We start from the raw sequence: 72,089 nt of genomic DNA, 5'->3' as shown, positions 1-72,089 counted from the left end.
ACGTAAGGGAAAAAAATAATTATAGCACCTCCAAGCTTCTCTGCAGCACATTACACCTGATTCCCTAGCACTGAGCCAGAGAATGCCACCTTCCTACACCTTTCCTCTCCTACAGGGTCAGATAAGTGCATTCCAGCCATTCATTAGCATAGTTATAACACCTCCAAGCCTCTATGTAGCACATGACACCTTCTGATTTCCTAGCACAGAGCTTCAGAGTGCCACCTTCCGACACCTGCACCTTCCTTCAGGATCAGATTGGTGCAGTCCAGCCTTCACCAGCATAATTATAACACTCCCAAGCCCCTCTGCAGCACTTGACGCCTTCGGATGCCTGACCACTGAGATTGAAAGTGCCACCTTCCTACACTTTCACCTTCCTACAGGGTCAGATTAGTGCAGTCCAGCCTTTCAGTAGTATAGTTATAACACCTCTAAGCCTTTCTGCAGTACATGACACCTTTTGATTCACTAGCCCTGAGCCAGAGAGTGCAACCTTCCTACACAATCACCTTCGTACCTGGTCAGATTAGTGCAGTCCAGCTTACACTAGCATAGTTATAACACATCCAAGCCTATCTCCAGCAAATGACACCTTGTGACTCCCTAGCACTGAGGCAGAGAGTGCCAGCCTCCTACAGGATGAGATTAGTGAAGTCAAGCCTTTCACTAGCATAGTTATAAAACCTCCAAGCCTCTCTGCAGCTCATACGACCTTTTGATTCACTAGCACTGAGCCAAAGAGTGCCACCTTCCTACACTTTCACATTCCTACAGGGACAGATTAGTGATACCCAGTCGTTCACTATCATAATTATAACACCTCCAAGCCTCTCTGCAGCACATGACACTTTTTGATTAACTAGCACTGAGCCAGAGAGTGCCACTTTCCTACACTTTCACCTTTTTACAGGGTCAGAATACTGCAGTCTAGCCAATCACTAGCATAGTTATGACACCTCCAAGCCTCATTGCAGCACATGGCACCTTCTTTTTCATGAGCATTGAGTCAGAGAGTGGCACCTTCCTGCAGGTTTGATTAGTGCAGTCCAGCCTTTCACTAGCATAGTTATAACACCTCCAAGGCTCTCTTCAGCACATGGCACCTTCTGATTCACTAGCACTGAGCTTGATAGTGCCACCTTCCTACAGGGTCAGACTAGTGCAATCCAGCATTTCACTATCATTGTTATAACACCTCTGAGCCTCTCTGCAGCACAAGACAGCTTCTGACTCTCTAGCACTGAGCTAGAGAGTGCCACCTTCATACAATGTCAAATTAATGCTATCTAGCTTTCACCAGCATATTTATAACAACTCCAAGCCTCTTTGCAGCACCTGCCACCTGATTAACTAGCACTGAGCTTGAGAGTCTCACCTTCATACACCTTCTCCTTCCTACAGGGTCACATTAGTGCAATCCAGCATTTCTCTATCATCACTATAACACCTCAAAGCCTCTCTGCAGCACATGGCACCTTCTGATTCCCAAGCACTGAGCTTGAGAGTGCCACCTTCCTACACAATCACCTTCCTACAGGGTCAGTCCAGTGCAATCCAGCATTTCTCTATCATTGTTATAACACCTCCAAGCATCTCTGCAGCACATGACAAATTGTGATTCCCAAGCACTGAGCTTGAGAGTGCCAACTTTCTACACATTCACCTTCCAACAGGGTCAGATTTGTGCAGTCCAACCTTTCACTAGCATAGTTATAACACCTCCAAGCCTCTCTACAGCTCATGACACCTTCTGATTCCCTAGCACTGAGCCTTAGAGTGACACTTTCCTACAGGGTCAGACTAATGCAGTCCAGCCCTTCACTAACATAGTAATAACACCTCCAAGCCTCTCTGCAGCACATGACACTTTCTGATTCCTTAGTACTCAGCCAGTGAGTGTCACCTTCCTACATCTTCATCTTCCACAGGTCAGATTAGTGCAGTCTAGCCCTCCACTAGAATAGTTGTAAAACCACCAAACCTCTCTGCAGCAAGTGACACTTTCTGATTCCCTAGCACAGAGCCAGAGAGTGCCACCTTCCTACTGGATCAGAATAGTGCCGTCCAGCTTTTCTCTCGAATAGTTATAACACCTCCAAGCCTCTCTGCAGCACATGACACCTTCTGTTTCCCTAGCACTGAAAGAGTGAGTACCACCTACCTACAGGCTCTGAATAGTGCTGTCGAGCCATCACTAGCATAAATATAACACCTATAAGCCTCTCTGCAGCACATGACACCTTCAGTTTCCCTAGCACTGAGCCAAAGAGTGCCACCTCTGATTCCCTACCACAAAGCTTGATAGTGCCACATGCCTACACCTTTACTTTCCTACAGGGTCAGATTAGTGCAGTCCAGCCTTTCACTACATAGGTATAACACCTCCAAGCCTGTCTGCAACACATAACACCTTCTGACTCCCTAGCACTAAGGCAGAGAGTGCCACCTTCCTACAGTGTCAGATGAGTGCAGTCCAGCATTTCACTAGCGTAGTTATAACACCTCCAAGCCTTTCTACAGCACATGACACCAGATTCCCTAGCACTGAGCTTGAGAGTGCCACTTTCCTATAGGGTCAGATTAGTGCAGTCCAGCCTTTCACTAGCATAGTTATAACAACCCCAAACCTCTCTTCAGCACATGACACCTTCTGATTCCCTAGCACATAGTTTGATAGTGCCACCTTCCTACAGGGTCAGATTAGAGCAGGCCAGCCTTTCCCTAGCATGGTTTTAACTCCTCCAAGCCTATCTGCAGCACATGACACCTTTTGATTCCCTAGCACTGAGCATGAAAGTGCCATCTTCCTACACCTTCACCTTCCTACTGAGTCAGATTAGCTCAGTCCAGCCTTTCACTAGCATAGTTATAACACTTCCATGTCACTCTGCAGCACAAGACACCTTCTGATTCCCCTGCACTGAACCATAGAGTTCCACCTTCCTACACCTTCTCCGTTCTACATTGTCAGATTAGTGCAGTCCAGCATTTCACTACCATATTCCCGACCGCCTTGGAGACCGGCCAAACAGACTAGACCTCTTTCTAATATCTAACCCGTCTGCTCACTCTGTCAAACTGTTCTCTCCGTTGGGCCCACCGAAGAGGCGATGCTTCTGGCATTTTGCTTCAGCTCTGTGGGACGACCTGAGGATGTACTTTTCCGATTTCTCGTTGAATGATTAATGCTTCCAGGATAGAGACCCCTCTGTGTAGGCCCGGCGCATCACAGAGGTAATTGTCTCAGGAATGGAGTCATACATTCCACGTACTTTCTCTACTCCTCATGCTTGGTTTAATCACGTTTGTTCTCGTGCTGTCAAAGATAGAGAGGCAGCTATTCTTCGACTCACCAAAAACTCCTTTATCCATAGCAAATGTTAACACCTTGCTCCAATTTCAATTCCTCCTCTTTCCCGCCTCCTCTTAACCCAGACGGCAGCACTGCCGTCTCTTCTTTCACTAAGGCTGAACCCTTCGCTCAAACTTTCTGTAACAACTCCACTCCGGGTGATCTTGGACATATTCCTCTTCCTCATCCCCCCTCCTATTCCTTTATGCCTGTTATTAGGATTCTTAGGAATGATGTTTTCTATGCCCTCTCTGACCTCAACTCTCAGAAGGCTTATGGACCTGATAGAGTGCCTCCTATTGTCCTTAAAAACAGTACTCCCGTGCTGATGCCCTGCCTGGTCAAACTGTCTCGCCTCTGCCTATCAACATCTACCTTTCCTTCCTGCTGGAAGTACGCCTTCGCACAGCCTGTGCCTAGGAAGGGTGACCGTTCCAATCCCTCAAACTACCGCCCTATAGCTTTACTTTCCTGTCTATCTAAAGCTTTTGAATCAATCCTTAACCGGAAGATTCAAAAGCACCTTTCCACTTTTAACCTTCTATCTGACCGCCAGTATGGGTTCCACATGGGGCGTTCTACTGGCGATCTTAACTGATTCTTGGTCATCTTTTCTTAGCCGTCTCGGTGAAACTTTCTATGTTGCGCTAGACATATCGAAAGCATTCGATAGAGTCTTGCACAAGTCTTTGCTTTCTAAACTGACTTCTTTCGGATTCTATCCTTCTCTCTGTTCCTTTATCTCCAGTGTACTTTCCGGCCGTTCTATCTCTGCGGTGGTACACGGTCACTCTTCTTCTCAGGAACTTATTAACATTGGTGTTCCACAGGGCTCTGTCCTATCACCCACTCTCTTCCTGTTATTCTTCAATGATCTTCTTTCCATAACATGCTGTCCTATTCACTCATACGCTGATGACTCCACTCTGCATAATTCAACTTCTTTCAGTAGAAGACTCTCTTAACAGGAATTACATGACTCCAAGCTGGAGGCTGCAGAAAGCTTAACCTCAGACCTTACTAACATTTCTGAGTGGGGTAAAAGGAACCTTGTGCACTTTTTTTTTTTTTTACGTCGCGGCCTATTGCGCCGGTAGGCTTCTTCCTGCTGGATCCTGATGGTTGGTCCAAAACTTCTTCCCAGTGGGTCCTGATGGTCAGCCCAGCCCGTTCTGGCACAGGCGAGTGTTTATAGTGGCGCCATCTTGCATTGGCTCATACTGCCCTCCCGGAGCTCATCTTTAATCCTAGAATCTGGAGTCCGGGTTGATAGGTGGTCTTCTGGACAGCATGTGGATAGTTTTAAGCCACTCGGCGGCGGCTGAAAAATCCCAGCTTGGTGGCATCAGTCGGGGATTGAACTCGTGTCCTCCAAAACGTGGGACCGTCTCGCTATCCGTTCAGCCCACGCCTTTATAATGCATCAGAAACAATTTCTCCACCTATCAACTCGAGGCAATCTTCCAAACAACCTTACCCCCGATTATTCGACAACACTCAGCTGTCACCATCTTCAACACTAAACATCCTCGGTCTATCCTTAACTCAAAATCTTAACTGAAAACTTTACATCTCGTCTCTCACTAAATCAGCTTCCTCAAAGTTGGGCGTTCTGTATCGTCTCCGCCAGTTATTCTCCCCCGCACACTTGCTATCCATATACAGTGGCATTGTCCGACCTCGTATGTTGCAATGTTGTCTCTCTTTCTATTTTCTATCGATATTTTCAGGCTGACTGCTCTTCTGAACTTGCTAACTGCATTCCTCCCCCCATCCCGCGGCCCCGCAGCATCCGACTTTCTACTCATGGTCATCCCTATACTGTCCAAACCCCTTATGCAAGAGTTAACCAGCATAATCACTCTTTCATCTCTCACGCGGGTAAACTCTGGGACAATCCTACTTATTATGTATGTCCTCCTACTCACGACTTGAAAACTCTCCTCCCGAAGTTGACCTCTCTTTCGGCCACATCTTTGGATTATTTTTGTGAGCAGCGAGTAGCGGGCTTTTTTTTTATTATTGTTTACTTTTTATTGTGCCCTTGAGCTGTCTTATTTGTTGTAAAAATAATAGTTATAACACCTCCAAGCCGCTCTGCAGCACATGACACCTTCTGATTCCCTGCCACAGACCTTGAGAGTGCCACATTCCTACACCTTTTCCTTTTTGCAGGGTCAGATTAGTGCAGTCCAGCCTTTCACTAGCTTAGTTATAACACCTACAAGACTCTGCAGCACATATCTCCTTCTGACTCCCTAGCACTAAGGCAGAGAGTACCAACTTCCTACGCCTTCACCTTTCTACAGGGTCAGATTAGTGCAGTCCAGCCGTTCAGTAGCATAGTTATAACACCTCCACGCCACTCTGCAGCACATGACACCTAATTCCCTGGCACTGAGCTTGAGAGTGCCACCTTCCTACAGGGTCAGATTAGTGCAGTACAGCCTTTCACTAGCATAGTTATAACACCTCGAAGCCTCTATGCGGCACATGACAACTGATTCCCTAGCTCCAAGCCAGAGCCACCTTCCTACACCTTAACCCTCCTACAGTGTCAAATTAGTGCAGCCCAGCCTTTCACTAGCATAGTAATAACACCGCCAAGCCTCTCTGCAGCACATGCCACCTTCTGATTCCTTAGCACAGCGCTTGAGAGTGTCACCTTCCTATTGGGTCAGATTAGTGCTGTACAGCTTTTCACTAGCATAGTTATAACACATCCAAGCCTCTCTGCAGCACATGACACCTTCTGAGCTTGAGAGTGCCACCTTCCCACACTTTCACCTTCCCACACTGTCATATTAGTGCAGTTCAGCCTTTCACAAGCATAGTTATAACACCTCCAAGCCTCTCTAAAGCATATGACTCCTTCTGATTCCCTACCATAAAACTTGAGAGTGCCACCTTACTACACCTTCACCTTCTTACAGGGTCAGATCAGTGCAGTTCTGCCTTTCACTAGTTTAGTTATAACACCACCAAGCCTCTCTGCAGCAAATGGCATCTTTTGATTCCCAAGCACAGAGCTTGAAAGTGCCACCTTCCTACACCTTCACCTTTCCACATGGACAGATTAGTGCAATTCAGCCTTTTACTAGCATAGTTAAAACATCTCCACGCCTCTCTGCAGCACATGACACCTTCTGATTCCCTAGCACTGAGCTTGTGAGTGCCACCTTCCTACACCTTCACCTTCCTCCAGGGTCAGACTAGTGCAATCCAGCCTTTCACTAGCATGGATATAACACCTCCAAGCATCTCTGCAGCACAAGACACCTTCTAACTCCCTAAAACTGAGACAGAGGGTGCCACCTACCTAGAGAGCCAGATTAGTGTAGTCCAGCATAATTACAACAACTCTATGGCTCTCTGCAGCACATGACACCTCATGATTCCCAAGCACAAAGCTGAGAGTGCCACCATCCTACACCTCACCTTCTTACTGGGTTAGATTAGTCAGTCCAGCATTTCACTAGCATAGTTATAACACCTCGAAGCTTCTCTGCAGTACATGACACCTTCTGATTCCCTAGCACTGAGCCAGAGAGTGACACCTTCCTACAGGGTCAGAACAGTGCAGTCGAGACTTCACTAGCATATTTGTAACACCTCCAACCCTCTCTGCAGCACATGACACCTTCTGATTCCCTAGCACTGAGACAGAAAATGCCACCTTCCTACACCTTAACCTACCTACAGGGTCAGATTAGTGTAGTCCAGCCTTTCGCTGACATAGTTATAACACCACCAAGCCACTCTGCAGCACATGACACCTCCTGATTCCCTAGCACTGATCCTGAGAGTGCCACCTTCCTAAAGCTTCTCCTTCCTACAGGGTCAGATTAGTGCAGTCAAGTCTTTCAATAGTATAGTTATAACACTTCCAAGCCACTCTGCAGCACATGGCACCTTCTGATTTCCTAGCACTGAGCCTGAGAGTGAGTTTGAATCCAAACCTGGCAGTCAGCATGGAGCTCACCCAGCTGTTCATCTTCTCTTGCGGGCTGGTCAATAAATGGGTACCTGGGCAAACCTGGGGAAGGTAAACTGTGGTAACCTGGATGTCACGCACACCCTGTGTCACGGGGTGATGGACTCCTCCCTCCAATAGCTCAAGGTCCATTGTTACGGAGGTAAGCATTGCGGCCACGCTCAGCTGGAGCGTATGCCCCCATCTTTACTATTTTGGTTGGTCCCAGCCAATCGGTGACGCAGGCAACTGTTTTATATTGCCGCAATCTTGCCTGACCAGTCTACCCACCCCCCCCCGCCTCCCCGAGCTTCACTTGATCTCCTTAGAGAGATTCGCTGGAGTCTGGTTGATGGGCAATGATGAAGACAGCATGTGGGTAGTCTTTGGCCCCTCAAAACACTAAAGTGAACTCAAGAATAGCTATTAAAAGGGACGAAAATCATCATCTATAGGAAGTAGCAGTAAAGAGATATGTGAAACATATACCCCTATTTTTCAAAGAATCACTTCACATACATTCTTGGATCCACAGCGTTTTCTGATACTTTCATTTGAAGCTGATGTCATTTTTCTTTGTGGAATTTCAGTGAGGACTCGTCTAAAACGTGATGTGATCTGGTTAGACTGTTAAGAGACTAGACAGAGTTGTGGTGTGGTGCTCGCCAGTGGCTGGCTGGCTGTGGATGGTCAGTCTTAAGACTGGCTCAAACAGCCAACCAGGCTACTTATCATGATAGAATATGATTCAAGACTATTCCAACATGTGTTTTTTTTTTTTTTTTTTTTTTACGTCGTCGCCTGTTGCGCCGGTAGGCATCTTCCTGGTGGGGCCTGATGGTCGGCCCAAGGCTTCCAGGTGGGGCCTGATGGTCGGCCCAGCCAGTTCTGGCGCAGGCGAGTGTTTATAGTGGCGCCATCTTGCATTGGCTTATGCTGCCCCCCGGAACTCGTTCTTGACTCGCTTGGACGGCTTCCTCTAGAGTCCGGGTTGATGGGTGGTCTTCAGGACAGCATGTGGGTAGTTTTAAGCCACTCGGCGATGACTGAAAAATCCGAGTGGTAGCGTGGGGATTCGAACCCGCGTCGTCCATCACGCGGTGAATGTGGGCCCAGTACGCTACCAGTTCGGCCACCGCCTACCCAATGTAGAGAATATTGAGGTTTACATTCATTTGATCATTTTCATTTATAAAAAAAAATTTAAAAATCGAAAGCCAGACAGTACCACCTTCCAACACCTTCAACTTCCCACAGGTCAGATTAGTGCAGTCAAGCCTTTTACTAGCATAGTTATAACACCTCCAAGCCTCTCTGCAGCGCATGACACTATATATTCCCTAGCACTGAGCAACAGAGTGCCACCTTCCTACACCTTCATTTTCATACAGGGTCATATTAGTGCAGTCCAGCCTTTCACTAGCATAGTTATGACACCTCCAAGCCTCTCTGCAGCACATGACATCTGATTCCCTAGCACAGAGCCAGAGAATGCCACTTTCCTACACCTTCACATTCCTACAGGGTCAGATTAGTGTAGTCCAGCATTTCACTAGCATAGTTATAATACATCAAAGCCTCTCTGCAGTACATGACACCTGATTCCCTAGCACAGAGCCAGAGAGTGCCACCTTCCTAAACCTTCGCCTTCCTACAGGGCCAGATTAGTGCAGTCCAGCTTTTACCTAGCATAGTTATAACACCTCCTAGCCTCTCTGCAGCACATGACACCTTCTGACTCCTTAGCACTGAGCCAAAGAGTGCCACCTTCCTATAGGGTCAGATTAGTGCAGTCCAATATTTGCCTATCATAGTTATAACACCTCCAAGCCTCTCTGCAGCACATTACACCTTATGCTTCCTTAGCACTGAACCAGAGCGTGCCACCTCCTTACACCTTCACCTCTCTACAGGGTAAGATTAGTGCAGTCCAGCCTTTCACTAGCAAAGTTATAACACCTCCAAACCTCTCTGCAGCACATGAGACTTGATTCCATAGCACTGAGACAGAGAATGCCACCTTCCTGCGGGGTCAGATTAGTGCGGTCCAGGCTTTCACTCGTATAGTTATAAAACCTCAAAGCCTCTCTGCAGCACATGACACCTTCTGATTCCCTTGCACTGAGCCAGAGAGTGCCACCTTCCGACACCTTCACCATCCTACAGGGTCAGATTAGTGCAGTCCAGTCTTTCACTAGTATAGTTATAACAACTCCTAGTCTCTCTGCAGCACATGACACCTTCTGACTCCCTAGCACTGAGCCAGAGAGTGCCAACTTTCTACAGGGTCAGATTAGTGAAGTCCAGTATATCACTAGCATAGTCATAACACATCCAAGTCTGTCTGCAGCACATGACACCTTTTGATTCCCTAGCACTGAACCAGAGAGTGCAACCTCCCTACAGGGTCAGAGTAGAGCAGTCCAGCCTTTCACTAGCATAGTTATAACACCTTCACACCTCTCTGCCGCACAGGACACCTTCTAATTCCATGGCACTGGATCAGGGAATGCCATCTTCCTAAAGGGTCAGATTAGTGCAGGCCAGTATTCATGAACATAGGTAAAGCACCTTCAAGCCACTCTGCAGCACCTAACACCTTCCGATTCCCGAGCATTGAGCTTAAGAGTGCCACCTTCCTCCACCTTCACCTTACTACAGGGTCAGATTTGTGCAGTCCAGCGTATCACTAGCATGGTTATAACACCTCCAAGCCTCTCTGCAGCACATGACACCTTCTGATTCCCTAGAACTAACCTTGAGAGTGCCACCTTCTTACAGGGTCAGATCAGTGCAGTCCAGCCTTTTACTGGCATAGTTATAACACCTCCAAGCCTCTCTGCAGCAGATGACACCTTCTGATTCCCAAGCACTGAGCCACAGAGTGCCACCTTCCTATAGGGTCAGATTAGTGCAGTCCAATATTTACCTATCATAATTATAACACCTCCAAGCCTCTCTGCAGCACATGACACCTACTGATTCCCAGGCACTAAGCCAGAGAGTCCCATCTTCCTACACCTTCACCTTCCTACAGGTTCAGATTAGTGCAGTTATTAGATTTATTAGAGTTATTATAGCACACAAACAACGACAGACACCACCGCCGGGCACACACATACAACAACAAACACCACCGCCGGGTACACACACACAACAACAGACACCACCGCCGGGCACACAAGTAGTAACAAATGTACGGAAGTGGGGGTAATTTGGAAGTGGGGGGGACTGGAAGTGGGGTTGGGGTCAGCAGTCAGCAGGGGGTTACGGGAGTGGGGTAATTTGCAGGGGGTTACGGAAGAGGGGTATCTAGACCCCCCAACCTCCCCCCACCCATCTCTTTTTTTCACCCCCTCACCCCCCCTCACCCCCCCTCACCCCTCTCGGACTAGCGTACGGAAGCGAGAAGGTGACGGGAGTAGGGGTGCCCAGCAGGAGGGAGGGGGGTGACGGGAGAAGGGATACTTGAAGGGTTAAGATAAGATCTTTCTTTGACCTCGAATGACCACCAGATTATAATCACGGAAAAGGTTAAGGACATTAGGTTAATGACCAGGCTGAAATATGAATTTACTCTCTAATGCAAGTCCGAAAATAAAATAAAAATCGCCATTGAACGTAAGACTCGATAAATTATTTAAGTTTTGCTGGATGTATTGTATCATTATCTTCTTATTTCTCATTTCTCAACTTGTTTCTTCTTATTTCTTTCCTCAACTTATATATATTTTTTTTACTCCGGTTATTTGGTGCCATCTAACCCTAAACACTGCAGCACCAAGTCTTTTTTTTTTTTTCTGATCGAATTTACCTTTTTCCGTGAAAAAGGGATCATGTGTGTGTGTGTGTGTGTGTGTGTGTGTGTGTGTGTGTGTGTGTGTGTGTGTGTGTGTGTGTGTGTGTGTTTCATTCCCCTCCGATTCTTGAGAAATCTGCGGCTAGCTCAAAATTTTGTGGGCCATCTTTTTTAGCCGATTATATGCTCCGAAGCGGAATTTAGTGAGGATTCTTATGGTATCTTCAAATTCCTCATACGTCTATTAGTTCCCGAGTTACACCGAGAAAACTGAATTTTTTTCTCTCGTCAGAGTAGCATAACAAATAAAAAACACTCATTAATTAATGTCTTATATCTCATTTCTTAACTTATTTCTTCTTATTTCTTTTCTCAACTTGCATTTCTTTATATTTTCTGCCTGCTCTTCGGTGTCATATGACCTTAGACGTTGCCGCATCGAGTTTACCTTTTTCCGTGAAAAAGGGATCATGTGTGTGTGTGTGTGTGTGTGTGTGTGTGTGTGTGTGTGTGTGTGTGTGTGTGTGTGTGTTCCATTCCCCTCCGATTCTTGAGAAATCTGCGGCTAGCTCGAAATTTTGTGGGCCATCTTTTTTAGCCGATTATATGCTCCGAAGCGGAATTTAGTGAGGATTCTTATGGTATCTTCAAATTCCTCATACGTCTATTAGTTCCCGAGTTACACCGAGAAAACTGAATTTTTTTCTCTCGTCAGAGTAGCATAACAAATAAAAAACACTCATTAATTAATGTCTTATATCTCATTTCTTAACTTATTTCTTCTTATTTCTTTTCTCAACTTGCATTTCTTTATATTTTCTGCCTGCTCTTCGGTGTCATATGACCTTAGACGTTGCCGCATCGAGTTTACCTTTTTCCGTGAAAAGGGATCATGTGTGTGTGTGCGTGTGTGTGTGTGTGTGTGTGTGTGTGTGTTCCATTCCCTCCGATTCTTGAGAAATCTGCGGCTAGCTCGAAATTTTGTGGGCCATCTTTTTAGCCGATTATATGCTCGAAGCGGAATTTAGTGAGGATTCTTATGGTATCTTCAAATTCCTCATACGTCTATTAGTTCCCGAGTTACACCGAGAAAACTGAATTTTTTTCTCTCTCGTCAGAGTAGCATAACAAATAAATATCACTCATTAATTAATGTCTTATATTTCATTTCTTAACTTATTTCTTCTTATTTCTTTTCTCAACTTGCATTTCTTTATATTTTCTGCCTGCTCTTCGGTGTCATATGACCTTAGACGTTGCCGCATCGAGTTTACTTTTTCCGTGAAAAGGGATCGTGTGTGTGTGTGTGTGTGTGTGTGTGTGTGTGTGTGTGTGTGTGTGTTCCATTCCCTCTGATTCTTGAGAAATCTGCGGCTAGCTCGAAATTTTGTGGGCCATCTTTTTAGCCGATTATATGCTGAAGCGGAATTTAGTGAGGATTCTTATGGTATCTTCAAATTCCTCATACGTCTATTAGTTCCCGAGTTACACCGAGAAAACTGAATTTTTTTCTCTCTCGTCAGAGTAGCATAACAAATAAAAATCACTCATTAATTAATGTCTTATATTTCATTTCTTAACTTATTTCTTCTTATTTCTTTTCTCAACTTGCATTTCTTTATATTTTCTGCCTGCTCTTCGGTGTCATATGACCTTAGACGTTGCCGCATCGAGTTTACTTTTTTCCGTGAAAAAGGGATCGTGTGTGTGTGTGTGTGTGTGTGTGTGTGTGTGTGTGTGTGTGTGTGTGTGTTCCATTCCCCTCTGATTCTTGAGAAATCTGCTGCTTGCTCAAAATTTTGTGGGCCAACTTTTTTAGCCGAATATATGTTTGGAAGCGGAATTTAGTGAGGATTCTTATGGTATCTTCAAATTCCTCATACGTCTATTAGTTCCCGAGTTACACCGAGAAAACTGAATGTTATTCTCTCGTCAGAGTATCCTAACAAATAAAAATCACTCAGAGCTCCTCATCTACGTTCCTTAGAAAGATTGCCATATGAAACTTATCCCAACAACTGCAAATTTGACGCACTTTCATCGAAAACTTAATTTTTAATAATTTTTTATTTACTTTTATGGCGCGTTTCGCGTCATCGTCCGCCAGAACCTTTTACCCTTGATGACATGAAATGCGTCATCGTGCGCGAGAGGGTTAAATAAGTCAGATTTATCTCAAATTCACTGTCTGGGCAGACAAATATTCGGAAAAGAGAAGGCAAACCAGTTTGTAGATATATATAAATATGCCGTATATTCACGTCCTTATGGATATCTTCTTGTTGATTAGGGTATAAATACTCCTGAATCCCTACAGTTTCGCTCAAACATTGTTGGAGAGCCTCCCAGATGAACGCGTATTCCAATGGTGAACTCCAGGAAAAAGGAACTCTTACACGTTCTATACTCCCAACATAACGAACCCTATGGTTTAAGCTCTCAGCTACTTCTGATCTTACTCTCTTAAGCCTTTGCAGTTACTTTCTTAAACCATCGAAGCCCGCCTTCCTGAAGTCAGGTATTAAGTGTTGTTTCTGCTGACTCTATCCTCCCATTTAATATTAAATTTAATTTCCTTATGATCACTGTTACCTAATGAACCCCCAACCTCAATGTTGCTTATTATGTCCTCTTTATTAGTTAACAACAAATCCAAAACATTTTCTTCCCTCGTTCGCACTGTTTTGTATATAGAACGAACTTACATTAGCTGAACTCACACTGTTTTGATTATAGAACGAACTTACATTAGCTGAACTCACACTGTTTTGAATATAGAACGAACTTATATTAGCTGATCTCACACTGTTTTGAATATAGAACGAACTTACATTAGCTGAACCCACACTCCTGGAAGAAGCTAAAATTTTCTAAAGGCTACAATAAAATCAATATGACCGATGAAGATGCGGCACGTCACAATGAACAAACTCACTGTCTTCTCTGTAAATACGGGTTTTAAAAGGTAAAGGAGTAAAACATCATGACCATGAAAATCAGGAAACAATTACATTGAAGCTTATTGTAATAGATGCAACCTTCAAATGAAAAAATCACAAATTGCAGCGCACTCTCATTGCATATTATGCGGATTACGACATGACGTTAATCCCGCGTGAATTAACGCTACCTGGCTTTGAAAATCAAACTAAGACCAAAACATTCAGTTCAGAAATACCATGAAGTCATCATAAATGACTTGAGATTTATTGACACGTATGTCTTTATGTCTGGTTCACTCGCGGCTTTAGCGAACCAATTCATCAGCACTGGGAACGAGCCCATGTGCACACAACAGATGTTGAAAGATGTGCCAGCACCTGCGTTACCATTATTGATCAAGGGAAAGCAGGTTTTTTGTTATGACTATATGGACTCGATGGAACGACTTTCTGAGACACGTCTTCCATCCCGCGAAGATTTTTTCAATTCGCTTCAAGAAGCAGAACTTTCCGAAAGTGATTATAAACATGCTCAGAATGTTTGGAAAGTAGCTGGATGTCAGAGCCTGATGGACTATTTGTTGCTTTATGTAAAAGTGGATGTTGGCCTTCTATGTGATGTCTTCCTAGAGTGGAGAGGTATTTTGAAAACCCAGTGGAGGTTGGATACTGTAAATTATGTTAGCCTGCCAGGATTTGCCTATGACTCTTTTTTGTTAAAACACAGCAGGAATTAGAGATGCTTAGTAGCCACACACATATATCATTGCATTCAAACAAATGTGCGTGGGGCTACACAAGTGTTGTGCGTCGTTTTGTACGCACCAATAACATCTACACGAACCCTCATTTAATCCAAAACATGATAGAAACACTTTCCTTTCATATCTTGACTTCAACAGTCTTTATCCCACTGTAATGCAAGAGAAGTTACCATGTGGAGATATGAGAAAACTAGATGAGACAGAAATGCACTGGTTTTTGAGCGGAGGGGGCTAGGTCAATCAAGCAACCGATGGCGATTTTGGATACCTCATTCTGTGCAATACTGAGGCTGTCTCACGTGAAGTCATTGAGAAAACGGATGACCTCCCACTGACCATCAGAAGACACAATATCATCAATAGAGATATATCGTCAGCCGCACACGAATGGTATGAAGAAGAAAACCGTCCAGTACCGTGTAAGAACATAAAACAGATTGGAACACATGTTGCTCAGGAGAAAATACTGTTTGCTCTGTCCCTCCTTAAACTGCTATTCAACTAGGCCGGGTTGTTAAAAAGTGCATGCTATTTATATGTTTAAGCAAAAGCACTTTCTTGCGGACATCGTTCAGGATAACATAGAAGCCCGCAAAAGTGCTACTTGTCCTATCAAAAAAACTGCAATCAAGTGTATTTCAAACAGCATTTTTGGTCGATACCTGATGAACGCGGCCAAATATAGTGAAGACATAGATATTGTCACCAACCGCGAAAAGTTTTTGAAGCTGGCCCGAAGTCCTTACTTTAAACGCGTTGTACCCCTCAATGATGGTCACGTAGTTGTAGTTCGCCATAAGAAATATTCACAGGCGAATCATCCAAACTACATTGGCTACTACGTCCTAGAGCTGTCCAAGCTGCGACTATATGATTTCTTTTACAGTATCATGAAGGCTCATTACGGGGATCGGGCGAAACTAGTGTATTGTGACACTGATTCCTTAATAACAGAAACTGAAACTCCTGATCTATTAACAGAGTACTCGCAGGAACCCTTTAAAAGCTATATAGACACAAGTAACTTTAGCTCCTCACATTCCTTGTACAACACAGACAACAAAGGCAAGCTCGGATTTCTCAAGTCTGAAGTGAGGGAAAGAACCATCTCAGAATTTGTAGGTGTAAGAACAAAGTGCTACTCCATCCCCATGGCAGGCAGTGACCGGTTGAGTTCAGCTAAGAGCGTTCCAAAGCTCATAAAGAAAAAAAATTGCTCATCAGCGATACAAAGACGTCCTATTCCAGAAGCAAACATTTACCTTTGGCTATCAGGGATTCACAGTGCGTAATGGACGAATGAGTACAGTAAAATATCCCAAGAGAGGGATATCTGTAGTTCAGGACAAAAGACACTGCTTTAGCACCTTGGAGTTACGACCTTACGGTCATCCCGATAATTCTACAGGGGTAGAGGAGGAGGAGGAAGAGAAGGAAGCTGTAATCATAATTTGACCAAATTCCAATAAACATTGAGTTTGTTTGACTTGTTTATATGTCCTTTATCAAAAATGAATGAAAAAAAACAATAATTGTCTTAAAATTTATTCGATTTGTGGAAACATGTAGACAAAACGCGTCTATGTTTCGATCTGGCTCATATAAAAAAATAAAAAAAAGACTCGCGAAATGTGCGCGGCGGCGGCAGCAGCGGGTCCTGCGGCGACATCATGCGACGACAGGATGCGACAGGATTGGGTGGGCTCGGGGCGGGGCGGGGCGGGGCGGGGCGGCAGCACTGGGGCTAGTGGTGGTGACGAGTGAGGTCCTGTATGGAGCCAGACCACTGATTTAAGCGTGTTATACAAACCACGATAAAGGAACTAGAAAATTATTTATGCTGAGAATAGCTTCATGGAATGTAATACACTTCAATATGAAAAATCAATAAAGTCAATACTTACTTTTTATGAACACGTGTTAAATGTTTGATGTCATACGGGCATTATAAACTTGCTGTAAGCGAATCTCATCACGTGTTCATCATTCCTCGAATATTCGGTCTTGGAAAACTCCATACAAATTTTTCAAGAGTTTCTCTTACACCCAAGTGTGAAACATTGTAGGCAAAGTACACGACATAAGCCCCGCACACATCGCTTCGCGTGCTTTGAAGTCGAAATGCATTTTTATATATCCTGAGCCCAGGGTAAGCAATATATTTAAAATAATCAGAGTATAATTTGAGGTCGAGAGCATAACTATCTAAGAACACTATCATGTAGAGACAAATCCAGTGTCTCATTTCTCTTTTAGAATAACTTGGTAGCGTGCTGCCGCCCCGCCCCGCCCCGCCCCGAGCCCACGCAATCCTGTCGCATCCTGTCGTCGCATGATGTCGCCGCAGGGCCCGCTGCTGCCGCCGCCGCGCACATTTCGCGAGTCCTTTTTTTTATATATGAGCCAGATCGAAACATAGACGCGTTTTGTCTACATGTTTCCACAAATCGAATAAATTTTAAGACAATTATTGTTTTTTTCATTCATTTTTTGATAAAGGACATATAAACAAGTCAAACAAACTCAATGTTTATTGGAATTTGGTCAAATTATGATTACAGCTTCCTTCTCTTCCTCCTCCTCCTCTACCCCTGTAGAATTATCGGGATGACCGTAAGGTCGTAACTCCAAGGTGCTAAAGCAGTGTCTTTGTCCTGAACTACAGATATCCCTCTCTTGGGATATTTTACTGTACTCATTCGTCCATTACGCACTGTGAATCCCTGATAGCCAAAGGTAAATGTTTGCTTCTGGAATAGGACGTCTTTGTATCGCTGATGAGCAATTTTTTTTCTTTATGAGCTTTGGAACGCTCTTAGCTGAACTCAACCGGTCACTGCCTGCCATGGGGATGGAGTAGCACTTTGTTCTTACACCTACAAATTCTGAGATGGTTCTTTCCTCACTTCAGACTTGAGAAATCCGAGCTTGCCTTTGTTGTCTGTGTTGTACAAGGAATGTGAGGAGCTAAAGTTACTTGTGTCTATATAGCTTTTAAAGGGTTCCTGCGAGTACTCTGTTAATAGATCAGGAGTTTCAGTTTCTGTTATTAAGGAATCAGTGTCACAATACACTAGTTTCGCCCGATCCCGTAATGAGCCTTCATGATACTGTAAAAGAAATCATATAGTCGCAGCTTGGACAGCTCTAGGACGTAGTAGCCAATGTAGTTTGGATGATTCGCCTGTGAATATTTCTTATGGCGAACTACAACTACGTGACCATCATTGAGGGTACAACGCGTTTAAAGTAAGGACTTCAGGCCAGCTTCAAAAACTTTTCGCGGTTGGTGACAATATCTATGTCTTCACTATATTTGGCCGCGTTCATCAGGTATCGACCAAAATGCTGTTTGAAATACACTTGATTGCAGTTTTTTGATAGGACAAGTAGCACTTTTGCGGGCTTCTATGTTATCCTGAACGATGTCCGCAAGAAAGTGCTTTGCTTAAACATATAAATAGCATGCACTTTTAACAACCCGGCCTAGTTGAATAGCAGTTTAAGGAGGGACAGAGCAAACAGTATTTTCTCCTGAGCAACATGTGTTCCAATCTGTTTTATGTTCTTACACGGTACTGGACGGTTTTCTTCTTCATACCATTCGTGTGCGGCTGACGATATATCTCTATTGATGATATTGTGTCTTCTGATGGTCAGTGGGAGGTCATCCGTTTTCTCAATGACTTCACGTGAGACAGCCTCAGTATTGCACAGAATGAGGTATCCAAAATCGCCATCGGTTGCTTGATTGACCTAGCCCCTCCCGCTCAAAAACCAGTGCATTTCTGTCTCATCTAGTTTTCTCATATCTCCACATGGTAACTTCTCTTGCATTACAGTGGGATAAAGACTGTTGAAGTCAAGATATGAAAGGAAAGTGTTTCTATCATGTTTTGGATTAAATGAGGGTTCGTGTAGATGTTATTGGTGCGTACAAAACGACGCACAACACTTGTGTAGCCCCCACGCACATTTGTTTGAATGCAATGATATATGTGTGGCTACTACATCTATAATTCCTGCTGTGTTTTTAACAAAAAAGAGTCATAGGCAAATCCTGGCAGGCTAACATAATTTACAGTATCCAACCTCCACTGGGTTTTCAAAATACCTCTCCACTCTAGGAAGACATCACATAGAAGGCCAACATCCACTTTTACATAAAGCAACAAATAGTCCATCAGGCTCTGACATCCAGCTACTTTCCAAACATTCTGAGCATGTTTATAATCACTTTCGGAAAGTTCTGCTTCTTGAAGCGAATTGAAAAAATCTTCGCGGATGGAAGACGTGTCTCAGAAAGTCGTTCCATCGAGTCCATATAGTCATAACAAAAACCTGCTTTCCCTTGATCAATAATGGTAACGCAGGTGCTGGCACATCTTCAACATCTGTTGTGTGCACATGGGCTCGTTCCCAGTGCTGATGAATTGGTTCGCTAAAGCGAGTGAACCAGACATAAAGACATACGTGTCAATAAATCTCAAGTCATTTATGATGACTTCATGGTATTTCTGAACTGAATGTTTTGGTCTTAGTTTGATTTTCAAAGCCAGGTAGCGTTAATTCACGCGGGATTAACGTCATGTCGTAATCCGCATAATATGCAATGAGAGTGCGCTGCAATTTGTGATTTTTTCATTTGAAGGTTGCATCTATTACAATAAGCTTCAATGTAATTGTTTCCTGATTTTTCATGGTCATGATGTTTTACTCCTTTACCTTTAAAACCCGTATTTACAGAGAAGACAGTGAGTTTGTTCATTGTGACGTGCCGCATCTTCATCGGTCATATTGATTTTATTGTAGCCTTTAGAAAATTTTAGCTTCTTCCAGGAGTGTGGGTTCAGCTAATGTAAGTTCGTTCTATATTCAAAACAGTGTGAGATCAGCTAATATAAGTTCGTTCTATATTCAAAACAGTGTGAGTTCAGCTAATGTAAGTTCGTTCTATAATCAAAACAGTGTGAGTTCAGCTAATGTAAGTTCGTTCTATATACAAAACAGTGCGAACGAGGGAAGAAAATGTTTTGGATTTGTTGTTAACTAATAAAGAGGACATAATAAGCAACATTGAGGTTGGGGTTCATTAGGTAACAGTGATCATAAGGAAATTAAATTTAATATTAAATGGGAGGATAGAGTCAGCAGAAACAACACTTAATACCTGACTTCAGGAAGGCGGGCTTCGATGGTTTAAGAAAGTAACTGCAAAGGCTTAAGAGAGTAAGATCAGAAGTAGCTGAGAGCTTAAACCATAGGGTTCGTTATGTTGGGAGTATAGAACGTAAGAGTTCCTTTTCCTGAGTTCACCATTGGAATACGCGTTCATCTGGGAGGCTCTCCAACAATGTTTGAGCGAAACTGTAGGGATTCAGGAGTATTTATACCTAATCAACAAGAAGATATCCATAAGGACGTGAATATACGGCATATTTATATATATCTACAAACTGGTTTGCCTTCTCTTTCCGAATATTTGTCTGCCCAGACAGTGAATTTGAGATAAATCTGACTTATTTAACCCTTCGCGCACGATGACGCATTTCATGTCATCAAGGGTAAAAGGTTCTGAGGGACGATGACGCGAAACGCGCCATAAAAGTAAATAAAATTATTAAAATTAAGTTTTCGATGAAAGTGCGTCAAATTTGCAGTTGTTGGGATAAGTTTCATATGGCAATCTTTCTAAGGAACGTAGATGAGGAGCTCTGAGTGATTTTATTTGTTAGGATACTCTGACGAGAGAATAACATTCAGTTTTCTCGGTGTAACTCGGGAACTAATAGACGTATGAAGAATTTGAAGATACCATAATAATCCTAACTAAATTACGCTTCCAAACATATATTCGGCTAAAAGTTGGCCCACAAAATTTTGAGCAAGCAGCAGATTTCTCAAGAATCAGAGGGGAATGGAAAGCACACACACACACACACACACACACACACACACACACACACACACACTCGATCACTTTTTAACGGAAAAAGTAAACCTGATGCGGCAACGTCTAAGGTCATATGACACCGAAGAGCAGGCAGAAAATATAAAGAAATGCAAGTTGAGAAAAGAAATAAGAAGAAATAAGTTAAGAAATGAAATATAAGACATTAATTAATGAGTGATTTTATTTGTTATGCTACTCTGACGAGAGAAAAAATTCAGTTTTCTCGGTGTAACTCGGGAACTAATAGACGTATGAGGAATTTGAAGATACCATAAGAATCCTCACTAAATTCCGCTTCGGAGCATATAATCGGCTAAAAAAGATGGCCCACAAAATTTCGAGCTAGCCGCAGATTTCTCAAGAATCAGAGGGGAATGGAACACACACACACACACACACACACACACACACACACACACACACACACACGATCCCTTTTTCACGGAAAAAGGTAAACTCGATGCGGCAACGTCTAAGGTCATATGACACCGAAGAGCAGGCAGAAAATATAAAGAAATGCAAGTTGAGAAAAGAAATAAGAAGAAATAAGTTAAGAAATGAAATATAAGACATTAATTAATGAGTGATTTTTATTTGTTATGCTACTCTGACGAGAGAGAAAAAAATTCAGTTTTCTCGGTGTAACTCGGGAACTAATAGACGTATGAGGAATTTGAAGATACCATAAGAATCCTCACTAAATTCCGCTTCCAAACATATATTCGGCTAAAAAAGATGGCCCACAAAATTTCGAGCTAGCCGCAGATTTCTCAAGAATCGGAGGGGAATGGAACACACACACACACACACACACACACACACGCACACACACAAACACATGATCCCTTTTTCACGGAAAAAGGTAAACTCGATGCGGCAACGTCTAAGGTCATATGACACCGAAGAGCAGGCAGAAAATATAAAGAAATGCAAGTTGAGAAAAGAAATAAGAAGAAATAAGTTAAGAAATGAGATATAAGACATTAATTAATGAGTGTTTTTTATTTGTTATGCTACTCTGACGAGAGAAAAAAATTCAGTTTTCTCGGTGTAACTCGGGAACTAATAGACGTATGAGGAATTTGAAGATACCATAAGAATCCTCACTAAATTCCGCTTCGGAGCATATAATCGGCTAACAAAGAGGGCCCACAAAATTTCGAGCTAGCCGCAGATTTCTCAAGAATCGGAGGGAATGGAACACACACACACACACACACACACACACACACACACACACACACACACACACACACACATGATCCCTTTTTCACGGAAAAAGGTAAACCTGATGCGGCAACGTCTAAGGTCATATGACAACTAAGAGCAGGCATAAAATATAAAGAAATTCAAGTTGAGAAAAGAAATAATAAGAAATAAGTTAAGAAATGAGATATAAGACAATAATTAATTAGTGTTTTTATTTGTTATGCTACTCTGACGAGAGAAAAAAATTCAGTTTTCTCGGTGTAACTCGGGAACTAATAGACGTATGAGGAATTTGAAGATACCATAAGAATCTCACTAAATTCCGCTTCGGAGCATATAATCGGCTAAAAAGTTGGCCCACAAAATTTAGAGCTAGCAGCAGATTTCTCTATAATCAGAGGGGTATGTAACACACACACACACACACACACACACACACACACACACACACACACACACACACACACACACACACACACACATTACGATTCCTTTTCACGGAAAAGGTAAATTGATCAGAAAAAAAGACTTGGTGCTGCAGTGTTTAGGGTTAGATGGCACCAAATAACCGGAGTAAAAAAATAGATCTAGAAGTTGAGGAAAAAAATAAGCAGAAACAAGTTGAGAAATGAGACATAAGAAGCTAATGATACAATACAGCCAGCAAAAACTTAAATAATTTATCGAGTCTTACGTTCAATGGCGATTTTTATTTTATTTTCGGACTTGCATTAGAGAGTAAATTCATATTTCAGCCTGGTCATTAACCTAATGTCCTTAACCTTTCCGTGATTATAATCTGGTGGTCATTCGAGGGTCAAAGAAAGATCTTATCTTAACCCTTCAAGTATCCTTCTCCTGTCACCCCCCCTCCCTGGGCCCCTGGGCACCCCTGTCACCTTCTCGCTTCTGCACGCTAGTCCGAGAGGGGTGAGGGGGGGTGAGGGGGGGTGAAAAAAAAGAGATGGGTGTGGGGGGGGAGGGGGGGCCTAGATACCCCTCTTCCGTAACCCCTGCAAATTACCCCACTCCTGTAACCCCCTGACCGCTGACCCCCCAACCCCACTTCCAGTCCCCCACTTCCAAATTACCCCCACTTCCGTACATTTGTTACTACTCACACACACACAACAACAGACACCACCTCCAGGCACATTTATGGAGTATGCATCTCATGTGTGGGGGGGCTCCACTCACACAGCTCTTCTGGACAGAGTGGAGGCTAAGGCTCTTCGTCTCATCAGCTCTCCTCCTCATACTAATAGTCTTCTACCTCTTAAATTCCGCCGCAATGTTGCCTCTCTTTCTATCTTCTATCGATATGCTCACGCTGACTGCTCTTCTGAACTTGCTAACTGCATGCCTCCCCCCCTCCCGCGGCCCCGCTGCACTCGACTTTCTACTCATACTCATCCCTATACTGTCCAGACCCCTTATGCAAAAGTTAACCAGCATCTTCCCTCTTTCATCCCTCACGCTGGTAGACTCTGGATCAATCTTCCTTCATCTGTATTTCCTCCTGCCTACGACTTGCACTCTTTCAAAAGGTGAGTATCAGGACACCTCTCCTCCCGTATTTGATCTTGCTTCCGGCCACCTCTTTTGCTTCTTTTTTAGGAGCAGCGATTAGCGGGCTTTTTTTTATTATTGTTCTCTTTGTGTGTGTGTGTGTGTGTGTGTGTGTGTGTGTGTGTGTGCCCTTGAGCACACACACACAACGAAAGACACCACCGCCGGGCATTTACATACAACATCAGGCACCACCGCCGGGCATTTACACACATCACGCACCACCGCCGGGCACTCACACACAACAAAAGACACCACCGCCGGGCATTTACACACAACATCAGGCACCACCGCCGGGCATTTACACACAACATCAGGCACCACCGCCGGGCATTTACACACAACATCAGGCACCACCGCCGGGCACTCACACACAACAAAAGACACCACCGCCTGGGAACACACACACAACAACACACACCAGCGCCGGCCACACACACACAACGAGAAACACCACCGCAAGGAACAAACACACAACAACAGACATCCTCACCTAGCACATACACATAACGACACACAAAACCGCCGGGTACACACACACACAACAACAGACACCACCGCCGGTCACACACACACATGACAGACAACGCCGCTGGGCACACACTCACACAACAGACACCACCGTCGAGCACACACACACAAAACACACCACTGCCTGGCACACACACACAACAGACACCACCGCCAAGCACACACACAACAACAGACACCACCGCCGGGCCCACACACACAACAGACACCACCGTCGGGCACACACACACAATAGACACCTCAGCCAAGCACACACACAACAACAGACACCACCGCCGGGCACAGACACACACAACAACAGACACCACCGCCGGGCACACACACACAACAACAGACACCACCGCCGGGCACACACACACAACAACAGACACAACCGCCGGGCACACACACACACCACAGACACCTCAGCCAAGCACACACATACACAACAACCGACACAGCCGCCGGGCACACACACACAACAACAGACACCATCGCCGGGCACACATACACAGCAACAGACACCACCGCGGAGCACACACACACACGACAACAGACAGCACCGCCGGGCACTCACACACAACAACAGACACCACCGATGGGCACACACACACAACAACAGACACCACCGCCGGGCACACACACACAACAACATACACTCCAGCGGGGCACACACACACACAACAACAGACACCATCGCCGGGCACACGCACAACAACAGACACCATTGCTGGAACACACACAACAGCAGACACCACCGCCGGGCACACACACAACAAGAGACACCATTGCCGGGCACACACACACCGACAGAGACCACCGCCGGGCACACACACACACACAACAACAGACACCACCGCCAAGCACACACACACAACAACAGACACAACTGCCGGGCACACACACAACAGACACCACCGCTGAGCACACACACACACTACAACAGACACCACCGGCTGGCACTCACACACAACAACAGACACCACCGCCGAGCACACACACACACAACAACAGACACCATTGCCGGGCACACACACAACAACAGACACCACCGCCGAGCACACACACACACAACAACAGACACCAATGCCGGGCACACACACACACAAACAGACACCCCCGACGAGCACACACACACAACAACAGACACCATTGCCGGGAACACACACAACAGCAGACACCACCGCCGAGCACACACACACAACAACAGACACCATTGCCGGGCTCACACACACAACAACAGACACCACCGTCGAGCACACACACAACAACAGACACCACCGCCGAGCACACACACACACAACAACAGACACCATTGCCGAGCACACACACACAACAACAGACACCACCGCCGAGCACACACACAACAACAGACACCACCACCGAGCACACACACACACAACAACAGACACCACCGCCGAGCACACACACACACAACAACAGACACCATTGCCGGGCTCACACACACAACAACAGACACCACCGTCGAGCACACACACAACAACAGACACCACCGCCGAGCACACACACACACAACAACAGACACCATTGCCGAGCACACACACACAACAACAGACACCACCGCCGAGCACACACACACAACAGACACCACCGCCGAGCACACACACACACAACAACAGACACCACCGCCGAGCACACACACACACAACAACAGACACCATTGCCGGGCACACACACACAACAACAGACACCACCGCCGTGCACACACACACAACAGCAGACACCACCGCCGTGCACACACACACAACAGCAGACACCACCGCCGTGCACACACACACAACAGCAGACACCACCGCCGTGCACACACACACAACAGCAGACACCACCGCCGTGCACACACACACAACAACAGACACCACCGCCGGGCACACACACACAACAAGAGACACCATTGCGGGCACACACACACACAACAACGGTCACCACCGCCGAACACACACACACACAAAAAAAAAAAGACACCACCGCCGGGCAAACACACACAACAACAGACACCACCGCCGGGCACACACACACAACAACAGACACCCCCGCCGGACACACACACACACACACACACACACACACATCAACAGACACCACCGCCGGGCACACACACACAACAACAGACACCCCCGCCGGACACACACACACACACACACACCAACAGACACCACCGCCGGGCACACACACACACACAACAGACACCACCGCCGAACACACACACACACACACACACACACACACAACAACAGACACCACCGCCAAGCACACACACACAACAACAGACACCATCGCCGGACACACACACACAACAGACACCACCGCCAGACACACACACAACAGACACCACCGCCGGGCACACACACACACAACAACAGATACCACCGCCGGGCACACACACAACAACAGACACCACCGCCGGACACACACACACACACACAGACACCACCGCCGGACACACACACACAACAACAGACACCACCGCCGGGCACACACACACAAAAACACACACCACCGCCGGACACACACACACACACACACACACAACAACAAACACCACCACCGGACACACACACAACAACAGACACCACAGCAAGGCACACACAATCAACAAAAGACACCACCGCCTGGCACACACACACAACAACAAACACCACAGCCGGGCACACACACAACAACAGACACCACCGCCGGACACACACACACAACAACAGACACCACCGGCTGGCACACACACAACAACAGACACCACCGCCACACACACACAACAGACACCACCGCCAGGCACACACACAACAACAGACACCACCGCCGGGCACACACACACAACAACAGACACCACCGCCGGGCACACACACACAACAACAGACACCACCGGACACACACAACAACACACACCACCGCCGGTCACACACACACCAACACACACCACCGCCAGGCACACACACACAACAACAGACACCACCGCCGGGCACACACACAACAACAGACACCACCGCCGGCACACACACACAACAGCCAACACCCCCGGGCACACACACAACAGACACCACCGCCGGGCACACACACAACAACAGACACCACCGCCCGGCACACACACACAAGAGACCCCACCGCCGGGCACACAAACACAACAACAGACACCACCGCCGGGCACACACACAACAGACACCACCGCCGGGCACACACACAACAACAGACACCAACGCCGGGCACACACACACAACAACAGACACCACCGCCCGGCACACACACACAACAACAGACACCACCGCCGGGCACACACACACAACAGACACCACCGCCAGGCAATCACACACAACAACAGACACCCCCGCCCGGCACACACACACAAGAGACACCACCGCCGGGCACACACACACACTCCAACAGACACCAACGCCGGGCACACACACAACAACAGACACCACCGCCGGGCACACACACACACAACAACAGACACCACCGCCGGCCACACACACACAACAACACACACCACCGCCGGGCACACACACACAACAGACACCACCGCCGGGCACACACACACAACAACAGACACCACCGCCAGGCATTCACACACAACAACAGACACCACCGCCAGGCACACACACACAAGAGACACCACCGCCGTGCCCACACACACAACAACAGACACCACCGCTGGGCACACACACACAACAACAGACACCACCGCCGGGCACACACACACAACAGAAACCACCGCCAGGCAATCACACACAACAGACACCACCGCCGGGCACACACACACAACAGACACCACCGCCAGGCACACATACAACAACAGACACCACCGCCGGTCATACACACAACAACAGACACCACCGCCAAGCACACACACAACACCAGACACCACCGCCAGGCACACACACACACCAACAGACACCACCGCCAGGCACACACACACAACAACAGACACCCCCGCCAGGCACACACACACAACAACAGACACCACCGCCGGGCACACACACACAACAGACACCACCGCCAGGCACACACACAACAACAAACACCACCGCCTGGCAATAACACACAACAACAGACACCACCGCCAGGCACACACACACACCAACAGACACCACCGCCGGGCACACACACACAACAACAGACACCACCGCCGGGCACACACACACAACAACAGACACCACCGCCGGGCACACACACACACACACACCAACAGACACCAACGCCGGGCACACACACACAACAACAGACACCACCGCCGGGCACACACACAACAACAGACACCACCGCCAGGCACACACACACAACAACAGACACCACCGCCGGGCACACACACAACACAACAGACATCACCGCCGGACACACACACACAACAGACACCACCGCCGGGCACACACACAACAACAGACACCACCGCCGGCACACACACAACAACAGACGCCACCGCCAGGCACACACACACAACAGACACCACCGCCGCTGACACACACACAACAACAGACACCACCGCCGGACACACACACAACAACAGACACCACCGCCGGGCACACACACACAACAACAGACACCACCGCCGGGCACACACACAACAACAGACACCACCGCCGGGCACACACACACAAGAACAGACACCACCGCCGGGCACACACACAACAACAGACACCACCGCCGGACACACACACACAGACACCACCGCCGGGCACACACACAACAACAGACACCACCGCCAGGCACACACACACAACAGACACCACCGCCGGGCACACACACACAACAGACACCACCAGGCACACACACACCACAACAGACACCACCGCCGGGCACACACACACAACAGACACCACCGCCGAGCACACACACACACAACAGACACCACCGCCGGGCACACACACAATAACAGACACCACCGCCGGGAGCACACACACAATAACAGACACCACCGCCGGCACACACACACAGACACCACCGCCGGGACCACCCAACAACAGACACCCCCGCCGGCACACACACACAACAACAGACACCACCGCCGGGCACACACACACAACAGACACACCACCGCCAGACACACACACACACAACAGACACCACCGCCAGGCACACACAACAACAGACACCACCGCCAGGCACACACACACACAACAGACACCACCGCCAGGCACACACACACAACAGACACCACCGCCAGGCACACACACACCACAACAGACACCACCGCCGGGCACACGCACACACAACAGACACCACCGCCGGGCACACACACAACAACAGACACCATCGCCGGGCACACACACACACAACAACAGACACCACCGCCGGGCACACACACACAACAACAGACACCACCGCCGGGCACACACACACAACAACAGACACCACCGCCGGGCACACACACACACAGCAACAGACACCACCGCTAGGCACACACAACAACAGACACCACCGCCGAGCAAATACACACACATGACAGACACCACCGCCGAACACACACACACAACAACAGACACCACCGCCGGGCACACACACACAACAACAGACACCACCGCCGGGCACACACACACAACCACAGACACCACCGCCGGGCACGCACACACAACAACAGACACCACCGCCAGGCACACACACACAACAACAGACACCACCGCCAGGCACACACAGACACCACCGCCGGGAACACACAACAACAGACACCACCGCCGGCCACACACACACACAACAACAGACACCACTGTCGGGCACACACACACAACAACAGACACCACCGCCGGGCACACACACACAACAACAGACACCACCGTCGGGCACACTCACACACAACAGACAACACCCCCGAGCACACACACAACAACAGACACCACCGCCGGACACACACACAACAGACACCACCACACACAACAACAGACACCACCGCCAGGCACACACACACAACAACAGACACCACCACCGGGCACACACACACAACAACAGACACCACTGCCGGGCACACACACACACATCAACAGACACCACCACCGGGCACAAAGACACACAACAACCGACTCCACCGCCGGGCACACACACACAACAACAGACACCACCGCCGGGCACACACACACAACAACAGACACCACCGCCGGGCACACACACACAACAGACACCACCGCCAGGCACACACACACAACAACAGACACCACCGGGCACACACACAACAACACACCCCACCGCCTGTCACACACACAACAGACACCACCGCCGGGCACACACACACACAATAACAGACACCACCGATGGGCACACGCACAAACCAACAGACACCACCGCCGCGCACACACACACAACAACAGACCCCACCCCCGGGCACACACACAACAACAGACACCACCGCCAGGCACACACACACACCAACAGACACCACCGCCGGCACACACACAACACCAGACACCACCGCCGGGCACACACACACAACACCAGACACCACGGCCGGGCACACACACAACAACAGACACCACCGCCGGCACACATAACAACAGACACCACCGCCAAGCACACACACACAACAACAGACACCACCGCAGGGCACACACACAACAACAGACACCACCGCCGGGAACACACAACAACAAATACCACCGCCGGGCACACACACAACAACAGACACCACCGCCGGGCACACACACACAACAACAGACACCACCGCCGGGCCCACTCACACAACAACAGACACCACCGCCAGGCACACACACACAACAGACACCACCACCGAGCACACACACAACAACAGACACCACCGCCGGGCACACACACACACAACAACAGACACCACCGCCGGGCACACACACACAACAACAGACACCACCGCCGGGCACACGCACAAAAACAAAAATCACCGCCGGGTACACACACAGAACAACAGACACCACCGCCGGGCACACACACACAACAACAGACACCAACGCCGGGCACACACACAACAACAGACACCACCGCCAGGCACACACACACAACAACAGACACCACCGCCCGGCACACACACACAACAACAGACACCACCGCCCGGCACACACACACAACAGACACCACCACCGGGCACACCTACACAACAACAGACACCACCGCCGGGCACACACACAACAGACACCACCGCCGGGCACACACAACAACAGACACCCCCGCCGGGCACACACACAACAACAGACACCACCCCCGTGCACACACACACAACACCAGACACCATCACGGGTCACACAGACACAACAACCGACATCACCGCTGGGCACACACACAACAACAGACACCACCGCCAGGCACACACACACAACAACAGACACCACCGCCGGGCACACACACACAACAACAGACACCACCGCCGGGCACACACACACAACAACAGACACCACCGCCGGCACACACACAACAACAGACACCACCTCCGGGCACACACACACAACAACAGACACCTCCGCCGGGCACACACACACAACAGACACCACCTCCGGGCACACACACACAACTACAGACACCATCGCCGGCACACACACAACAGACACCACCGGCGGGCACACACACACAACAGACACCACCGCCAGGCACACACACACACCACAACTCACACCACCGCGGGCACACACACACATACAAGAGACACCACCGCCAGGCACACACACACAACAGACACCACCGCCGGGCACACACAAACAACAACAGACACCACCGCCGGGCACACACACACAACAACAGACACCACCGCCGGGCACACACACACCAAAACACACCACCGCCAGGCACACACACACAGCAACAGACACCACCGCCGAGCACACAAACACAAAAACAGACACCACCGCCCGGCACACGCACACCACAACAAACCCCCCCGCCGGCACACACACACACAAGAGACACCACCGCCGGGCACACACACACAACAACAGACACCACCGCCAAGCACACACACACAACAACAGACACCACCGCCGGGCACACACACACAACAGACACCACCGCCAGGCACACACACAACAACAGACACCACCGCCAGGCACACACACACAACAGAAAACACCGCCGGGCACACACACAACAACAGACACCACCGCCGGGCACACACACACACAACAACAGACACCACCGCCGGGCACACACACACAACAACAGACACCACCGCCGGGCACACACACACAACAACAGACACCACCGCCGGGCACACACACACAACAGACACCACCGCCGGGCACACACACACAACAACAGACACCACCGCCACACACACACACAACAGACATCACCGCCGAGCACACACACAACAACAGACACCACCGCCGGGCACACACACAACAACACACCCCACCGCCGAGCACACACACACAGAACAACAGACACCACCGCCGGGCACACACACACACAACAACAGACACCACAGCCAAGCACACACACACAACAACAGACACCACCGCCGTGCACACACACACACACAACAACAGACACCACCGCCGGGCACACACACACAACAACAGACACCACCGCCGAGCACACACACAGAACAACAGACACCACCGCCAGGCACACACACAGAACAACAGACACCACCGCCAGGCACACACACACAGAACAACAGACACCACCGCCAGGCACACACACACAACAGACACCACCGCCGGGCACACACACAGAACAACAGACACCACCGGGCACACACACACAACAACAGACACCACCGCCGGGCACACACACAACAACAGACACCACCGCCGGGTACACACACAACAACAGACACCATCACCGGGTACACACACACAACAACAGACACCACCGCCGGGAACACACACAACAACAGACACCACCGCCGGCACACACACAACAACAGACACCACCGCCGAGCACACACACAACAGACACCACCGCCGGGCACACACACACAACAGACACCACCGCCAGGCACACACAGAACAACAGACACCACCGCCGGGCACACACACACAACAGACACCACCGCCGTGCACACGCACACAACAACAGACACCACCGCCGGGCACACGCACTCACAACAACAGACACCACCGCCGAACACACACACACAGAAGAACAGACACCACCGCCAGGAACACACACACAACAATAGACACCACCGCCGAGCGCACACACACAACAGACACCACCCCCGCCAGGCACACACACAGAACAACAGACACCACCGCCAGGCACACACACACAGAACAACAGACACCACCGCCAGCACACACACACAACAACAGACACCACCGCCAGGCACACACACACAACAGACACCACCGCCAGCACACACACACAACAACAGACACCACCGCCGAGCACACACACACATAACAACAGACACCACCGCCGGCACACACACACAACAACAGACACCACCGCCGGGCACACACACACAACAACAGACACCACCGCCCGGCACACACACACAACAAACACCACCACCACACACACACAACAGACACCACCGACGAGCTCACACACACAACAACAGACACCACCGCCGGGCACACACACACACAACAACAGACACCACCGCCGGCACACACACACAACAGACACCACCGCCAGGCACACACACAACAACAGACACCACCGCCGGCACACACACACAGAGACACCACCGCTGGGCACACACACACACACAACAACAGACACCACCGCCGGGCACACACACAACAACAGACACCACCGCCGGGCACACACACAGACACCACCGCCAGCACACACACACAACAACAGACCACCGCCAGGCACACACACAACAGACACCAACGCCGTCACACACACACAACAACAGACACCACCGCCGGGCACACACACACAACAATAGACACCACCGCCCAGCACACACACACAACAGACACAACCGCCAAGCACACACACACACAACAACAGACACCACCGCCGGGCACACACACACAACAACAGACACCACCGCCAGGCACACACACACAACAGACATCACCGCCGGGCACACACACACAACAGACACCACCGCCGGGCACACACACACACAACAACAGACACCACCGCCGGGCACACACACACAACAACAGACACCACCGCCAGGCACACACACACAACAACAGACACCACCGCAGGGCACACACAACAACAGACACCACCGCCGGGCACACACACACAAAAACACACACCACCCCCGCGCACACACACACAAACAGACACCACTGCTGGGCACACACACACACAACAACAGATTCGTCGTTCTGCTTTGCTTTGCTTATTCTGTCGCTTCCTCTTCCGATCTCACCACCGCCGGGCACACACACACAACAACAGACACCACCGCCGAGCACACACACAACAACAGACACCACCGCCGGGCACACACAACAACAGACACCACCGCCGGGCACACACACACAACAACAGACACCACCGCCGGGCACACACACACAACAACAGACACCACCGCCAGGCACACACACACAACAACAGACACCACCGCAGGGCACACACAACAACAGACACCACCGCCGGGCACACACACACAGAACAACACACACCACCGCTAAGCACTCTCACGCTGCTGGTGCTTTTTCTCTTTCTTCCGCCAAATCTGATTCGTCGTCATTCACTGCTTTTGCTTATTCTGCCGTCGCTTCCTCTTCCGTTTTCATCATTTCTTAATTCCCGTATTTTCTTATACTTTCCTTTCTTCGGTGTATTTTTTCTTAATTTTCTGTTTCCTTGTGTTGTGTAGGCTAGCTATATCGCCTTATGTCAGTGCTGTATGCTGCTCAGGATGAGTCTCCTTCACCCCAGATAAGTCAGCAACCCTACCCAACATACAACAAAAATGCCCTAACGCTTGCCTTGATTAGTTTCCTTTTCTTTAAGTGTTTCTATCACTTCTTAATTCTTTTGTATAATTTTATTTGTATCGTCGTTTTCTTCTCTACATTTTTCTTTATACCGTTTTTTCTTTTTTTTATCGTCGTTTCTTCTGTTTATTTTATTGTATCCTCGTTTTTTCGGTATATTTTTTATACCGTTTTTTTTTTTTTTTTGTATCGTTGTTTCTTCTGTGTATTTGTTATTTGTATCGTCGTTTCTTCGGTATATTTTTCTTTATACCGTTTTTTTCTATTTTTTGTATCGTCGTTTCTTCGGTGTATTTGTCTTTATACCGTTTCTTCGGTATATTTTCATTATAACGTTTTTTATATGTAGTTTTTGTATCGTCTTTTCTTCTGTGCATATTTCTGTGTATCGTCGTTTCTTCTGTGCATAATTCTTTGTGTCGTCGTTTCTTCTGTGTATATTTCTGTGTATCGTCGTTTCTTCTGTGCATAATTCTGTGCATCGTCGTTTCTTCTGTGTATATTTCTGTGTATCGTCGTTTCTTCTGTGCATATTTCTGTGCATCGTCGTTTCTTCTGTGCATATTTCTGTGTATCGTCGTTTCTTCTGTGCATATTTCTGTGCATCGTCGTTTCTTCTGTGCATATTTCTGTGCATCGTCGTTTCTTCTGTGCATATTTCTGTGTATCGTCGTTTCTTCTGTGCATATTTCTGTGTATCGTCGTTTCTTCTGCATATTTCTGTGCATCGTCGTTTCTTCTGTGCATATTTCTGTGTATCGTCGTTTCTTCTGTGCATATTTCTGTGTATCGTCGTTTCTTCTGTGCATATTTCTGTGTATCGTCGTTTCTTCTGTGCATATTTCTGTGTATCGTCGTTTCTTCTGTGCATATTTCTGTGTATCGTCGTTTCTTCTGTGCATATTTCTGTGCATCGTCGTTTCTTCTGTGCATATTTCTGTGTATCGTCGTTTCTTCTGTGCATAATTCTTTGTGTCGTCGTTTCTTCTGTGTATATTTCTGTGTATCGTCGTTTCTTCTGTGCATAATTCTGTGCATCGTCGTTTCTTCTGTGCATATTTCTGTGTATCGTCGTTTCTTCTGTGCATATTTCTGTGGATCGTCGTTTCTTCTGTGCATATTTATGTGTATCGTCGTTTCTTCTGTGCATATTTCTGTGCATCGTCTTTTCTTCTGTGCATATTTCTGTGTATCGTCGTTTCTTCTGTGCATATTTCTGTGTATCGTCGTTTCTTCTGTGCATATTTCTGTGTATCGTCGTTTCTTCTGTGCATATTTCTGTGTATCGTCGTTTCTTCTGTGCATATTTCTGTGTATCGTCATTTCTTCTTTGATTCGTCGTTTCTTCTGTGCATATTTCTGTGTATCGTCGTTTCTTCTGTGCATATTTCTGTGTATCGTCGTTTCTTCTGTGCATATTTCTGTGTATCGTCGTTTCTTCTGTGCATATTTCTGTGTATCGTCGTTTCTTCTGTGCATATTTCTGTGTATCGTCGTTTCTTCTGTGCATATTTCTGTGCTTCGTCGTTTCTTCTGTGCATGTTTCTGTGTATCGTCGTTTCTTCTGTGCATATTTCTGTATAACGTCGTTTCTTCTGTGCATCGTCGTTTCTTCTGTGCATGTTTCTGTGTATCGTCGTTTCTTCTGTGCATATTTCTGTGCATCGTCGTTTCTTCTGTGCATATTTCTGTGTATCGTCGTTTCTTCTGCATATTTCTGTGTATCGTCGTTTCTTCTGTGCATATTTCTGTGTATCGTCATTTCTTCTGTGCATATTTCTGTGTATCGTCGTTTTCTTCTGTGCATATTTCTGTGCATCGTCGTTTCTTCTGTGCATATTTCTGTGTATCGTCGTTTCTTCTGTGCATATTTCTGTGCATCGTCGTTTCTTCTGTGCATATTTCTGTGCATCGTCGTTTCTTCTGTGCATATTTCTGTGTATCGTCGTTTCTTCTGTGCATATTTCTGTGTATCGTCGTTTCTTCTGTGCATAATTCTGTGCATCGTCGTTTCTTCTGTGCATAATTCTGTGCATCGTCGTTTCTTCTGTGCATAATTCTGTGCATCGTCGTTTCTTCTGTGCATAATTCTGTGCATCGTCGTTTCTTCTGTGCATATTTCGGTGCATCGGCGTTTGTTGTGTGCATAATTCTGTGCATCGTCGTTTCTTCTGTGCATAAGTCTCTGCATCGTCGTTTCTTCTGTGCATATTTCTGTGCATCGTCGTTTCTTCTGTGCATATTTCTGTGTATCGTCGTTTCTTCTGTGCATATTTCTGTGCATCGTCGTTTCTGTGCATATTTCTGTGTATCGTCGTTTCTTCTGTATATTTCTGTCTATCGTCGTTTCTTCTGTGCATATTTCTGTGTATCGTCGTTTCTTTTTCTTCTGTATATTTCTGTGCATATTTCTTTGTATCGTCGTCTCTTTCGTATATTTTCCTGTATACCGTTTCTTCGTTGTATTTTTCTTTGTATCTTTTTTTTTGGCGTATTTTTCTGTAGTATCGTTTCTTTGCTATTTTTTTCTCTGGATCGTTCATTTGGTGTATTTTCTTTGTATTGTTGTTTCATCGGTATATTTTTCTTTACACCGTTTCTTCAGTGTATTATTCTTTGTATCTTTTCTTCGGTGTATGTTTCTTTCTTTGATTTATTTGGTGTCTTTTCTGTAGTATTGTTTCTTCGGTGTATTTTTCTTTGTATCCTTTCTGCGATGATTTTTTGTATCGTCGTTTCTTCAGTGTATTTTTATTTGTATCGTCGTTTCTTCGGTATATTTTTCTTTATGCCGTTTCTTCGATGTATTTTCCTTTGTATCTTTTTTTTTTGGTGTATTTTTTCTGTAGTATCGTTTCTTAGGTAAATTTTTATATGGAACGTTCCTTTGGTGTATTTTTCTTTGCTATCTTCCTTCGATGTTATTATTATTTTTTTTTTTTAGTTCCTTGTGTTGTGAAGGCTAGCTATATCGCCTTATCTCGGTGCTGTATGCTGCTCAGGATGAGTCTCCTTCACCCCAGAGAAGTCAGCAACCCTACCCAACATACAACACTGAAGGCCTTAACGCTTGCCTTGATTCTTTTCATTTTCTTCAAATGTTTATATCACTTCTTAATTAACGATTTTTTTAACAATATCCTTTTTCAATGTATTCTTCTTTGTTCGTTGATTCGGTGTATTTTCCTTTGTATTGTTTCTTTGGTGTATTTTTTCTTACTATCGTTTATGAATTTTCTTTATATCGCCGTTTCTTCGGCATCTTTTTCTTCATACCGTTTGTTTTTCTTTATACCGTTTCTTTGGTGCATTTTTCTTTGTATCGTTTTTGGTGTATGTTTATGTAGTATCGTTTCTCCGGTAAAGTTTTCTCTGGACCGTTCATTTGGTGTACGGTATTTTTATTTTTATCGTCGTCTCATCGGTATATTTTTCTTTATACCGTTTCTTCAGTGTGTTGTTCTTTGTATCGCTTCTTAGGTGTGATTTTCTGTAGTATTCGTTTTTTTTGTTTGCTATCCTTCCTTCGGTGTTATTTTTCTTTACTTTCCGTTTCCTTGTGTTGTGAAGGCTTGCTATATCGCCTTATCTCGGTGCTGTATGCTGCTCAGGATGAGTCTCCTTCACCCCACAGAAGTCAGCAACCCTACAACACCAAAGAACACCTGCCTTAATTTTTTTTTGGGGGGGGCTTTCTTGATGTGTTTCTATCACTTCTTAAATCCCGATTATTTATAACAATATCGTTGTATCGTCATTTCTTGGGTGTATTTTTCTTTGTACCGTTTCTTCGGTGTATTTTTCTTTGTACCGTTTCTTCGGTGTATTTTTCTTTGTAACGTTTCTTCGACGTATTTTTCTTTGTATAGTTTTTTCGGTGTATTTTTCTTTGTATCGTTTCTTCGATGTATTTTTCTTTGTATCGTTTCTTCGGTGTATTTTACTTTGTATCGTTTCTTCGACGTATTTTTCTTTGTATCGTTTCTTCGATGTATTTTTCTTTGTATCATTTCTTCGATGTATTTTTCTTTGTAACGTTTCTTCGACGTATTTTTCTTTGTATCGTTTCTTCGACGTATTTTTCTTTGTATCGTTTCTTCGGTGTATTTTTCTTTGTATCGTTTCTTCGACGAATTTTTCTTTGTATCGTTTCTTCGACGTATTTTTCTTTGTATCGTTTCTTCGGTGTATTATTCTTTGTATCGTTTCTTCGACGAATTTTTCTTTGTATCGTTTCTTCGACGTATTTTTCTTTGTATCGTTTCTTCGGTGTATTTTTCTTTGTATCGTTTCTTCGATGTATTTTTCTATATTTTTCTTTTCATCGTCGTTTCATCGGTATATTTTTCTTTATACCTTTTCTTCGGTGTATTTTTCTTTGTATCGTTTCTTCGGTGTATTTTCCTTTGTATCGTTTCTTCGGTGTATTTTTCTTTGTATCGTTTCTTCGGTGTATTCTTCTTTGGTCTCCATTCTTCGGTGTTATTTTTCTTTACTTTCCGTTTCCTTGTGTTGTGAAGGCTAGCTATATCGCGTTATCTCGGTGCTGTATGCTGCTCAGGAGGAGTCCCCTTCATCCCAGAGAAGTCAGCAACCCTACGCAACACACAACACCAAAGGCCTTAACGCTTGCCTTGATGTTTTATTCCTTTTTTTTGGTGTGTTTCTATTACTTCTTAATTCCCGAAATTTTTAAATACATCGTTTCCTCGGTGTATTTATTTTTTCGTTTTATTTTTTTGGTGTGTGTTTGAATCATCGTTTCTTCAGTTTTTTTTTTCTTTGTACCATTTCTTCAGTGTTTCCGTCGTGGCTGCTGCTCCCTCCCTCGTCGTGGCTGCTGCTCCCTTCGTCGTCGTGGCTGCTGCTCCCTCCCTCGTCGTGGCTGCTGCTCCCTCCCTCGTCGTTTCTGCTGCTCCCTATCTAGTCGTGGCTGCTGCTCCCTCCCTCGTGGTGGCTGCTGCTCCTCCATCGTCGTGGCTGCTCCCTCCATCGTCATGCTGCTGCTCCCTCCATCGTCGTGGCTGCTGCTCCTCCATCGTCGTGCTGCTGCTCCCTCCATCGTCGTGGCTGCTGCTCCTCCATCATCGTGGCTGCTGCTCCTCCATCGTCGTGGCTGCTGCTCCTCCATCGTGGCTGCTGCTCCCTCCATCGTCGTAGCTGCTACTCCCTCCATCATCGTGCTGCTGCTCCCTCCGTCGTCGTGGCTGCTGCTCCCTCCATCGTCGTGGCTGCTGCTCCCTCCATCGTCGTGGCTGCTGCTCCCTCCATCATGCTGCTCCCTCCATCATCATGGCTGCTGCTCCCTCCATCATCATGCTTCTGCTCCCTCCATCATCATGCTGCTGCTCCCTCCATCATCATGCTGCTCCCTCCATCATCGTAGCTGCTACTCCCTCCGTCATCGTGGCTGCTGCTCCCTCCATCGTCATGCTGCTCTCCTCCATCGTCGTAGCTGCTGCTCCTCCATCGTCGTGGCTGCTGCTCCCTCCATCGTCGTGCTGCTGCTCCTCCATCGTCATGCTGCTGCTCCCTCCATCATCGTGGCTGCTGCTCCCTCCCTCATCATGCTGCTGCTCCCTCCATCGTCATGCTGCTGCTCCTCCATCATCATGCTGCTGCTCCCTCCATCGTCGTGCTACTGCTCCCTCCCTCATCATGCTTCTGCTCCCTCCCTCATCATGCTGCTGCTCCCTCCATCATCATGCTGCTCCCTCCCTCATCGTGCTACTGCTCCCTCATCATCATGCTGCTACTCCCTCCATCATCATGCTGCTGCTCCCTCATCATGCTGCTGCTCCCCTCATCATGCTGCTACTCCCTCCATCATCATGGCTGCTGCTCCCTCCATCATCATGCTGCTGCTCCCTCCATCATCGTGGCTGCTGCTCCCTCCATCATCATGCTGCTCCCTCCATCATCATGCTGCTGCTCCCTCCCTCGTCATGCTGCTGCTCCCTCCATCATCGTGCTACTGCTCCCTCCATCGTCGTGCTGCTGCTCCCTCCATCATCATGCTGCTGCTCCCTCCCTCATCATGCTGCTCCCTCCCTCATCGTAGCTGCTGCTCCCTCCCTCGTCATGCTGCTGCTCCCTCATCATGCTGCTGCTCCCTCCCTCATCGTAGCTGCTGCTCCCTCACTCATCATGCTGCTGCTCCCTCCGTCGTCTGCTGCTCCCTCCCTCGTCGTTGCTGCTCCCTCCCTCATCGTGCTGCTGCTCCCTCCATCATCGTAGCTGCTGCTCCTCCATCGTCGTGGCTGCTCCTCCCTCATCATTGCTGCTGCTCCCTCCATCATCGTAGCTGCTGCTCCTCCATCGTCATGCTGCTGCTCCCTCCTCATCGTAGCTGCTGCTCCCTCCCTCGTCGTAGCTGCTGCTCCTCCATCGTCATGCTGCTGCTCCCTCCATCGTCATGCTGCTGCTCCCTCCATCGTCATGCTGCTGCTCCCTCCCTCGTCATTGCTGCTGCTCCCTCCATCATCGTGGCTGCTCCCTCCGTCGTCGTGGCTGCTGCTCCTCCTCCCTCGTCATAGCTGCTGCTCCTCCCTCGTGGCTGCTGCTCCCTCCCTCGTTGCTGCTGCTCCCTCCGTCGTCGTGGCTGCTGCTCCCTCCCTCGTCGTGGCTGCTGCTCCCTTCATCGTCGTGGCTGCTGCTCCCTCCCTCGTCGTGGCTTCTGCTCCCTCTGTCGTCGTGGCTGCTGCTCCCTCCCTAGTCGTGGCAGCTGCTCCCTCTGTCGTCGTGGCTGCTGAAACTCACCTATCGAGCTGCATTACATGAAAAAGAAACATATCACGACATTACATGAAAAAGAAACATATCACACGACATTAAATGAAAAAGAAAACATATCACACGACATTACATGAAAAGAAAACATATCACACGACATTACATGGAAAGAAAACATATCACCCGACATTATATGAAAAGAAAACATATCACACGACATTACATGAAAAGAAAACATATCACACGACATTACATGAAAAGAAAACATATCACACGACATTATATGTAAAGAAAACATATCACACGACATTACATGGAAAGAAAACATATCACACGACATTACATGGAAAGAAAACATATCACACGACATTACATGAAAAGAAAACATATCACACGACATTACATGAAAAGAAAACATATCACACGACATTATATGGAAAGAAAACATATCACACGACATTACATGGAAAGAAAACATATCACACGACATTATATGGAAAGAAAACATATCACACGATATTATATGGAAAGAAAACATATCACACGACATTATATGGAAAGAAAACATATCACACGACATTACATGAAAAGAAAACATATCACACGACATTACATGGAAGGAAAACATATCACACGACATTATATGGAAAGAAAACATATCACACGACATTATATGGAAAGAAAACATATCACACGACATTACATGGAAAGAAAACATATCACACGACATTATATGCAAAGAAAACATATCACGACATTACATGGAAGAAAACATATCACACGACATTATATGGAAAGAAAACATATCACACGACATTATATGGAAAGAAAACATATCACACGACATTACATGAAAAAAAAAATATAACACGACATTATATGAAAGAAAACATATCACACGACATTACATGAAAGAAAACATATCACACGACATTATATGGAAGAAAACATATCACACGACATTATATGGAAAGAAAACATATCACACGACATTACATGAAAAGAAAACATATCACTACATTATATGAAAAGAAAACATATCACACGACATTATATGAAAAGAAAACATATCACACGACATTACATGGAAAGAAAACATATCACACGACATTATATGAAAAGAAAACATCACACGACATTACATGGAAAGAAAACATATCACACGACATTACATGAAAAGAAAACATATCACACGACATTATATGAAAAGAAAACATCACACGACATTATATGAAAAGAAAACATATCACACGACATTACATGGAAAGAAAACATATCACACGACATTACATGGAAAGAAAACATATCACACGACATTACATGAAAAGAAAACATATCACACGACATTATATGAAAAGAAAACATCACACGACATTATATGGAAAGAAAACATATCACACGACATTACATGAAAAGAAAACATATCACACGACATTACATAGAAAGATAACATCACACGACATTATATGAAAAGAAAACATATCACACGACATTACATGAAAAGAAAACATATAACACGACATTACATGGAAAGAAAACATATCACACGACATTATATGAAAAGAAAACATCACACGACATTACATGGAAAGAAAACATATCACACGACATTATATGAAAAGAAAACATATCACACGACATTACATGAAAAGAAAACATATCACACGACATTATATGGAAAGAAAACATATCACACGACATTATATGAAAAGAAAACATATCACGAGACCTTATATGAAAAAAAACCATATCACTCGACATTATATGAAAAACATAACACACGACATTACATTAAAAAAAACAGAACACTACATTATATGAAAAAAAACATATCACACGACATTATATGGAAAGAAAACATATCACACGACATTACATGAAAAGAAAACATATCACACGACATTATATGAAAAGAAAACATCACACGACATTATATGAAAAGAAAACATCACACGACATTACATGGAAAGAAAACATATCACACGACATTACATAGAAAGATAACATCACACGACATTATATGAAAAGAAAACATATCACACGACATTATATGAAAAGAAAACATATCACACGACATTATATGAAAAGAAAACATATCACACGACATTATATGAAAAGAAAACATATCACACGACATTATATGAAAAGAAAACATATCAGACGACATTATATGAAAAGAAAACATATCACACGACATTATATGAAAAGAAAACATATCACACGACATTATATGAAAAGAAAACATATCACACGACATTATATGAAAAGAAAACATATCACACGACATTATATGAAAAGAAAAAATATCACACGACATTATATGGAAAGAAAACATATCACACGACATTATATGAAAAGAAAACATATCACACGACATTACATGGAAAGAAAACATCACACGACATTATATGAAAAGAAAACATATCACACGACATTACATAGAAAGAAAACATCACACGACATTATATGAAAACAAAACATATCACACAACATTATATGAAAAGAAAACATATCACACGACATTATATGAAAAGAAAACATATCACACGACATTACATGAAAAGAAAACATATCACACAACATTATATGAAAAGAAAACATATCACACAACATTATATGAAAAGAAAACATATCACACGACATTATATGGAAAGAAAACATATCACACGACATTATATGGAAAGAAAACATATCACACGACATTATATGGAAATGAAACATATCACACGACATTACATGAAAAGAAAACATATCACACGACATTATATGGAAATGAAACATATCAAACGACATTACATGAAAAGAAAACATATCACACGACATTATATGAAAAGAAAATATATCACACGACATTATATGGAAAGAAAACATATCACACGACATTACATAAAAAGAAAACATATCACACGACATTACATGAAAAGAAAACATATCACACGACATTATATGAAAATAAAACATATAACACGACATTATATGAAAAAAAAACATATAACACGACATTATATGGAAAAAAAAAACATATCACACGACATTACATGGAAAGAAAACATCACACGACATTATATAAAAAAAAAACATATCACACGACATTATATGGAAAGAAAACATATCACACGACATTATATGAAAAGAAAACATATCACACGACATTATATGAAAAGAAAACATATCACATGACATATCCCTCCCTCGTCGTGGCTGCTGCTCCTCCTTGTCGTGGCTGCTGCTCCACTCCGTCGTCGTGGCTGCTGCTCCTCCGTCGTCGTGGCTGCTGCTCCCTCCGTCGTCGCTGCTGCTCCCTCCGTCGTCGTGGCTGCTGCTCCACTCCGTCGTCGTGGCTGCTGCTCCTCCCTTGTCGTGGCTGCTGCTCCTCCGTCGTCGTGGTTGCTGCTCCCTCCGTCGTCGTGGCTGCTGCTCCTCCTTGTCGTGGCTGCTCCCTCCCCTTGTCGTGGCTGCTGCTCCCTCCTTGTCGTGGCTGCTGCTCCTCCGTCGTCGTGGCTGCTGCTCCTCCGTCGTCGTGGCTGCTGCTCCTCCCTTGTGGCTGCTGCTCCCTCCGTCGTCGTGGTTGCTGCTCCCTCCGTCGTCGTGGTTGCTGCTCCCTCCGTCGTCGTGGATGCTGCTCCCCTCGTCGTGGCTGCTGCTCCCTCGTCGTGGTTGCTGCTCCCTCCGTCGTCGTGGTTGCTGCTCCCTCCCTTGTCGTGGCTGCTGCACCCTCCCTTGTCGTGGCTGCTGCTCCGTCACTCGTCGTGGCTGCTGCTCCCTCCGTCGTCGTGGCTGCTGCTCCCTCCGTCGTCGTGGTTGCTGCTCCCTCCCTCGTTGTGGCTGCTGCTCCCTCCCTCGTCGTGGCTACTGTTCCCTCCCTCCCTCGTCGTGGCTGCTGCTCCCTCGCTCGTCGTGGCTGCTGCTCCTTCGTCTTCGTCGTCTTCTTCTTCGTCTTCTTCTTCATCTTCTTTTTCGTCGTCTTCTTCTTCGTCCTCTTCTTCGTCTCCTTGTTCGTCCTCCTCTTCGTCGTCTTCTTCCTCGTCTTCTTTTTCGTAGTCTTCTTCGTCTTCTTCGTCGTGTTCTTCGTCGTCTTCTTCTTCGACTACTTCTTCGTCTTCTTCTTCTTCTTCGTCTTCTTTTTCGTCTTCTTCTTCTTCGTCTTCTTCTTCTTCTTCGTCTTCTTCTTCTTCTTCGTCTTCTTCTTCTTCGTCTTCTTTTTCGTCGTTTTTTTCGTCTTCATCTTCTTCGTCGTCTTATTCTTTGTCTTCTTCGTCTTCTTCATCTTCTTCGTCTTCTTCTTCGTCGTCTTTTTCGTCGTCTTCTTCGTCGTCTTCTTAGTCTTCTTTGTCGTCGTCTTCTTCGTCGTCTTTTTCGTCTTCGTCTTCTTCGTCGTCTTCTTCGTTTTCTTCGTCGTGTTCTTCGTTTTCTTCGTCGTCGTCTTCTTCGTCGTCTTTTCCGTCTTCGCCTTTTTTTTTGTCTTCTTCGTCTTCTTCTTCTTCTTCGTTTTCTTCTTCCTCGTCTTTTTCTTCGTCTTCTTCGTCGTCTTTTCCGTCTTCTTCTTCGTCGTCTTCTTCATCTTCTTCTTCGTTTTCTTCTTCTTTGTCTTCTTCTTCTTTGTCTTCTTCGTCGTCTTTTCCGTCTTCTTTTTTTTTTATGCTCTGGTCGAGTTGGTTTGTATTTTTTTGTTTTATCTTTTTTTTTTTTTTTTGCTCTGGTCGAGTTGGTTTGTATTTTTTTGTTTTATCTATTTTTTTTTTTTTGCTCTGGTCGAGTTGGTTTGTATTTTTTTGTTTTATCTATTTTTTTTCTTTTTTGGCTCTGGTCGATTTAGTTTGTATTTTTTTGTTTTATCTATTTTTTTTTCTTTTTTTGCTCTGGTCGAGTTGGTTTGTATTTTTTTGTTTTATCTTTTTTTTTTTGGCTCTGGTCGAGTTGGTTTGTATTATTTAGTTTTATCTTTCTTTTTTGCTCTGGTCGAGTTGGTTTGTATTTTTTTGTTTTATCTTTTTTTTTGGCTCTGGTCGAGTTGGTTTGTATTATTTAGTTTTATCTTTCTTTTTTGCTCTGGTCGAGTTGGTTTGTATTTTTTTGTTTTATCTATTTTTTTTCTTTTTTGCTCTGGTCGAGTTGGTTTGTATTTTTTTGTTTTATCTATTTTTTTTTGCTCTGGTCGAGTTGGTTTGTATTTTTTTGTTTTATCTATTTTTTTTCTTTTTTGCTCTGGTCGAGTTGGTTTGTATTTTTTTTTCTTTTTTTTTTTGCTCTGGTCGAGTTGGTTTGTATTTTTTTGTTTTATCTTTTTTTCTTTTTTGCTCTGGTCGAGTTTATTTTTCTTTTTCTTTTTTTCATTTTCTTCTCTGGTATTTTTTATATATATATTTTCTTTTACTTTTTTTTATTACTCTTTCTTTGTCTTGGTATTTTCTCTCCTTTTCGTTTCTTGATGCTGAGACGATATATATTTTTTTTTTTTATACATTGCTTTTCTATTTTTGGGGCTCTTCTTTTTACCATGCCGGGAAGGGGCACGCTGGAAACTCCTGCATGGCGGCCGACGCTTCGAGGCCCCGCTCATGCTGCTGAAGGTGTGAAGCGCCTTTTCCTGAAGGGACCGCCACCATTAGTGCCGGGAACTCAGACGGAGCACGACACCGCTCTGTTTCCCGTCTTTAGCGCCTCACCTCTGACTGCCGACGGCGTTTTGGGGAGTTTATATTTTTTACTGCTCCCGCTTCTTCCGGTACCACGAGGCGATCAGGGATGCCGCTCGCCACCCTGGCTGAGCAAAGCGACCCCCGAGGCTCTTGGTTCCGGTGATTGGGTGGGCCATTCCTCTCTCTGGTATTTACACATAGGGCTCGATTCAACACATCACCTCGGATTCGAGTAAGCCGTTTTGGGGACCTTGGAGTTGACATTGCACCCCCCCGAATCTAGAGCTGGTTGACCGCGCGGCCCGTGACAACACACACAGAATGATGGTGATGCCGCACAATGTAGAACGTCTATCTCTCTCTCTCTCTCTCTCTCTCTCTCTCTCTCTCTCTCTCTCTCTCTCTCTCTCTCTATCTATCTATCTATCTATCTATCTAATTATCCATTTATCTATCTCCTGACGGTCACACTGCCTCCTGTTGCTGGTATCGTCTTGAGGTACAGTGAGTCAGGTCTGATCAACTCCGTGCTCTTATAGTTCTCTTCAGCCACTTGAAGACATTGAAAAGTGGTGAGAGGTTTAAACGCAGATGACAGCCATCACCTCACCCACCGTGCTAGGTTGATCTCCATTCAGACATATGAAAAAGATAATCAACTCTTGTCAAAATGGAATATATGAATACAAGAAGTTAACCATTTCAAACACCGGGATTTGTTATAATTCCGTAAGTCTTTCTAAACAAGCAGCGTATCAATTTCGCATATATGTTTAAATAATAGGGAGGAGAAGAGACGCTATCTCCTACGCTGCTGGTAGCCCTTAATAAGGTGGTTAATTGGATTTAACCTTAATTTATGCTAAGACGGGCACGGGGCTGGGCCGCCTGACGGGTGCAGATCGTGCGGCGGCGGCCACCCACGACCGTATCATTCCATCTGCCCGGCAAGGAGGGAGGTGTGTGTATGTGTGTGTGTGTGTGTGTGTGTGTGTGTGTGTGTGTGTGTCGGGGGGGGGGGAGGGGGGGGGGGCAAGTAGCCTCGCCAGACTGGCACTATACGATCCCAAACTCTCTCTCTCTCTCTTACACACACACACACACACACACACACACACACACACACACACACGTTACTATAGATGAAGATGATTATGCGTTTTTTTCTATTATTTTTTTTAGTTAGGTACATTATATGCATAAGTAAAGTGAGTTAGTGAATCAAAAGTTTAACTGACAATATAAAAAAAATATTTCTGTCCCCTTTAAAGAAATCGGCCAGTTATCTAGAGGATGCCGTCCTGCACAAACCAGTAATCTGATTGACGAAGTAAATGCTGAAGTTTTAAGCTTATATACAGTTGCATAAGTTGACTTGATTTGAATCTTGAAAAAGGGATGAAGAAATTTAATTCGCTTGCGGAAAGAGGAACGAGTTTTGTGTTCCGACATTAGGTTCTGCCGTTGAAGTCTAAGCTGCGGACGCTGGGTGTTGTCCTAACGAGATTAGTATCTACTGTGCGTTGAGAGTTAAGGAAGCTTCATTATATTAAATTTAAACCGCTTGCGAACTTTCTACTGCTCCTCAGAGGTATAAATTCGTGTGCATCCATAAACTGTATCCGAGTGTCTGACCATTGCCGTACATTCTTTGCAGGGAATCGTGTGAGCTATGGAGATCACCGCAATTTTCTCACCAGATTCAAGCATTTTTCTTAACAGCTGATTTTTTATGTTGTTATATATTAGTGCTTTCCCAAATATTCTTTCAAGTAAACTAACGGCGTCACCGGTCGTCAGCCAGCACAGGTGATGGCCGTCCGCAATGGGAACCTTTTTACCTGTGTTTCCGGCCCCGTAATGGTTCCATGCAATCCCGAGCACTAAAAGTATTTACTTGGTCGTGAAGGCAGCTAACCTTTTTTAATTTGGGACATTAGCGGTTGACAATAGTTTCGCAGCGTAATATCGGGAAACGTTTTTACGCGGAGGCAATGAACTTTGTAGCGAATTTAAAGCAGCTTTTTTTGTCACCTAAGCAACGGGTAATGTTTAGCGAGGCAAGTGTTTGTTTTGAAATGTAAATAAATGCAGGTTTGTGAGAAATGTAGGAAGTGGAGACAAGTTAATGCTGCTTGGTGTGTATAGGAGTATTTATTTATATTCATACTTATTTATGTTGTGACGTAAGCAACGGTAACCTTCAGCGATGCAAATGTTTGTTTCTAAGTGTAAATAAATGCGGTTTTCTGACAAATTTAGGAAGTGGAGGCAAGTTAAGGCTGTTTGGTGTGTGTGTATTTATTTATTTATTTATTTGTTTATTTATCCTTTTATAGGGCGTGTTGTTTTATTTCAAATGTTAAGGTTTGGGCTGCTGGCGACAGTATCATGATCAGTAACATTGACCCCCGTGTTCTTAAACGTCTCGGCGCCTTAGTTCGCCTGTTTGAAGAGCCTCTTGTAAAAGTTCCGGGGATTTTCATGAACTGCTTTATGTTCATAGTGATATTTTTTTTTTGTTTGTTTTTTTTACGTCTACGCCTATAGCGCCGGTAGGCTTGCTTGAGGGGCCTTGATGGTGTTCGACCCCAGCCCGTCATGGCGCAGGCAAGTGTTTACAGTGGCGCCATCTTCTCTTGGTTTGACACGACTTCCGCGTCTTGAATGGGTAAATCACCTCCGACAGCCCGGTTAATCTTTTAATCTTCTCTGTGGCCTTGAAGAATAGTCGTAATGGGAGGACGGTACGTTGAGGAATATGGACCTTAGTCTGTCTTCTTATATAACACAGACTCGGCACTTGATAATAAAACACGTGCTAACTGGTTCGAATACACGGGACTGCCATTGCGAAAGACGTCTTGGGTCGGCAAGTCGCGTGATTGTGGAGTTTCTGAGCGTGAAATTCAGTCTGTGAGAAGTGGAACATATGAGTCGGGTCACGGCGGCCCTCGTGCTGGTGCCGGCCAATAAATCTTTATCCTCACAACCCAGGCGGTGCGGCGAGGCGGGTGGGAGGCGAGTAAGTAGTGTGGCAGCGCTTAGCTTTGCATGGCCTCGCCCCCGCCACGCCAGGCATATCAGGGCGGGCTGCATATACCCAACCTCCCTACGGGTATGTGGTCCCTGAGTGAAGACGCTCGGCTGTAGCTTCGAAAGTAACAAAGTGGTGCTCTGGAAAATACCCTCATTGTAATTCCCACTCCAAATTATCCAAAATTACAACAATTAAACCTAACCTAACATCACCTTACCTGACCTAACCTAACATAATTTATCAAATCAGAGATAATCTAGCCCGATCTAATCTAACCTAACCTAACCTAACCTTACCTGAGCTAACCTAACCTGAGCTAACCTAACGTAACTTAACCTAACGTAACCTTCCCTGTTCAAGAGTGGGCACCCCATATCATTAGGAACATAGGCAATACCCTAACCACGGGGTGCTCTCGAAAATACTCTCATTTTAATTCCCACTCAAAATTACCTCGTATGACTACAACGAAACCTAACATAAGACAACCTAACCTAGCCTAACACAACCTGCCCTGTTCAAGAGTGGGCGCCACATACCAGTAGAGATTGGGAATATGTGGGATTGACTGGCCGGGGGTCGACACTCAGATGAACGGTAATTTGATCCGGGACTCACATGTGTTGCTCGTTGCTGCCCTGAATGGGACGAGGCTCTGGACATGATGGCTTGGTGCTGTGAGGGAGGGCCGCTACGGGAGCCAAAGTAGAGGTATATTTTATTATTTTACAGTTTTACTATTTTATGTCTTTTGTGGATTTTATTATCTTGGTTTATTGCTGGACTCTGTGTATTCTTTCCTTACTTAGTTGAACTTCATCTTATTTTAGCTGTACTGGACTATACCGGCCCTTGTTTGAGATCAACTTTAGAATTCTACTTCTATAATACTTTTATTTGTTTTTAGTCTATTTTACGTTACATTTTTATTGTTTATGTCGTCACCCTCATAAGATAATCGCCTAAGTCATTTTCCAGAGATTTCCAGGTTTTTGTCTACATCAATCTTTCAACATGTGACGCCCATTTTTGTATAGTTGCCCTCGTCATTCAGGGTTTGAGTGTTCTAGAATTGACCTTTTCATTTCTGCCTAAATCTTAAGGTCTCTGGGAGGTGCCAGTCACCTTGTCCTTGAGTGTTTCTGACGTGATGCATGACTGGCATCTCCCACAGACCTTATCCTTGAGTGTTTCTGACGTGATGCATGATTGGCACCTCCCAGAGACCTTGTCCTTGAGTGTTTCTGACGCGATGCATGATTGGCACCTCCCACAGACCTTATCCTTGAGTGTTTCTGACGTGATGCATGACTGGCATCTCCCAGAGACCTTGTCCTTGAGTGTTTCTGACGTGATGCATGACTGGCACCTCCCAGAGACCTTGTCCTTGAGTGTTTCTGACGTGATGCATGATTGGCACCTCCCAGAGACCTTGTCCTTGAGTGTTTCTGACGTGATGCATGATTGGCACCTCCCAGAGACCTTGTCCTTTATGCTAAGCAAATCGATTCAATTCAATTCATGAAGAATCATTTGACTCGTCATGAATCAGCACCGTTCCCACTGGTCGAGTCAGAGTCAACAGGCAGTGCCCAGGCTGCCCTGGGGAGCATGGATGTAGACATAGCGCTGTTGCTGTGGCTAAGGTGGGGTAGGCATAGGCGTAGAACACGATGATGGGTGCATGAAATTAATGCTAAAAGACGTGAATTTGGGAGGTTTGGATTTGTTCTTATATTTGATGAATAACCCAGAATAAACTATCCCGACCTTGATGCATAGGATCACATATAGCACGTCGGTCTAGTGCTAAATTGATCAGGACGCACGGATGATTAGTCCTCTGCGGATTCGCCGTGACTCGTGAAAAAATGGGCTAGAGCGCATCAGGATCTCGAATCGTCATGACGCTGCGTGATTCAAACTGATTCTGTTCACCTGGTGTAAACAGTCCCATTTGAATTAATGCGGCGAACCAAGACGAATTATGAATCGTGTTGATTTGAATCGAATCGATTCGCCTGGTGTAAAAAAGTTGGAAAGTTTCGTTTAGTCGGCGCAACATCTGTGGTCATATGCCGGAGAGAGACAGGCGGGGAAGGAATCATAGGAGAAGGGAACAGATACCAGGAGACGGGACACAACACCCGATTAACACCTGGTACCCATTCACTGCAGGGTGGACAGGGGCGTAGGGTATCGGAAAAGCCGCCCAAGTTTTTCCACTCCGCCCGGGAATCAACCCCGGGCTCTCTCGGTTGTGAGCCGAGTGTGCTAACCACTGCACCACGAAGCCCCCATCGCCAGGTGTAAACGTAACCTTATGTGTTGCCCGAGCTCCAGTCCACCATATTTCCACACCACAGTGTGTCACGAAACACATGAGAGATTAATCCAGAGCAGGAAAGGGTTTTGCCGGCGCCGGGGTATCGAGCCCGCGACCAGCGAGATAGGAAAGCCACTCCTTAACCAGTCGGGCAAAGAGGAACTCCCCTCGCAGAGTGAGTTATGGGAGGCTTGCCCATCAGGCGGTTCAGACACTGCACTAAGTACTTGTATGCTCTCTCTCTCTCTCTCTCTCTCTCTCTCTCTCTCTCTCTCTCTCTCTCTCTCTCTCTCTCTCTCTCTCTCTCTCTCTCTCTCTCTCTCTCTCTCTCTCTCTCTCTCTCTCTCTCTCTCTCTCTCTCTCTCTCTCTCTCTCTCTCTCTTACCCCTCCCACTTTCCCTCCTCCCACCTCCCCTTCCCTCCTCTCCACCCCTCTCTCTCGCTGCAGGGGTGACCGTCAACGCCCTCCACCCCGGCACCGTTGGGACAGACTTCTTCACGAGGGAGGAGATGGCGACGACCTGGTGGCGCAAACTCTTCATGATCGTCGGCAACTTTGTGATCAGGCTCTTCGGCAAGGTGGGCTCATGACAGACAGACAGACAGAGAAGAGACAAGAGGAGAGAGAGAAGGAGGAAGAGGGGAAGGAAAAGGATAGGAAGGGAAGGAAGAAATAATATATGGAGAGAGAAGAGAAAGAAAGAGGAAAGGCGAATGGGAAGAAGGATAGGGAGGGGGAGGGGGAGAGAAAGGAGAAAAAGGGAAAGGAAAAACTGAGTCTGGAAAGGAAAGAGAAAGTAAGGAACAAAGAAACACAAAGGAAGAACAAACAACAGCAGGCCTAATGGTCCTTACGAGGCTGTTTGTGACAAGCTACACTAACTATTTAAACAAAGGTGGAAAATAAAGGACAGAAAAGGCGAAGGCTCCATCCCCCCCCTCCCCCCATCCCTCCAGCCAAAGCTGGCAGAAAAGGAAAAAGAGCCATGCAGCATGGAAAAACTGCATGGAAATCCTGTAGGAAACATGTTAAACAAACTGCCAATTCATTATTTTCTACTTTACAGGAAATCAGAAAAGAACTGTCATTATCTCATTTGGCTTAAGATTTAGGCAGAAATGAAAAGGTCAGTTCTAGAACACTCAAACCCTGAATGACGAAGGCAACTATACAAAAATGGGCGTCACATGTTGAAAGATTGATGTAGACAAAACCCTGGAAATCTCTGGAAAATGACTTAGGCGATTATCTTATGAAGGTGACGACATAAACAATGAAAATGTAACGTAAAATAGACTAAAAACAAATAAAAGAATTATAGAAGTAGAATACTAAAGTTGATCTCAAACAAGGGCCGGTATAGTCCAGTACAGCTAAAATAAGATGAAGTTCAACTAAGTAAGGAAAGAATACACAGAGTCCAGCAATAAACCAAGATAATAAAATCCACAAAGACATAAAATAGTAAAACTGTAAAATAATAAAATATACCAAGGCGTGTCACGGTCAAGAGTAAAACTAGGTAAAACATTAAATTTGAGCAGCGTGCTAGATTCATGGCTGGAATTGTTGGGCTTATAGATGTTTTGTTTGGCGCGTTTTGAAAGTGGTTACAGTCTTCCGAATATGTCGAGGCCGGTCTGGCGTAGGCTCCCGCGGGTCCTTTCCTCCTCTTTGCTCTGCCACACAGTCCCAACACCTATCTCTTCCTCTCCTATGTAAGCTATAGGTAACATATGAGAGGAAAAAATAGGTGTTGGGACTGTGTGGCAGAGCAGAGAAAAATGGACCCGCAGACGCCAAAACGGACTCGACAATTTGGTTTCACTAGTGAGGTGGCGTGTTGTGCATGACCCGGGAGACTGTGCCAGAGGGTGGGTCCAGCCACTTGGAAGACCTGGTGCCCAAACAGGTGTTACAGCGGGGTACACGGAGCAGGTCTTTCTGTCTAGTGGTGATACTGTGGGCATGCATATCGCTTACTGTAGAAACAACCGGATGGGAGGATTTTTATCTATCAGATTATATATTATTACTGCGACCTCAAGTTTCTGATTGATTTTCAGCCATCCAGCTCCTTCAAGAATGGCGTGACATGTTTACTCTTGGCAGCTCCTCCAAGGGAAACTTATGTGGCGATATTTTGTTGTTTTTGGACTCATTCGATTTGAGTAGAATTTGTTGTTCCCTGAATACTAATGCAGTAGTTAATAATGCTCATGACTATAGTCTGTTCACTTAAGTCTGCCCCAAGCTGACAACATAAGCCTAAGTGTGTTCGCAAGCACAGTGTAAATTAGCCGAAAGTGCTGCGTGAAAAAAACACAAACAGAGGTTAAAGAAAACTTGGAAGCCATAGCAGCAGCAATCAGCACTCAGCTTGCAAACACGCTTTGGTTTATGTTGTCAGCTTGGGTTAGAGTCACTTAAGTGAACAGACTATAGTGATTGTGTAACAGTAATTCTAGCGTTTTTGTTAAAATGATCCCTTAATTTATTCGCATACATTAATGCTCCATATACTTTCCTACTTTTTTCTGCGATGTATCAAACAGTAAGCGATCATCGAGGTGCACACCCAGGCTCTGTAGGGACGCACGGGGGTGATCACGCTGCCGTCCACCTGCACGTGAGTGTCGGGTGGAGCCTTTGACAGGCGTCCCTGCTCCCTATAAACATACATTGCGTCTTTTTGGCATTGAGCATTAGACCATTCTTGTGAAAATATTTTTTTGCTAATTTTACGGTTTCTTCGCTTCTGTGCACCAAATTATTTAGATCGTCTATTGCCTGTGTGGATAAACTGTGTCATCTGCGCACTGAATGATTTCACAATTTGGTAAGAAACACGAAAGATCATTTACAAATATGATAAACAGAAAGGGACCAAGCACTGAGTACCTTTGGGGCACACCATACGAAATGTTTATTTTGCCAGACATTGTACTGTTTATGCGCACCGGTTGTGTCCTTTCAGTGAGGTCGCTGTGAAACCAGAAAAAAATCAGTCTTTAAGTTAAGGCACTTGTGAAGTAATATTGTGTGGCAAACGCCGTCAAATGCTTGTGACAAGTCGCAGAGAGTAACGAAGAAAACTTTCTTATTGTCCATATTTGTATATAGATTGTTAGTCAGAGTTAATAGAGCAGAGGTGGTCGATAGATATGACCGGAAGCCATGTTGAATTTTGCTAAGCAAGTTATTTTTTTCAAGGTATTGAGTTAACTGGAATTATTTTTACATTAAAGGAAACAGTTCAAGGGCAAAAAAATAAAAAAATAAAAAAACTGCAAGTCACTGCTCCTATAAAAAGAGTTAAGAGGAGTGGGGTGATATTTTTTTCTGGAACTTTAGAAAGAACGTGGAGGAGAGATACGGGACGGTAATTGTATGGCTCGTTGACATTACCTGACTGAAGGATTGGCACAACTATTGGGTGTGTCCTGCAGGCTGTGGGGAAAATTCCTGTTACTACTGAAGTGTTTACGATGCAGGTCAAGTGTGGAACGATAACAGGAAGAGAGTCTTTCAGAAACCTGAGTGGGATGCCATCTGGCCCACGGGAGTCACTGTTATTCATGTGTTTCATGGTGAGAGTTAGTTTGTTTGCCAGTTTGTGGGTTCAGGTCGAAACAGACGGAGTAAACTTACATCCCTGTGTGGGTCTTCGTGTAGGCACTGGATGCAGCGTTACATATGAACATCCTGATTTCGCCGGGATTCCTTAATTAAACGTGTCCTTTACAACATTAGCAAAGAAAATGTTAAAATAATTAGCTGTCTGATTCTTTTTGTCATTGTTAACTTTAGCAGTGTTTTTGTTATTGAGAATCAGTTCTCTTATAGTCTTCCACGTGCCTTTGCTGTTGCCTCGAGTACTCCGTTCTTTTGTTGCAATTTTCTGATTAGAATGGTGAATCAATCCTCGCACTTGTTTCTTTAGGGAGGTGAGGGAGGGAAGGGGGGTGAGGGGAGGAGAGGTGGGTAGGGTGTAAAGGGGGTGAGTGGAGGGAAGAGGGGGGTGAAGCCAGGGAGGAGAGAAGGGGATGAGGGAGGAGAGAGGGGTGAGGGAGGAGAGGGGGTGAGGGGAGTGAGGGGAGTTTGTCTTGTTTGTTTTGTTCACCACTGCCTGAAGGCTGAAGGTAACATGTGTTTTGTGTTCACCTCACCTGCGTGTGTGTGTTTGTGTGTGTGTGTGTGTTATTCCTGTTATCCCCTAGGTATGGTTGGTTCTTCTGACCATTCTGTTGTGCTCACCACCATCAAGACCTCAATAGAACATGACGGAGCCACCGCCCGTGTGAACTGGTTGTGGTCCCGGGGAGATTGGAACAGCCTGAAGGCAAATCTGGACTCCATCGTGTGGACGGAAATCCTCCACGGAGACGTCAACACCCAAGTGGAGAACTTAACAAACCTTCTTCTGTCTCTGCAACAAGAATATGTGCCCACCAGTCATATAAATCAAAACCAAATGATCAGCCATGGTTCGGCTATCAGTGCAGGATAGCCGCGGACACCAAGAGTAGGGCTTGGCTGCGTTACAAGTCTCATCCTTCTCATCATAATAAAACCTTACACAGAGAAGCCTGTAAGAACATGAGCCGGGTGCAAAAACAGGCTATACAACGCTGGAAGGAGGTAATGAAGACCAAGCTCAGCGGCCAGTCTGTGGGTAGCAAGGAGTGGTGGAGTGGAGTGAAACAACAACAAGGCCTCTCAGCCGACAACGCCATCCCACCCCTCGTCAGGCCAGATGGGTCAGTGGCTATGCGCGACAAAGACAAGGCGGAGCTACTGGAGGCCCACTTCTCTTCCAAAATGTCAGTACCGGATCCCCTCCGCGCCCCCCCGAAGCTGCCATCCCTCACCAGGGCCTCTCTGGAGAGTCTCACTGTCACCACAGAGGAGGTAAAAAATCTGCTGCTGCAAATAGACCCCAAGAAAGCCCTAGGGCCTGACAACATCAGCCCTCACCTGCTAAAAAGATGCGCTGGCCAGCTCGCCCTACCACTTACCACCATCTTCAATAACATCCTTTCCACCTCCAAGTGGCCCACACTTTGGAAGAAAGCAAGAGTGGTGGCCATATACAAGAAAAAAGGCAAACAGGACCCAAAGAACTACCGCCCAGTATCCCTCCTCTCCAATGTTGGGAAAATCTTGGAGTCCCTTATAACAACCAAACTCACGGCCTTCCTCGATGCCCACCATCTCCTCAACTCCAAGAAATTTGGCTTCCGGCAGGGAAGATCTGCTGCAGACCTGCTGCTCCTTAACTCTGCCTCATGGAACCACTCGCTGGACAGGGGACTCGACACCTTCGTCGTGGCTCTTGACATAGCCGGAGCCTTCGACAGGGTTCGGCACCAAGGCCTCATCGCCAAGCTGAAGAGCCTAGGTGTGCGAGGCGCCCTCCTGCAACTCATTGGGGACTACCTCCAGGACAGGGCGTTACAGGTGGTGATTAACGGCCACACCTCAAGCCAGCACCCCATCAATGCAAGCGTGCCCCAGGGCAGCGTACTAGGGCCTCTACTGTGGAATGTTTATTTCAATGACATTCTCCAGCTCATCCCTGAGGCCCAGGCGTACGCTGACGACTGCACCCTTGCCTTCACCAGCGACAGACAGGACTGGCAAGGCACAGTGTGTAGTATCAACATGGCACTCGACAAAATTGTCGCCTGGAGCGGCTGCTGGCAAGTCACCCTGGCCCCTGACAAAACACAAGCAATGGTAATATCCCGCAGGCGAGATATTAACAATCTAGCCGGGCCGGGAATACAACTGGAGGAGAAAACGCTACCCCTTCAAGACTCCATCTCCATTCTCGGAGTGGAGTTCGACGCGGGACTCTCCTTCACCAACCATGCTTAAAAAAAATATTAAAAAATGCAGCACGGAAACTTAGTTGTGTACTGCGCATCTCCCATCTACTTGACGCCAAAGGGGCCCCGCTACAGCCGCCTGTGGAACCAGCTTGTTCGCCACACTGACCTCCACCATCGCGCGTCACTTCAAGACTTCAAGCGGGAGGTGAACAGCTGGATAAGGACTTCTGGGCAGTAATTCATTGTGTGTTTTGTATGTAGCTATAGACAGATGAAGCCTAAAACCTTCAACTTAAGCACAATCTTCTGTAAGCGCTGTTTAAAAAATAAAGAGAGAGAGAGAGAGAGAGAGAGAGAGAGAGAGAGAGAGAGAGAGAGAGAGAGAGAGAGAGAGAGAGAGAGAGAGAGAGAGAGAGAGAGAGAGAGAGAGAGAGAGAGAGAGAGAGAGAGAGAGAGAGAGAGAGAGAGAGAGAGAGAGAGAGAGAGAGAGAGAGAATGATAAGGACAGGTTAATGGTAAAAGGAGATTGTGTGAAGTTATAAGAGGCATGGCATGAAATTAGAGATAAAAAAAAAAAAAGGAATGAAATAAGAAGAATGAAGAAAGGAAGGAGACACGGAAAGTTAAAGGAAAGAATTGAGTAGAGGGAAGGCAGAAGGACAGGTGTAAGGGGAAATAGGGAAAATTGATTAGGCGTGAGAACAATAACAGCGGAAAGGCAACAGGGGAGATGGATGGAGAAGAGGAGAGGGGAGAAGGTTAGGACCCACGGAGGGAGCAGAGGAAGGATTAGTCTACGGGTCATTCACATCCAACACGGACTTTACTGACACTTGCCGCACGCAGTCCATCATGCTCACTGCCGCACACACACACAGGGAGAAAATCACGTAATTCTATGGAAGCTGGAGCTCTTATAGATATCAAAGAACAGTAGGTGTACACGAGAAGGAAGTCCACGCTTTTTTGCTTGGGTTGCTTTGTAAGGAATATATTTTGAGAAAAAAACTTTCTAACTGTACAAGGACGGTTATGAATATTAGTGGCGAGTTGCTTATCGGGAAGACTTAAAACGCAAGTGTAAGGCCTCGAGGGATCTGTCTTAACCCTGATTATGCTCCTGATGCATGTGCCTCAAGGATGGACTGACGAGTTATGGTAATGGGTAGACTTAATTAAGAGTGTTGGCTACTGGAGTGAGCTGCAACACGACGTTCAAATTCTTTCTTGGCCTCAGCATATTTTAGTGAAGACTGATTTTTACTTTAATGCCTCTTAGGGCTCGTACCAGACTCTGGTACAGTAAGGATGATCGACAGCGTTCTCGTTACCCCGGCCACTCGGCGATGGACGGATCATCAGTCGTTGGAGCGACTCGCAGTGAGACCCGACGTCCACTACTTGGTGCAACAACCACTCGACGACCGCCTAAATCTTCGTTACTGACCTTAAGACACACCAGAGACTTGATTCTTGACTTAAATATTGCTCCAGAGTAGTAGCTGACCCAGCTGCCTGAGTGTGGCAAACACCGTTGAGCGTGAGTGCGCGCGACCACGCGAGCAGAAAGTGCTGGGCGGCCACACGAAAGGTAATGTTTTTAGCTCACGTGCTGACACAGGCCTCAAGCAGCACAATAATATTCACTTGTGTATAAAACCTTATAATGAAAACTGTGATGGAAAATGGCCTGTCAAGTACTGGAGTAGGAAAGAGGTTTCGTAAAACTTCTGAACTTTATTTTACTGCGAAAGGACAACACAAAGACAAGCAAATCATTCAGTTACTAAATACATTCATCAGTATTACAAGTCTGGCATGCCTGGAAAACCTTCTCATATAAGTTTTTATTACGTGAATCTCTCCTCTGAGTTCACTGAAATGTACGTAATAAAACAACCATAGGATTGGATAAAAACTGCGAAAAAATATGATCAAACCGTTAACAACTGAAGACATTATGACAATAAATAGCCAATAAGAAGGATTAGTTGATTGTTACATTAAGTTTTCCATAAAAGAAAGTCAAATTCCACAATAACCAATAACCTTTGTGACCTGGTTTGGGAAAAAAGTGGTTGTCGCTCACCCTGCTTCATGCTGCCTCTCACATTAAAGTAAAACCTCACTGATATGCTGCTAGAAGTTACACACATAAGCTCATCTGAGAGAAAATGGTTTAAGTGGTATCTGTTTTTTTTTTTTTTTTTTACAACAAAGGAGGCAGCTCAAGGGCACAAAAAAAACAATAAAAAAGCCCGGTAATCGCTGCTCCCATAAAAGAATCAGAAGAGGCGGCCAAAAGCAAGGTCAAACTCGGGAGGAGAGGTGTCCTGATACCCTCCTCTTGAAAGAGTTCAAGTCGTAGGCAGGAGGAAATACAGATGAAAGAAGATTGTTCCAGAGTTTACCAGCGTGAGGGATGAAAGAGTGAAGATGCTGGTTAATTCTTGCATAAGGGGTTTGGACAGTATAGGGATGAGCATGAGTAGAAAGTCGTGTGCAGCGGGGCCGCGGGAGGGGGGGAGGCATTCAGTTAGCAAGTTCAGAAGAGCAGTCAGCGTGGAAATATCGATAGAAGATAGAAAGAGAGGCAACATCGCGGCGGAATTTAAGAGGTAGAAGACTATCAGTAGGAGGAGGAGAGCTAATGAGACAAAGAGCCTTAGCCTCCACTCTGTCCAGAAGAGCTGTGTGGAGCCCCACACGTGAGATGCATACTCCATACGAGGGCGGACAAGGCCCTTGTATATGGATAGCAACTGCGCGGGGGAGAAGAACAGGCGGAGACGATACAGGCTGGCTTCAGGGTGTGCAGGGGCGTCAAGTGGAAATAGGAGACGAAAAAACTTCGCACTAGAGAACAATTCCATAGATTAATATATTACTGTGTTTATTATTTATCACGTCTTTCAAAATAGGTTAATAATTTAGTAAGACAGTCTCCACGGCTGAGGCAGTAAATTATGTATATGACTCACTCGCTTAAAACTCAGTTGGGACGAGTTAGCAGGCCGCGTGTTACCTTCGTATGCTACAGTCTTACGAATAATGCCCGGCTGACTAGAGGCTTCAGTGCCAGTTTTCTTTAACGCATATTCATCGAGTTAGAAGTTTTTTAGTCGGTAAATTTGGACATTTGAAAACATGGCGGTGGGCGGCAGGTTCATGATTATAGAGGACGCTTCGCGCGGCGCTGTGTAATCAACGAGGGCGCGTGATGGAGGGGCGGCGGCGAGGCGGCGGTGAAGGCTCCTTACCGCCAGGCCGTAAAGTGAATACGTTGTGTTCATGCGACCGGTTGGCGAAGCGGCTCGCTAATCATACTTTCCTGGCTACACAACCAGGATGGACTGATGTGTTAAACATGTACATGAGCAGAGACCCCTGAGCGTACTGGCCAGCACGCACACACACACACACACACACACACACACACACACACACACACACACACACACACACACACACACACACACACACACAGTTGCTGCAATATGTTTTCTCGTGGACTGCAATGGTCATGCAAGACTACATTTGCATGTAATTTGTGCTCCTGTGCTAGGAAATGTTCCCGTGACTTCAGGGACGCCCTGGAGATGATGAGGATGGTGATATTTGACAATGCTTGTGTGTGTGTGTGTGTGTGTGTGTGTGTGTGTGTGTGTGTGTGTGTGTGTGTGTATATATATATATATATATATATATATATATATATATATATATATATATATATATATATATATATATATATATATATATATATATATATATATATATATATATATATATATATATATATATATATATATATATATATATATATATATATATATATATATATATATATATATATATATATATATATATATATATATATATATATATATATATATATATATATATATATAGTATGTATGTATTTACACTCACCAAAAACTTATCGAGCACCTGGGCACGATGAATGTGTGTGTGTGTGTGTGTGTGAGACAGTGGCACGCCAGCCCTCGTCGGGCGAGCAACGTGACCAGCCCTTCCGCAGGTAGCAGACTGCCTGGTTGCTCGCCCGGCTCCTGCTACGGGCTGCTTCTGGGCGCCTGCCTGGGGGGCCCATGCCTCCGTCGCTGCTCAACGGCTGCTACTCGTGTCTGTGGCGGCGGCGGAGGCATCCCCACACCCGTAACGAGCTTTGCTTTTAAGGGGGAACATCTTTAAGAAGAAGATGAATGTGAAAATGAATCGATCATGGCTAGTCGCCTCGGAATGGTTGGTACCCCTGGTTGTGATGACGCACCTGAATCCGAGCCTGTGTTGAACTTGGTATCGGAGATTTGACGGTGGCAGTAAGTCATGCTCACGATAGCCACAATGGAGACCTCACAAGGCCGGCGCAAAGTCATTATTATCCTTCGCGCTAAAGGCCTTAGATATAAACGCTTTTAAGTCAACTATATTGCGTTTGTCGGTTTATTTTTTTTTTTTTTTTTTTTTTTTACAGCAAAGGAGACAGCTCAAGGGCACAAAAAAGTAAACATTAATAAAAAAAAAAAAGCCCGCTACTCGCTGCTCCTAAAAAGAATCCAAAGAGGTGGCCGAAAGATAAGTCAGTTTCGGGAGGAGAGGTGTCCTGATACCCTCCTCTTGAAAGAGTTCAAGTCGTAGGCAGGAGGAAATACAGATGAAGGAAGATTGTTCCAGAGTTTACCAGCGTGAGGGATGAAAGAGTGAAGATGCTGGTTAACTCTTGCATAAGGGGTTTGGACAGTATAGGGATGAGCATGAGTAGAAAGTCGAGTGCAGCGGGGCCGCGGGAGGGGAAGCGGCATGCAGTTAGCAAGTTCAGAAGAGCAGTCAGCGTGGAAATATCGATAGAAGATAGAACGAGAGGCAACATGCCGCCGGAATTTAAGTGGTAGAGGAATAAAAGAATGAGGAGGAGAGCTGATGAGACGAGGAGCCTTTGCCTCCACGATGTCCAGAAGAGCTGTGTGGTGGAGCCCCCACACATGAGATGCATACTCCATACGAGGGCGGACAAGGCCCCTGTGCAGGGGAGAAGAACTGGCGGAGACGGTACAGAACGCCCAGCCTCGAGGAAGCTGATTTAGTAAGAGATGAGATATGAAGTTTCCAGTTGAGATTTTGAGTTAAGGATAGACCGAGGATGTTTAGTGTTGAGGAAGGTGATAGCTGGGTGTTGTCAAAGAATAGGGATAGTTGTTTGGAAGATTGTGTCAGTGGATAGGTGGAGAAACTGTGTTTTGAGGCGTTGAAGGACACCAGGTTCTTCTTGCCCCAATCGGAAATAATAGTAAGGTCTGAGGCTAAGCGTTCTGCAGCCTCCAGCCTTGAGTCGTTAAGTTCCTGAAGGGTGGGTCTTCTATTAAAGAAGTTGAATAATGCAGAGTGGAATCATCGGCGTAGGAATGGATAGGACAGTTCGTTTTGGAAAGAAGATCATCAATGAACAACAGAAAAGAGTGGGAGATAGGACAGAACCCTGTGGGACACCACTGTTAATAGATTAAGGGTAATAACAGAGACCGTCTACCACGGCAGAAATAGAACTGTCATAAAGGAAACTGGAGATAAAGGTACAGAGAGAAGGATAGAAACCGTAGGAGGGTAGTTTAGAAAGCAAAGATTTGTGCCAGACCCTATCAAAAGCTTTTGATATGTCCAGCGCAATAGCAAAAGTTTCACCGAAATGGCTAAAGAGGATGACCAAGAGTCAGTTAAGAAGTCTAGGAGATCACCAGTAGAACGCCCTTGCGGAACCCATACTGGCGATCAGATAGAAGGTCAGAAGTGGAAAGGTGCTTTTGAATCTTACGGTTAAGGATTGATTCAAAAGCTTTAGATAGACAAGAAAGTAAAGCACTAGGACGGGAGTTTGAGTGATTGGAGCGGTCACCCTTCTTAGGTACAGGCTGTGTGAAGGCATACTTCCAGCAAGAAGGAAAGGTAGATGTTGACAGGCAGAGGCGAAAGAGTATGACCAGGCAGGGTCACAGCACTGAGGCACAGTTTTAAGGACAATAGGAGGCACTCCATCAGGTCCATAAGCCTTCTGAGGATTGAGGCCAGAGGGCATAGAAAACATCATTTTGAAGAATCTTTATAACAGGCATAAAGGAGTCAGAGGGGGATGAGTGGGAGGAATATGCCCAGAATCGTCCAGAGTAGAGTTTTAGAAAAGTTTGAGAGAAGAGTTCAGCCTTAGAGATAGATGAGACGGCAGTGTTGCCGTCAGGACTGAGGAGTGGAGGGAAAGATGAAGAAGTGAAGTTAGAGGAGATGTTTTCGGCTAGATGCCAGAAGTCACGGGAAGAGTTAGAGAAAGCAAGGTTTTGACATTTTCTATTAATGAAAGAATTTTTGGTTAGTCGGAGAATAGATTTGGCACGATTTCGGGCAGAAATGTAAAGTTCATAATTAGCATTAGTTTGAAGGCTCTGGTATCTTTTGTGAGCTACCTCTCTATCATTGACAGCACGAGAACAAGCGTGATTAAACCAAGGCTTTTAACGTGAGGAGTAGAGAAAGAACGAGGAATGTATGCCTCCATTCCAGAGACAATCACCTCTGTGATGCGCTGAGCACACACAGAGGGATCTCTATCCTGGAAGCAATAATCATTCCACGGGAAATCGGAAAAGTACATCCTCAGGTCGTCCCACCGAGCTGAAGCAAAATGCCAGAAGCATCGCCTCTTCGGTGGGTCCAGAGGATGTACAGGAGCGATAGGACAGGATGCAGAAATAAGATTGTGATCGGAGGAGCCCAACGGAGAGAACAGTTTGACAGAATAAGCAGAAGGGTTTGAGGTAAGGAAGAGGTCTAGAATGTTGGGCCGATCTCCAAGACGGTCAGGAATACGTGTAGGGTGCTGGACCAACTGCTCTAGGTCGTTGAGGATAGCAAAGTTGTAGGCTTGTTCACCAGGATGGTCAGTGAAAGAGGATGAAAGCCAAAGCTGGTGGTGAACATTGAAATCTCCTAGGATGGAGATTTCAGCGAAGGGAGAGTGGGTCAAGATGTGCTCCACTTTAGAATTCAAATATTCAAAGAATTTTACATAGTTGGTAGAGTTAGGTGAGAGATAAACAGCACAGATGTATTTAGTAATAGAATGACAGTGAAGTCTTAACCAGATGGTGGAAAATTCAGAAGAGTCAAGGTCGTGGGCAAGTGTTGTCGTTGCGCACGTAGGCGCAACATCCAGCTTTGGATTGAAATTTAGGATTGATATAGTAGGAGGGAACAGAGTAGGGATTGCTATCAGTAGCCGCCGATACCTGTGTTTCGGTGAGGAAGAGAAGGTGAGGTTTAGAGGAGGAGAGATGATGTTCCACAGAATGAAAATTAGAGCGAAGACCGCGAATGTTGCAGAAATTGAGAAGAAAGAGGTTCGAGGAGTTATCAAGACACCTCTCGGGTCGGCAGCCAGAAGGGGAGTCCTCCCTGGGGGAATTTGTGGTCCCCCCCCCAGGCGGGGACTCCGAGGCATTGCTTAATTGAGCCATTTTGAATTTTGAATTTTGGAAAAAGGTGTATATGTTATGTGAATGTAGTGTGGTGTGGATAAAGAGAGGATCTGTCTTTAGAGAGCATGCTGAACTACTCTCCGGTGTTGGTGAGACAATAGGGAAACGGTTAGTGAGGACATGGGAAGGGTCTTTGGAGGGCTTCAGCTCCCTTCTCACCTCCCATATATACCTCACCGGGAGTGGCTTGCGCCCGTTCGGTAGGTGTCTTATGCAATCAGCACATTGTTATTTAGTTGTTCCTTTCAGTATTATTCGCACTTTCAGTGTGATCGAGTCCAACATGTGTCCGGTTTTTTTTTGTTTTGTTTGGTCGAACATTTTTATATACAAATTTTATAAAGGTGCGATGTGTGTGTGTGTGTGTGTGTGTGTGTGTGTGTGTGTGTGTGTGTGTGTGTGTGTGTGTGTGTGTGTGTGTACATCCATACGTCCACATGTACTACCTAGTGGTTAACACCAAGATCTAAAGAAAGAAGAATTTATTTAGACCTTGGTTTACACGTTCGAGTCACTACGTTCACATCCAAAAGGTCCTTCGGTCGATTCCCGAGCAGAGTGGACACGGAGGGGCAGCCTCCTTCAGCCACCTCTCCACCCAGAAGTGAATAATATATTACAGTGAATAATGTAATATAGCAAATAATATAGATCACAACAAATAAAAAACAACGTACTAATTACATAAAGCAACATCCGCAATTCAAATAACTTTAAAAGTGTTTACTAGTATTTATAAAAAAAAGTGATGCCCTAAGACCCGTCACAGGAGCTCCAAAGTCATCGGGGACCTTACGACTGGCAATTGCGAGTCCAGGACGTGATGAGACCATGGTGAATGGCACACACACACACACACACACATACCAAATACGCTGGAAACCAAGCTTTTTGGTGTCCCAATAAGGCTAATCGTCGTGACCATTTCCGAGTTAAATGTTTATTTATGGCGTATAATTGGCAATACTGCTATCACGGACGGTGTTAAAGAGAATGATGATGTAATTGCTAACACATTCTTGAAGGTTTGCATGGTGGATTTAGGTTCTCAGAAATCAGTTTCGTTATTGTCCGATAATGTTTAGAACTTTTTTTTTATATTAACTGTGCATATGAAAACATCATCACGTCTTTACCATATATTTCTGTGGTGTGTGAGGCGTCAGATCAGGTTTTGTAGTTCAACATATTTCCTCACTAAATGATACCTCCGCCCTTTGCCCCGCAGTGGAGAACATCGCCTACAAGGGCAGCACTTGGGTCAACGACAAGAGACACTCGTGATCAGACTGGAACTACGCCCCGGCGAGCCTGGCCGTGGACGGGAACCGGGACACGACCCTGCAATCGTGCCCCGTCATCGACAACGACAGCGTGGACGAGCCCGTGTGGATGGTGGACCTGGGCAGGCGGCAGCAGGTGCGCGGCCTGGTGCTGCTCACCTGGCAGGGACGTGACCAAGGTTGGTTTCTACTTACCTTCTACTTTAGATTCGCAGATGGTATGGTATTTCTATTTCTCATAACATTTTACAGGGTGATCGAGAAACAACACGGAGGGCGCAAAAACTAGAAACTACACACACAACCTCAAAGTATTGGTTTGAAATGATTAAGAAAACGACGAGACTAATATTTGATAATCAAGTGGCAGGACAACCAATAGTGATCGGGAGCAAAACATTTGAGAGTTGAGACAAACAGGTGTACAAACCTAGCCGTCGAAAAATAATAAGGAAGAAAATAGGAGCGGGATGGAGCGCTTTTGGTATGCATAGTAAATCATGAGTAGTAAAATGTCACTTTTAGAAGAAAGTGCTGTAGCCTACAATCAGTGTATCCTGAACATACGGTTTCATGTCTTATGGTTTTATCACATGCATTTTGGCCACCTCTTTGGATTCTTTTTAGGAGCAGCAAGTAGCGGGCTTTTTTTTATTATTGTTTCCTTTTTTTGTGCCCTTGAGCTGTCTCCTTTGTTGTAAAAAAAGAAGAATAAAAAAGCTGCATCCAAACTTAACTAGTGTGATTGATCTCAAACACAGCTTCCGCATCTGTCCGCAGACCAGCAGACCCTGTACCGAGACTACGTGTTCGGCCTTGACCGCCTCACAGTCTTCGTCGAGAACCAGCGTCGCCTGGACACACTGTCGCCGCAGGACCACAAAAAGTGCGCCTCCATTACAAGACTGAACAACGCTCTCTTCAGGTAAGGTTGATTTTGACTTGCCTTCATCTTCGTGAAACACATGTGTTGGAGACGATGAATGATACGACTTTAGGTCCTCAGCAGCGCCAGAGTAATTATGACTATTATTCATTATCAGTTTGGTAAGCATTCAAAGTTGGTGATTCTCTCTCTCTCTCACACACACACACACACACACACACACACACACACACACACACACACACACACATTCATTAGCTCAATCCACTAATCCATTGTCCCCGTAAGCAGAGAGCGCGTGCACGTGGAGTTTCCTCAGCCCATCAAGGGTCGTGTCCTGTACATCAAAGCGAGCGGGGTTGCCAACAGGTGGCACCGCGTCTTCTCCATGGTGCTGTGTGAGGTGATGGCGTACTGACCCGCCTCGGCTGCTCACCACGCCCTCACCGACATCAAACCCACCCGCACTTCTTTCGCGGATTATGGTGAAAAGAAAAATATAAATAACTATTCATGTGACTGAGAAGCAGATGGAAACGTTGCTTGCCACTCAGGATAATCATGGATAATGCCTTTTGAAATGGCAAAGCTATTATGCCCTCAAAAGGAAATAGTGATGGACAGACTCTCATTTTGGGTGCCACGACGTTTTGTATTCAGGGATGAACAGTTTTGAGATTGTAAAGTTAGTTTATGTTTTGAAGATGAACTGAAATGGACAAAATTCATAGTGCATTGTGGAAAGGGTGGATCATGACTTTGTGTCCGTGGATAAGTGTTGCGTTGATGGACGAGGTTCTCGGCGATGAGGCCAGCGTGTGGTGGTGCAGTGGAATGTTCAGTCATCATCTTCGACGGTTCTTCTCATGCGGTGCGTCGTCAAACACCCTGCACAGGAGACCGATGGACGCGACCCACGAATACTGCCCCGTGCATGCACTGTGTGTACCTGTGATACGGTAGACAAGGAACACGAGTTAAGTACATGACATACTTTACCTCCTTACTTAAGCTACATTGTGTTTAGAAGTGTTGTGGGTTTCAAAATTATGTTCGTTTATGTGCGCTAAACAGATGCGTTGGTGAGATATAAATATGATGTTGGCATGTTGGTTTCGGAAAGGTTTCTGCATGGGAACTTTTATACTTGATCAGTCTTGTTTGAGTTAGTTCATAAAAAAAAAGTGTTTCACAAAATTATAGAACGTATTTTGATTATCATTGTTGTCAAGTGCCACTTTTGGCTCAAGAGAGAGAGAGAGAGAGAGAGAGAGAGAGAGAGAGAGAGAGAGAGAGAGAGAGAGAGAGAGAGAGAGAGAGAGAGATTATAATTAAAGTTACAATATTTTTGTTATTGTACTGTATTCATATATGTAAATATATATGTTTCAAAAGAAGCATAAGATTGCATGTATATTGATTATAATAATATTAAAAATGATAAAGATGCGTAATAATCACAACAAATATATAGTAGTTATTATAATGCTATATATATATATATATATATATATATATATATATATATATATATATATATATATCTGTATACATATATATATATATTTATCTATATATATATATATATATATATATATATATATATAGATATAGGTGTGGGTGTGTGGGTGCGTGCGTGTGTGTGTATGTGTGTGTGTGTGTGTTACCTGAACTTACCTCCCGCATATGGGTGCCCGCTGCTTCCTATTTTTAGCATATATTAAACGACGTAATATTTCCCGATCGCTAGACATTTGCTCATTATTTGTGAATTCTGCGCCTTTTGGCTCACCGCGTCACAGTAGTGTGGACTCCGTGGAGCAGTAGTGCACGCCGGGGCCGCCGGGACACCCGCCGCCTCTCTGCGGGGGAAACGGTTCTAGTTGTGTGGAAGGCGCCACCTCCTCTCGGTGGTTAGTAGGAGGACCGGACAATAGAGTAATACATGTGGATGTTAACATTATGAGTTAGTGTGTAGCTGTACAAGTTAGACAAAGATTTATCTTGCAATTGACACCACCACTACATTCATTTAAAATTTAGCGACTAAAAACAAGGAAGGAATATTATTTGACTTTCTCTACCACAAAAATGCTTTGGCTGTAGTGCATATAAAGGGGCAACAACCTTCTGAAAAAAAAATCATTCGACACTTTTTAAATGTTATTGTTGATATTTATATAATAGTTTAGAAATGAGTATGAAAACTATCATAAATTGATATATCCAGCAGTACATACAAATGGGTAATTGTATCATCTTTTTGTATAAGAAAGCCGACTAGGCAAATGAGATTTCCACAAACAAAAGGAATGGGGACACAGACTCTTGTAGAAGTGTAAATATCTATAATCAACAGGATTTGTTCCACTACAAGACCAACCAAGGCTAAAAGTGTCTGATTAATGACTTGTGGCAAAGCCGTACGTAACGTGCAATGGTGATACGGAAGCCGTGCAAGGAATCGCTAGGCAAGTAAGATGTGCCGAGCCTCACGTTAACAGTGTGCTGGCAACACTCGCGCCGCCCACTGACTCCACGATCGTAGGCTTGTCACATTATAGTGTGTGTGTGTGTGTGTGTGTGTGTGTGTGTATAATATATATATATATATATATATATATATATATATATATATATATATATATATATATATATATATATATATATATATATATATATATATATATATATATATATATATATATATATATATATATATATATATATATATATATATATATATATATATATATATATATATATATATATATATATATATATATATATATATATATATATATATATATATATATATATATATATATATATATATATATATATATATATATATATATATATATATATATATATATATATTTTTTTTTGCAGTGATTGAAAGTGAACATTTTGACAATAGAAAAGCACCGATTCTTTTTTCAAAAGTTCAATGAGTCAGTTAAGTAGAGTATCACAATACAAGTAACGATTACTTAAATATCTTCCTGTACAGTCTGTGTGTTCCCGTGGTTGTGTATATACGCAGAGATCTTTTTGATCAATACTTGGAAATTAACACGTTTTCATTACAAGCTGCACGTAAAGACTAAATTACATTTTCACAAATTACAACAAGAAATTTTCTCAAATCCTTTTATCAGTGTGATAAGTAGTTATGGCGGGTAGTTTGATGTTAAGTGCAATGATGATAATAGCACCGAAGTAATGATGATGATAATGATAATAGTAATTTATAATGTTAAACACAAGTTATCTTAGCTGTTCACAATATTTGTGGAGATCCTCAATATTTGTCACACATCTTAATCACCACTGCTAATTGGAAAAAAATATATATATATATATATATATATATATATATATATATATATATATATATATATATATATATATATATATATATATATATATATATATATATATATATATATATTAGTCTTCCTGTAAATATTTAAAAATCATTGACTTCATGTCTTTAGGAAGTGTTTCGCCGCTCATCTAAACATGTAACTTGTGCATGTTGGTCATTTGTGTTAAGGTTTATCAGTAAACATCCTCACCTCCAACACCTTGTTGCTTGTGTTCACCTTTGGGGTTGCAATACAAGCCTTCTCTATTGTTTGTCAGTAAACATCCTCACATCTAACATGTTTTTGCTTGTGATTATCTCTGGGAGTCGTAATACATGTATTTTAATCTTTGTTAAAGAAGGATCAGTTGTGGACTAAGAGCTGGAAGATTTGCCATGTATATCATCCTCTCTTAAACTGTGGCAGCATAACAGCTATTCATTCAACGAGGTCTAAACTAATAACATATCACTGCTTTCAGCGAGATACAAAGAGGATTAGCATTCACAAATCCAAACTGATTTGATTTGATCATT

Source organism: Eriocheir sinensis, unplaced genomic scaffold (genome assembly GCF_024679095.1).
Source record: "Eriocheir sinensis breed Jianghai 21 unplaced genomic scaffold, ASM2467909v1 Scaffold597, whole genome shotgun sequence".
Classification (NCBI taxonomy): Eukaryota; Metazoa; Arthropoda; class Malacostraca; order Decapoda; family Varunidae; genus Eriocheir; species Eriocheir sinensis.
Note: the sequence above shows the minus strand (reverse complement) of the source record.